The 51,028-nt window shown below is 43.5% G+C and overlaps 2 protein-coding genes and 1 long non-coding RNA gene across 3 annotated transcripts in view; 1 reads left to right on the plus strand and 2 right to left on the minus strand.

The window, feature by feature from the left end:
* Positions 1-1,031: 1,031 nt before the first annotated feature.
* gpam (glycerol-3-phosphate acyltransferase, mitochondrial) lies at positions 1,032-28,431 on the plus strand. Its single transcript, XM_010867750.3, has 21 exons — positions 1,032-1,186; positions 8,836-8,964; positions 9,292-9,411; positions 9,825-9,898; positions 11,027-11,140; positions 11,635-11,784; positions 11,890-11,989; positions 12,549-12,685; positions 13,004-13,103; positions 14,213-14,425; positions 14,542-14,655; positions 15,332-15,417; positions 15,659-15,774; positions 17,209-17,279; positions 17,853-18,117; positions 18,560-18,717; positions 19,354-19,431; positions 19,687-19,818; positions 23,820-24,009; positions 24,096-24,154; positions 24,326-28,431. Exons 2-21 carry the CDS (start codon positions 8,869-8,871, stop codon positions 24,440-24,442), a joined length of 2,490 nt encoding a protein of 829 aa, XP_010866052.1. The 5' UTR covers positions 1,032-1,186; positions 8,836-8,868; the 3' UTR covers positions 24,443-28,431.
* Positions 28,432-47,749: 19,318 nt separating this feature from the next.
* Positions 47,750-48,492, minus strand: LOC117594496. Its single transcript, XR_004575743.1, has 3 exons — positions 48,409-48,492; positions 48,122-48,281; positions 47,750-47,839 (listed from the first exon to the last, which is right to left on the minus strand). It is a non-coding gene; the product is annotated as an uncharacterized LOC117594496 (long non-coding RNA).
* A 39-nt stretch (positions 48,493-48,531) lies between these two features.
* Positions 48,532-51,028, minus strand: part of LOC117592782 (E3 ubiquitin/ISG15 ligase TRIM25-like) — a gene marked incomplete at its 3' end in the record, with an annotated part of 148,788 nt that continues 146,291 nt past the window's right edge. Inside the window, exons 2-3 of the mRNA XM_034292399.1 lie at positions 48,834-48,929; positions 48,532-48,642 (exon numbers count right to left, since the gene is read on the minus strand). Of these exons, the coding sequence (XP_034148290.1) occupies positions 48,532-48,642; positions 48,834-48,929 (207 nt within the window). The remainder of the gene's footprint in view (positions 48,643-48,833; positions 48,930-51,028) is intronic.

The following is a 51,028-nucleotide window of genomic DNA, read 5'->3' on the forward strand; positions in this document are numbered from 1 at the left end:
TTATAACATTATTAAAAAGAAAAAACATGTATTAGAAATGTTGGCCAATTTATTTCAAATGATATATCTGATGCAAATCAGTATTTAAACCCTTTGTTGAGTACTTTTTGGCATTTGGTAGTGATCACATCTTTGAGTCTGAATGTGGGCAGTTTCAACCACTCTTCATTTCAAATCCTCTCCAGCTAAGTCATATTGAATGAAGAGCATCTTTGAACTGCAATATCAATCAAGTCCCTCTGCGGGTCAGTGTGGTTCAAGTCTGGGGTTTGGCTGGGCCACTCTGAGCATTCAAAGAATTCCACTCCAGCTGTGTCCTAGCTGCATCCTTTGGGTTGTAGACGGGCTGAAAAATTAATACTTGACACACTTTGATGACCTGTGTGCTCTGGATCATGTTTTCTTCAAGAACTTCTGGATTTTGCTCTATTCATCTTTCTCTCAATCCTTACCAGTCTTCGATTCCCTGCTGCTGATAAGCATCCCCATAGCAAGAGGTTCCTACTACAATGCTTGACCGTAGGTATGGTGTTAGCCAAGTGATGAGTGTTACCCTGTTGTTGCCAAACGTAGTTCTTGGTATTCAGTCCTAATAATTAATCCACCAAGATAATATTTTCTCTAGTTCTTCAGGCGGCATGTCATTTGCCTTTTACTTAGAGGTGGCTTACATCTAGCCACTCTACCATAAAGGCCTGATTAAGGGAGTGCTTCAGAGATGGTTGTCTTTCTGACATCTCAAGGAAAATCATAGGGCACAGGATACGGTCTCATGGCAAAAGGTCTGAATATTTATCTGCATAAGCAATTTCAGTTTTTATTTTCCAATTAGCATACATTTCTAAAAACCTGTTTTCACTTTGTCGTTATGGGTATTGAAGGCATTTTTTCATTGAATGTATTTTTATTGCTATTTAATATCACAGAAATAAAACATACAATCCGTTTCTATTCCTTTAAGGTCTAAGTAGGGAGGGTGCAAAAACCGTGGCGCAGTTTGTTCTAACAGCGCCCCCTGTCTTATAGTGTTTATGCGGTTTATACCATTGGGTTCTGGTGCAGTGGGAGTTGTGTCAAACAGTTTTCAAGGACGATACGTTCAGCTTGGAACCCCACATTGAGCGAACAGGGGTATAGACCGGTATATGCACAAGACATGGTGGTGCAACTAGACGTCGTATACAAGGTAAGACTGAAACATGTTTATTTCAATGTAATGTTGATCACGTGTAGCTTGTCAAACAACGTTGATAAACCGTGCGGGTGCTGTTGTTGGTTTTGTAGTTTTTCTGGCGTTATGCTAATTTATAGCTGTATCGGGGGCAGTAAACTAGCTGGCCTGTGTGAACAAGGTTGCTGTTGTCCATAATTACATTAAATTAAATGAGAGCGCCGTGGCACATGTAGTAAGCCAGCCACCAACACTAGTCATTGTCATGATGCCGGCTGATGCAAATAAGTAACGCGAGTTAGCTACTAAGTCAGCTAAATATAACTGGGCTGTACAGTTCAGTTGTCATTATGCCGCTTGACAGTTGACACCATGTCGATTATATCTCAGCAGGTCCCGGTGTTGTGCCCTAAAATATTTAACATGCATTTACAGTTGCTTATTGGTAACGTAAACTGGCATATAGTAACGACCTACATTTTGTTAACTATAAGCTATAGCTCGTTTGGCAAGCTAGCAAGATAGCTAATAACCTTTGTTAGCTTAGCGACTACTATGATGATGCGCCGACTGCGATAAAACAGGCAACAGTAATTAATGTACTACTAGTCTGTCTTAAACCTACAGCTATACAGTTTACTCAGCCGTAGCGATTACACCACTTAATAGGTAGCTACAGAGTTTTCTATTATGTTAGTGTATTCTATCAATCTACTGTATGGAGTACCATTCTGTATTAACACTATGGCTATCGATTTTACACAGGCGTAGCTATAACAAGGTACAGTGGTTCTATGTAAAACGTGAATTATAACGTTACTGTACTTAACGTTTTTCTCAAAACAATTTGTTATCTGTCTACGAAGAAGTCAACGAGAAAGCATTTTGTTGTTAGGATAGAATAATCATTATATCTTAGTGATCAACTCCCCTTGCTGGAATCTGTCATGTCCGGCTTCTCTTTTGACCTGCTTAGTTAAGATAGATAGCTAAAGCGGCTTGTGAGACGGATTAACCTTGTAGCCTTCCCGCGTCATTAGATGTTTTAGTAGGCAAACTATATACTCAGCGTTTTCTTTCTAGGAAAAAAAATGTTTATTTGTGCTCAAGCTAATGAATTAAGTAAGCTATTACGTGCAGTGGCTAGCCTATTAATATATTTTATTGGAACGCAGCATGGCGAGGTGTATGGAAGTCTGTATCGTAGGCTAGCTGAAGCAATGAATTAATGAATCTTCCAAATGTATCACATCCTCAATAGTGTATATATTCAAATTAAGCATTGTTGTTTGCCCTAATTATAGAAGTAAATAGTTGTTGTGTCTGAAGATGTTACGAAGCCTGTGTCTGATGGTGGTTTGAACAGGGCAGGCCATTGACCTTTTGAAAAAGCCAGCAGAAATGACCTGTTTCTCATCATTTAGCTGATCACCCACAGTGTACCACAAGAACCCAATGGGGCAATGCTCATTCAGTCAGTCAGTTTAGGCAGTTTAGCTAAGCTTATGTCCTGTGTCCCTCTTAGAGTTGTTATTCTCAGGAGATTACCCCCCCCAAAACCCCACTTGTCAGTTACTGTATCCATTCATAAAGAGTTTCTCTCAGCATCTGACAGTGACCTAGTTCCACGCTGCAACGCCCTGGACGTGATGTGATTTTTCTACTAATTTACGTCAGGCATGTCTTCCAAAGCTCTCAGACTCCACAAGCTGAGGTTTGTCGTGCCTTCTCAATCCATCCCTAGCCTTTTAAATTGGCCTGCAGCCTACTCTTCGGATAATCAATTGGACCGAGGTTTGGCATTGTCCTTGAATCAAAAACGTGGAAAAGGAAGAGAAAAAAATACTTAAATACTCCCATTTGTGCCAGAGATGTCTACCTAACGTTAAATAAAAAATGGGGTAAACTAGTTCTAGTCTAATGCTTGTTACACTAATGGAAGAAAGGACAGCTTAATGCATGGAAATGTGAGGTTTGGTGAGGGCAAACCTGTTCTGACAACCTTGGTGACACAGATAAAGTCCTGACAATGGGCCATTCTAATGCTGAATCTCATAACACCCAAACATTGCCCTGTGGTGTAGTGAGTGAGTGCACTTGACTACTGGAGTACAGATAAAAGGCTGTGAAACCACGTAGCCTACACAAAGTGGATGCGCACACTATTTGTTGTTGCTTAGTGCAATGTTCCTTTTTTAGACTGTATAGAGAGTGTAACAACGAAACACTTTGCTCCAGAGGGATATCAAGCCAGAAGTAATTTTATTGTGCATTGCTGTATTTTTGCTTGGGTCAGGTAAAATAAGCCCATGTTTATTGAATTCTAGAGGCAATGGCTTGACATTGTTAATATCTTTTGTACAACAAAGAGCTCTTATTACATTTATGTCCACACTACAGTGTTCTGTATAAGTAAACAGCATTTTCTTTGCGAAGCAAGAAAAAAGACATGTTTATTATTGAGGCACAGCTGCTGAAGCAATAGTGTTAACCCAGGGAGGGGTTGGTCGACATCAAGGAAATTGCCTGTTGTTCTGGCCCCTTCATGACCACTGATAGCCCGCTGAATTGACTGAAATGTTGCCTAATCTAATCCCAGCGATGGCACATTAAAATAAACAGTCTGTTCTGTCATTGGGCAAGACTATTCAGCCTAATTGCTCTGGTAAGTCATTCTGGGTTGAAGTGTGTCCTGGATGACTAACATATAGAAAGCAGACTTCTAGCCAAGAACTTGCCCAAAATAGCAATAATGAAGTCGTTATCTCAAAACTCAACAAATGGTGTCCTTTATTCCAGCTAGCCAGGTGATATTTTTACATTGTCACAATAGCCTATCTATGCAGGCTTGCTCTATGTCAGTTTTTTCGGGAACACAGCAAGAGAAGCACACATGCGCATGCACGCTCACACACACACACACACACACACACACACACACACACACACACACACACACTCTAACTCATCAGACTCTCGGACCCCTCGTCCCGATTAAACAGCCTTGCAGCGTGTACACATTTTTGCTGAGCATTTTGAAAGATTTTAAATAAAAATATGTTTTGCTGGTCCCTCCAATGTGGCTCCCCCTACATGAAAAAACACCCACTTTCAGCAGGCATTTTTCTCTTACACTGCTGATGCTCAACAGTGGGCCACCCCTAGGCGATGTGCTTTGACTGAGTCATCTGCTCTCTCAAAGATCCTTATGCTGAGAAAGGTACGGCATTGTTAAAGCGGAGCCCCGAGGGGTGGAACAGCCCAGTTTGATCTGGTCACGTAGCCCGGGGGCCCCATAAATATCCCTCTGAGGTGCCAACACAGTGCAATTCCCCTGTTTTCCCCCTCCACCCACCTCGTCCGTTCTCCCCTCTCACCGGACAGCTGCAGAGCTGCGCGTGACTGGAAGAATGTGTGTGAGAGTGCATAGAGCAAAGCTCTCCAGATAGCGATACAGGAGGGTTGCAGTCCTGACCCGTCGAGGCATGGACTCCACTAGACCTCCAAAGGTGTGCTGTGGTATCTGGCACCAAGACGTTAGCAGCAGATCCTTTAAGTCCGGTAAGTTGCGAGGTGGGGCCTCCAAGGATCGGACCTGTTTTTCCAGCACGTTCCATAGATGCTTGATTGGGTTGAGACCTGGGGAATTTGGAGGCCAAGTCAACACCTTGAACTCGTTGCTGTGTTCCTCAAACCATTCCTGAACCATTTTTGCTTTGTGGCAGGGCGCATTATCTTGCTGAAAGAGGCCAGTGCCATCAGGGAATACTGTTTCCATGAAAGGGTGCACATGGTCTGCAACAATGTTTAGGTACGTGTCAAAGTAACATCCACATGAATGGCAGGACCAAAGGTTTCCCAGCAGAACATTGCCAAAGCATCACACTGCCTTCCCAGGCTTGCCTCCTTCCCATAGTGCATCCTGGTGCCATGTGCTCTCCACGTAAGCAACACACATGTACCCGGCCGTCTACATGATGTAAAAGGAAACGTGATTCATCAGACCAGGCCACCTTCTTCCATTGCTCTGTGTTCCAGTTCTGATGCTCACGTGCCCATTGTAGGCACTTTCAGCAGTTGACAGGGGTCAGCATGGGCACCCTGACTGGTCTGCGGCTAAACAGACCTCTATCAGTGCCCGCATTAACTTTTTAAGCAATTTGAACTACAGTAGCTCGTCTATTGCATCGGACCACACAGGCCAGCTTTCAGTGGTCATAATATTATGGCTGATCAGTGAATCAGTGTTATTCTCTTGATCTGTCAGTGGTCATAATGTTATGGCTGATCGGTGTATCAGTGTTATTCACTTCACCTGTCAGTGGTCATAATGTTATGGCTGATCGGTGTATCAGTGTTATTCACTTCACCTGTCAGTGGTCATAATGTTATGGCTGATCGGTGTATCAGTGTTATTCACTTGACCGGTCAGTGGTCATAATGTTATGGCTGATCAGTGTATCAGTGTTATTCACTTCACCTGTCAGTGGTCATAATGTTATGGCTGATCGGTGTATCAGTGTTATTCACTTCACCTGTCAGTGGTCATAATGTTATGGCTGATCGTGTATCAGTGTTGTTCACTTCACCTGTCAGTGGTCATAATGTTATGGCTGATCGGTGTATCAGTGTTATTCACTTCACCTGTCAGTGGTCATAATGTTAAGGCTGATCGGTGTATAACTTGACACCTATAGGAAAAAAGCCAAATGACAGCAAATCAGTTTCTGTTTTTAATGCACATGTCGGTCTGGAAGGAAGCGAAGGTACAAACTCTGTCAGTCAGGAATAATATTTATTTGTTTGGCTACCTGCCAATGAGGCAATGTTCCATGACCTGGCTTATTTAAAGGGTCTGGAGCTAAAGGGTTTACCCCCACACGTTCCGGTCACAAGCTTCTACCAATGTACGTCATTTGTTGGGCTTGAATCCTTTACAAATAATGTTTAAAATGTCAGTAATTAAAGAGACTTTTATGAGCAGCTTTGATAATGTGCTTTGCTATGGGGCAAACAGCAGATGTTTTACCTTGATGGTTCAAGGATTCAAATCTGCAACCTTTTGCCTACTAGTCCAATGCTCTAACAGTTGGCTGCTGCACCATGCACACTGATATTGGGAATTAATTCACTTTCTCCACATTTTGTTTTTATAGACTTAAGTGATATAAATATAATCTATTTCTATATTGATACCACAATCTGTTATATGTTTTTAGATTTCTGTGCCAATTTATATAAAAAAACCCTGTAATATTTAATGTACATGGCAAATTCTTTAAAAGCAATTGTAACACCCTGGTTGACAAAACAACACTTAAAATGTACCTGTGGGACTGAAAAAGTGTTAAATTAAACCTTTTTTTGTGTTGATATAAAACTTGATTAGAGTTTATTTATCAGTCTTATTTGCATATATCCCAGTTTTCCTTAAGTAACTGAGAGGTACTCTCCCATGAGGCATTTGAGAAGTGACTGCTAAATACATTTGTACTGTGTACAGTAAAATGAATGAATGATTGATTACAATATTCACATTGTGGTCTTACAGCCATATAGTAGCTTATGGACCATACCAAGTCACAGTGAGCAGGTTTGTGGATGTGGTGTGTTAAGTTATATCTGGAGGATATGTAGGGCCCTATAATGTCTGAGTTCCGGAGGTTGTGGACAGAATCACGGTATCCAGACCAACACGGAATTAAAGTATGATGTTTGATATGAAAATACAGTTCTAATACAGTCCTGTAATATTAATCGTTATCAATGCAATTTCCCGACTTTGCGAGTGCAGCCATCTGGAAGAAAATTGAGCTTTGCTTGCAGTATGTTTTCCTACTTATGGCCCAGTTGTTGTGTTGCAGTTTCACATGCCTCAACAAGCCCACCCTTCTAGTAGTGATGTGCTGGTTGACTCATCATAACCCATAATCCCCTTGTCTATATCCACGGTGCAGGTGATTTTAGGCTAATAAAATAGTGTTTGGATAAAGATTAGGAGGGTTGCGGGTGGGTTAAATGTCGAATGACATTGCAAGGCTTAACGCATTATTTTTGTTGCAATATTTAAGATCTCTGCCTCTCAAAATAACATACATTGCAGCTTCCAGCAGCCGCCTCTCCCAGAAACAGTGTGAATTGCTTGATCTTAACAACGCTACTTGAACTGCATGTTACATCAGCATTTTCTGTATTAGCCTGTTTTCACACCTGATTCAAACTAAAGACTTGATGATGAGTGGTATGGCAACATTTGAATCAAGTGTGTGAGTGCTAGAACAAAAACAAAAACGTGGACCCGAGGACCTCGATTAAGAAACACTGGTCTAGTGCAAGTCTCATAATTTCACCGTATCTATGTCATCTGGCGTTTGTAGGTGGCTTGGAATTATGGGCCTGTGTGGGTGAAAAAAAATCTGCTGACTCACGCACCACTAGGGTGTTTATATGGAGGTCTGATATTAAAATGGAATAACAAAACACACAACAATATACAAAAACAACATTATGGAAGCATCATGCAATGGAGATGCTTCTCAACATCAGGGACTAGGAGACTGGTCATGTTTAAGGGGAGAATGAAACGGAACATACAGTACAGGGGTCTTTGAAGAAAGCTTTGCTCCAGAGCAAACATGACCTCAGCCTTGCATGAGACAAGACCATGCTGGAGTGTCCTCTTGGACGTGTGTGTAAATGTGACCCAGTCACAGCCAGGACTTCAACCTCATTTAACATCTGTGGGGGGACCTGAAGATCTCTGAGCCTGGGTCCTCTAGGTTTCTTCCAAAATGTTGGCATTCTTAGGGAGTTTTTCTTAGCCACTGAAATTCAACACTACTGTTGTTTGCACCTTTGTGTTTATGGCCAGGTGTTTTGTAAAAGCACTTTGTGACATCTGCTGATGTAAAAAGGGCTTTATAAATACATTTGATTGATTGAAGATCATAGTACATTGACACTTACCATCCAATCTGACAGATCTTTAAAATGTCAGTAAGAAAGGGAGAAACTACCCAAATTCAGGTGTCCAAAGCTTTTAGAGGCACACCCAATAAGTTTCAAAGCTGTGATTTCTGTCTAAGGCGCTTCTACAAAGTACTGAATTAAGGGTCTGAACTTAAATGACCGTTCTGTTCTTTATTGTCAATAAATTGTCACACATTTCTTGTTTTTGCTTTTTTATCATGGGGTATTGTTTTTAGATTGATGGCCAAATTGTTTCTGGAATCTATTAATAAAACAACAGAATGTGGATTAAGTGAAAGTGTCTGAATACTCTCTGAAGACACTATATTATGGCCTAACCTTCTGTGTAGTGAATCTTTTAGGCCTAATCAGCATGAACCAGATAAGAGCAGCTGTGCTGCCAGTGTCAGGGTTTTCAGTTTTTCCGGGAGGGTGCGGGGGGGGGCAAATCCCAAATTTGCTGGTATCAGCATCTTCCACCGCTCCTTGTTCTAGCATTTATCGATCTCTTCTCTGAACACGTATGAATCTGGGACTCAATCGAACAGCTGTCCAATTAAGCAAGACTATATTTCTGGGTTGAACAGGATTGATTAGCGCCAAATGGGCTGGTCAATGCCGTAGGGGTCTTCTGATGACATTTAATAGATCGATGATTGTGTATCTCTGCCTGTCTGGCTCTTTCTGCTGGTCAGATTCCTCGCTGGTGTTTGATATAACGGCAGAAGATGGACGTGGCGGTCACGATCGGGCCAGACAACCTGCTCCAGGTCAACGGAGCTGACCAGGGAGCCAGTCGCTGGAAGCAGCCCAACGACGATTCGGTAAGACCCCCGGGACAGAAGGCGTTTCTTTACCGAGACATGCCCGAACACGCTAATAAATGCCTAAGGATATTGCTAGCTTGTGCTTGGCTCTGCCCACCTCTATTGTTCTCCCCACTATGCTTCACTCTCCTTATAAACTCAAAAACACAGCTTGTGGGTTATCTTGGTTTAGTTATAAAATCTTTGCTTGCAGTGAATAAAATTGCGGTGTGTAGGTTAAGCAAGAAAGAAAAAGTCACAGAGGCAAGACATACATTTGATGTCTCCCCATATGGTTATCTGCTTTGTTTTGTCACAAAGTGAAGTGTGTGTCTGTCTGTCCAGGACCGCAGCTCCAGTCCATCTGTCTTGCGCTGTGTAAGCAGTACGTGGAAGGAGGGTTTGCTGAACAGAAAGAGGCCGTTTGTGGGCCGCTGCTGCCACTCCTGCACACCGCAGAGTCAGGTGAGCCTCGCCATGTTCTCTTCTAATAGTCTACTGTGGTCTGGTCTTACACAGTCTAGCTGGGTCTGGTCTTACTCAAACCCCAATCCTCTGGATCTATAATGATCTCTGGGTGGGGATAACTTGGGGATAATGTCATTGGACCTATGTTCAAATAGTATCTGTTATTAAATACACCTTTCGTTTTGTATTTGAGTATTTTCAAACAGTCCAGAATGAGTACTTTTCATGGGGACTATTTGAATGGTTTAAAAAACTTCTTTCCAGCTCTTCTCTGGAATGCTGTATCAAACGTGTAGGTCTTTACCAAACATATTTCAGAACCTCTAACATCTAGAACCTGGATCATATACATACTTGTGAGCTTTTGTATTCCAATTTAGATCTGACAGGGTCCTTCTTTGTTCTTCCAGGAGAGACTCTTCAATCCCAGCATCCCCTCACTTGGACTGCGCAATGTGATTTACATCAATGACACACACACCAGGTAAATCACTGAACTCATTGATCATCTCATTAATAGACCTTACTTGTATTCCCGGATGTAATTTATGAAAGGGACGAGTTCCTACATCATACTTATGAATCCGCTCCAAAAATCTCTTCGCTAGACTAGATTATTCATTTATTAAATATCAACTCATCAACTATCATCACTGCTGCCTTAAGATTAAATTAATCCTGTTGTCAATTGATCATAAGGTCCAATCCAAATGTGACTTTTTAATCCCTCAGAGTTGGTGGGGTGCGGCGCAGGGAGCAATTATGGTTAATTATCTGGCTTGGAGTTAGCTAGCTTGAGTGCCTTGAATTGAGTGGTAAAATAAGTAGTGTTCATTACAGTCAGTTGGCAGTGTTTCCTATGTTTGATTACATTTTAGCAATTGTTTTATGTTGCTAGCGGGTTCTTAATGAAAGTGCCAAACCAAGTATGATTTTCTTGACACCTGTCCTAAGCTGTCAAGAGAGGCATAGATGCCAGTTGACGTTTGTGTGCAGTTCTTATTCAGCTTTTTGATTCTTGGCTGGCCAATAAACCGGCATATGGTAGTACACAGTGTAACTAGGCTTGAAAACACAGCAGCATTTAAATATGCTGCGTTACTACATATGGCCATGTGTTCATGTGTTTTACAATGTAAAGTTGAAGGGTATTCTTTGTCTACGTGTAATGGATCCAGGGAGCAGGACTGGGGTATTCCCATTGTGTTCACACATGACATGCAGAAAGGGTTTCCATTATGCCGCTTTAACACAACTAACAGGGCTGTATGAAACAGTGGAAACCTAAAAGATGAATAATTCACTGTTTGTCAGTGGACACACCTATCTAGTGACTGCCCTCAGTATGCTCAAAGTTGGCAGTGGCCTCTCAAGACAGAATCGCATGGTGTTCATGTCAGTGAAAACCCCACTTGCACACTGGTCGGGTGATGTTAGGGTTGTGAAAGTCGAAATCGCTACCAAATTACAACCAATGTATTTTGCCGTTACCACACTGCTGTAACTTAAACCTACTAAATTCCACCCAAGTCAGGCGCGACTTTTGGTGCACTCCGCCTATAACCGTGGGTGTCAACGTACATTCAAAAGAATTTCCCCTGTGACCTTGTAGGCACCGTGGCTGGCTGGCTCGCCGGCTGAGCTATGTGCTGTTTGTCCTGGAGAGGGACGTCCAGAAGGACATGTTCGCCCGCAATGTGGTGGACAACGTGCTCAACAACAGCAGGTATCACAGAGCAAGTGACCCGGGGGTGTGGGTGGGTGGGGGAGACAAAGGGCCTTAAATGGAAATAAGACTTCTAAGTGATGGATCGTGATCAATCAGTAGAGGACTAAACCCAGCTCATAGTCTTTTGGCAATATTCAAATGCCTCCAAGACATACCCTTTTGGTTTCACTTACGATCTATTCATGTCCGAAGGGAAGGAAATTATAAAAGGAGAATTTGTGTGTATTGGCGTACAGCCAAGGAGACCAACTCTTATATCTCGGGTTTGTAGTTGTGACCTTCAGAAATGATGTCTTGGTCATATCAGTAATGTCCTCAGTATGGAGTGCAGAGATAATGTCCTGAGAATGGTCTTCCCCACTCCATACTGAAATACCTTATGAATTAAAAGTAACTCCAGTAATAATACCTTTTATAGCTATCTCCATTAGCTTTGGGCCTTCCCGTGAAAGTGGAAGAACGTTTGTCTGACAAGAATGTGTCCATGGCAGGGTGGAGAGTGCCATTGTGGAGGTGGCCACTGAGTCGGACCCCGCGGTCGCAGAGTCCGAGGTGGAACACAAGGCAGTCAGCAAGGTGAGGCGAAAAGCCAGAGGTTTCCTGCAGGAGATGGTGGCCAACATCTCACCAGCCTTCATCAGGTACGCCCCCTTTTCAGCCTGTCCTGCATCGCTCAATGTGGCTACCTCAACAGGGACAACGGCACTCAGTTCTCGGAGTGAAGCTGGCGTCTGTTTGTCTTTCAGGTTGACAGGATGGGCACTTCTCAAGCTTTTCAATGGCTTCTTCTGGAGCATCCAGATCCACAAAGGCCAGTTGGAGATGGTGAAGAAAGCCGCTACAGAGGTTTGCGTCACCGCTAACATTTTAAACTTGCTTCCTTGAATTCATTTTTCATATTCAGTACCAGTCAAAAGTTTGTGCACACCTGCTCATTGCGGTCCTGGTCAGACAGACACACACACTTCACTACTCATTAATAGAAACGACATCAAAACTAGGAAATAACACAGGGAATCATGTAGTAACCAAAACTGTATTATTCAAATTGAAATAAATTTATGTTTTAGATTATATTTTAACTGTTCGAGAGTGTGCAAAGCTGTAATCAAGGCAAAGGGTGGCTACTGTACTTTGAAGAATTTAAAATATACATGTATTTTGATTTGTTTAAGCCTTTTTGGTTACTATGTGATTGTAGGTGGAATATAGTAAAATTAAAGACAAACCCTTGAATGGGTTGGAAAGCTAGTCCAAAACATAACGTCTTACAGACATGACATTCAGCTTAAAATCATCTTTAAAAGGGACTTCTTTCAAGTCAATAGATTGAGGTCAAGAAACCCTTTAGCAACATGTTGGGCTCCTAAAATGACTCATTAACCCTGGCCTGTGTGTGTTGCAGTACAACGCTCCCCTCGTCTTCCTACCTGTACACAAGTCACACATCGACTACCTGCTCATCACATTCATCCTCTTCTGCCACAACATCAAGGCCCCCCACATCGCTGCCGGCAACAACCTCAACATCCCCATATTCAGGTGAGCCATCAACTGGATGTGGAACCCTGTGGATTCTGATCTAGACCGGTTTTGCTGACCAAAGTTTGCTAACTATTCTAAACTAGCCGGTTAAAACTGATTTAAGGTCTGTGTTGTTCATGTTAATTGATTAGATGTGATATACGAGATCTGCACTTGGATGGGCATCTGTTTTAATTCACTTGTTTTGTGTGGAACTTCACTAGCTATCCCGTCCATCACATCCTTGTTTGAGATTCACCTAACTCCGATGCTAGATCGGTTTGTTTTATTAGACTGTATGTCTCGGGGAATGACTGGGCGCATGGGTTTTTGCAGCACACTGATACGTAAATTGGGAGGATTCTTCATTCGCCGGAAACTCGACGAGACGCCAGATGGAAAGAAGGATGTCTTGTACAGATCTCTGTTACATGCAGTAAGTTCACTGTGTGTGTTTGTGTGTCCTTGTATCTGTCATCCACTGAAGAAAAAGGAATATACAGCTCTGGAAAAAAATGAAGAGACTTTTTCTTTCCTTTCCAAAAAAGTTGGAAAGGAAGATTTTGAGTGAGGAACAGAAGCGTTCAATTTGCAGTGGTCTCTTAATTTTAACCCTTCTGTTCCTCACTCAAAACTTTCCTTTTCAACGTTTTTGGAAAGGAAAGAAAAAGGTGCAGTGGTCTCTCAATTTTTTCCAGAGCTGTCTACACGTTTTAGCTGTAATTGCACATGGCTAAAGGCTTTGGTCGTTTACAGCCTTTCTGGTGAATGTGGATTGTCCGGCTGATCTAGCGCTAAGCCGGGTGTGTCCTTTGCGTGCTTAATACTGAGGGCTTTATTTGAACAAACCAATTGTTAATCTTAAAGTTGGGCAAGTGTCTTCAATAAAATATGCAAAACCGTTAGTGTGAAAATCTCAGCTACTTTGCTTATGCCTGGCAAGATAAAAACAAAAATGGAGAAATTAAATTAAAAACTCACACCAATGAACATCCTAGCTCCTATGCATGGATGAAGGACCTCAGATCCCAGATGTTATTCCACCTCATCAGACATTAAAGAAGTCTCAGTGCTGTTATCTTAGCAAGGGTGAGGACGCACACAACTACAACTCATCAATGCATTTGTTCTCAAATAGATTTTGAGGGAAAAAAAAAAAAAGAAAAATCAAGTTGCCTCCTCTATGGGTTAGAGGTCTCATGTTTTGAGTGTACTGTAAGATCGAGGTAAAGTGTTTCTGCTCATCCTTACCAAGAGTGTCAATAACGGTGGTGGGGACGATACACGCATGTATCCTAAATAAGTACCTCACAGCGTTATTTAAAACCAAATCATCCCTCAGCTGAATCTGTCCGGGCCTGGTGGATGTGTTGGAACATAACACACAATCATTTCTCACTGCAAGGGTAGGTGTGTGTGTGGGTGTGTGTGTGTGTGTTTGCTCTGGCGCCAGGTAGCGCTGGGCTATCAATACTTCCATTGCATATGGTAGGAAGTGGAAGTTTGGTGTTTAAGCTTGTCCCCCCCCCCCCCCCCCCCCCCCAGTACACGGAGGAGTTACTGAGGCAGCAGCAGTTCCTGGAGATCTTCCTGGAGGGCACTCGCTCCCGCAGTGGCAAGCCGTCACCGGCGCGCGCCGGCATGCTGTCCATCGTGGTGGACGCCATGTGCACCGGCGCCATCCCCGACGTGCTGGTGGTGCCCGTGGGCATCTCCTACGACCGCATCCTGGAGGGCAACTACAACAGCGAGCAGCTGGTACGGGCGCGGGGGGGGGGGCTGGTTACGTGTCGGTTAATATTAGTTTGGGACTTGGTGTTTAGCCGTGGAGCTACGTGACATTCTAATTCTGTCGGTGCCCGTGCCGTTCGCAGGGCAAGCCCAAGAAGAACGAGAGTCTCTGGGGCGTGGCCTGCGGGGTTTTCCGGATGCTGCGCAAGAACTACGGCTGTGTGAGGGTGGACTTCACCCAGCCCTTCTCTCTGAAGGTGAGAGGATGAAACCGGAATGCAAGCCGCACCCGCCCCCCTCCGGAGAAATCCCTGTGTCAGCTGAACCTGTGAGAAACGTCAACGAGCCAACTCTCTCGTTTGACCCCGCCAAATGTAATCCAACACTCGTTAGGCCGCGCTTTGATCGGGTCACGTTATGGAGAAACGACGCGTTTCCTTCTGGACGCCGGCTGGTTTGCTCTTCGCCTGCCTATGTGTTTTCTGTTGTTTCCCGCTGAATGAACATGACCCAGTCTTGTCTGCAAAAAAAAAAAATGAATGGAGATAAAATAGACCCACGTCTTTCTAAAGAATGTTATTGTGTGCTGTGTTGAGAAGTTGTCAAGCAGGAACTTGCAGGTAAGAGTTCAGCTGTGTGGTTCGCCTCATGTATCCTGTGCATAAACTGAAACGCTGTAGGCCGGCTGTGTTGTAAGCATGTTGAAACACTGCGGGGGAAAGGTTCCACATTTGCAGAACCAGTGCAATAATCAGTCAATGGCAGTAGGGAATGTGCATAACAATAAGTGATAATGTATCAGTGTGATTAATCATCTCCCAGTGGAAGGAAGTGCAGGGTGGCAATGACCCGTGTCTCTATTAGAAATGTTTTTTTTGACCACTGCTAGTTTCTCACGGCCAGGAGTCACCCTGTATTCTCGTGTGTTTTAAGGAGTACCTAGACGCACAAAGAAGTCGTCATATTCCACCAACCCTCACCCTGGAACAGACCTTGGTGCCCACCATAATCGATGCACAGTATGTGTACACACACACACACACACACACACACCCCGTTCAACACACATTTTCTCTAGTACCGGGCCCATGTGAACCCACAACATTTTATTGAATTGTATTTCCGAGTGGAAATGAAACATGTCCCTGGCTTACAAGCGTACGATGTCTTTAAAATGGGCAACATTAAACACAAACCCTACGAAGAGTAAAGCGCCTTGGCTGACAGCGTGCATGCGGCTGACACGTCTCCCCTGTTCAGGCCCAACCAGGCCCAGTTCGAGGGCGAGCAGGAGGAGCAGCCCAACATCAGGGACCTGTCGGACGAACCCTGGAGGAGGCAGTTCATAAGCAACCTGGCCAAGCACGTCCTCTTCAGTAAGTAGCACCCCGTTACAGAGCTGTTTGCTCGTTTGTTGCCAGGTTGTCAAGAACACGGCGCTAGCAACACATTGGCGGTGAGATTCGTTCCCACAGGGGGATTCGTACCATGGGGAGTCGACTCCAGTCCTGCAGGGCCAAATCAGTTGTTTGTTATAAGGTCCTGCTAGTTAATTGCAGTTTCTCTGTGTCCCAGGTCAGAATAAGTCCCCTGATTAGAAGGAGAGGATGATGAAATCCACACATGCTTCTTTTTATAGCACAAACAGCCATTCATTAAAGCAGCACTCTAATGGCTGGTAAAAAGCAGGAACATTACAGAAAATGTTGGCTTTAGATTATTGCACTTTTCACCCATTGTCTTTATTCATTTTTCTTGTCTGCTTCAGCCAAGCAAATATTTTGCCATGAGCACAATCACATTCATCAGTAAAATGTATGTTTCCTGTTATTGATATGTGCTTAGCTAATGCCTCTCATTTTATGTTGTATTATTATCTGCTTGCTGTACTTTCCTTTCCCCTGCACCCAGCCCCCCCCTCTCCAAAAGCACATCCTTTAACTGAAAGCCTTTTCCGAAGCATGGTTCTGCATTTTTAATTCATATGATCCACCAACAACAAACTGCTTTCTGCTGTGATCTGAAAACAAACCGGTTCTCCCCAGCTTTCGTTCAAGGGTATTCTCCTCAACTTGCCCTTTTGGTTTCGGCCAATCGGTTGCTTCCAAGCCAGGTGGCATGTTGTTTTCGGCCAATCCCAGTGAGGGGAGGATAGAGCAGTCTGGTCAGGGGTGGAATTGCAGTATCAGTGGCATCAGTCGTAAATGTTTTACACCCTGACTGAGATGAAACCCCAGATTAGGCTTGAAAGACATCCTCCTTTTGCATTTGTCTTGTATTGTTTAAATTAGGCATTAGGAAACACAAACCCTGTCAATTCAATGACAGACTTTTTTATATGTTCTGTGTTCTCTCGTATTTCTCTTTTCTTTTTCACCTGTTCAGCTTATTCCAGGACATCTTATCTCTCTCCCTTATTTTAAACACTGAAATCCCAAACCCAGGCAAAATATGCCTTGTGGCTCATCTCTAAGGTTCTGTCTCAGTGGTGACTTCTCATCTGTTTGATAATTAGTCGAAAGTTAAAAGAAACTCCAAACAAACAGGCTGTCTGTTAGCCAGTTATTGAGCTGGAGTGATCTGGCACCAGCCCTCCCCCTTTCTACCAAATCATATTCATCACCATCCAAAGGCTGATCTGATTCTACATCAGGTCTCCTGCTCTTTGTCAGGCTGGGGCCTGACCTGCCGTACTCAGTCAACCTGTTTACTGTGTAACGCTCTGTCACCCCCCCCACCCCTGCCTCCTTTCTACCAGACTGACCCCCGGTACAATAACAAGCCCTGTCACCTCCGTTTCCTCCCCACAGCGGCTAACAAGTCCTCTGCCATCATGTCCACCCACATCGTAGCCTGCCTGCTGCTGTACAGACACAGGAAGGTAAGCAGCCCGACACCCCTCAGCCAAAGGCTCCGACCGTCACTTCGGTAAGTGATCCCGAGCGTCGGTTAGATGCCAAAGTCCGTCAAAGGTGGACACGGGCACACACTGCAGGGGCCCGTTGGCGCTTCCGGCTGTCCGGGATGTCCGTTTTAAATCTGCTGTCTCGGGTTCTTCTCGGTTTGCCTCCCCGCTCATGAGTCATAGCCCACATAATGCGTCGGTAGCAGCGTGTTGAGTTGTAACGCGCTTCTTGCGTCATAACCCACGTTGTGTGAGCCAGTCAGGGCAGATTCCCCAAAGAATTTTGATCAACAGAAATATCCCCTTTCTAGGTATGACACTGCCATATTGCCTTTTAAGGTTGATGGGAATATACATTGCAACTCCGTGCCCTTGGTATTGATGCTTGATCATTCCAAGTTTACAATTGTAAACACCAAATGATTGCAGGGTGGTATTTTATGAATAGATAGTGTGTATTGAATGTTTGGAAGCATGATAAAAACGGGAAGTGAATGAAAGTACTGAAGTATTCTGTCCCCCCCCCCACACACACACACACACTTCCAGGGAGTGGCATTGTCCAAGCTGGTGGAGGACTTCTTTAACATGAAGGAGGAGATCCTGTCGCGGGACTTCGACCTGGGCTTCTCCGGCAACTCCGAGGACGTGGTCATGCACGCCCTTCACCTCCTGGGGAACTGCGTCAACGTGACCAGCACCAACCGCAACACCGAGTTCGCCATCGCCCCCAGCAGCAAGGTGCCGGCACTGTTCGAGCTCAACTTCTACAGCAACGGCCTCTTCCACGTGTTTATCTCAGACGCCATCATAGGTACAGAGCACTGCGCTTTGACACGTTTCTTTCTCTGAACGAAAGAAACAAACGCAACGATTTCTAAGCTCACCATTACAGTTCTTAAAAGGAAAGGAGAGACTCACAGGGATGTTAACAAGTTCTTGCTCAAAATTTCAGAGACAAATATGCTTTTTGTTGGTGCTGAACATTTCTAGGATATTTTATCTCAGCGCCTAAAACACGGGACCAACAGTTTATGCTGCGTTTGTATTTTTGCTCAGTTTCCCAGTACATAAGTGTCGCCAACTTAAGTTGCTCAGATCATATCTTGTCATTGTTTTGAATTACCAGCCTTTAATGCGCTAATGTTTATTCATGTGGCAAGATATGACCTCCCTTAACCTCTCAAAACCCACCTTCCGTTTTGTTTGTGGTCTCACCACCCGTCCTGTCTCTCCGTCTCTTGTCGCCCCACCAGCCTGCAGTGCTCTGGCGTTGCTGAGGGAACAGGCGGTGTCTGAGGTGGAGGCGGGGGGGGAGCAGGGCGGGCCCGGCACCCTCCTCAGCCAGGAGAGGCTGATCCGCGTGGCCGCCGGCCTCTCCCACTTCCTGACCAATGAGGTGGCAGTGGCACCGGTCAGTCCATATCTCCCGGGTCTAACTCCCGTTTGCTGTGTTTTTAGTTAGGCAAGGGGGATGTGTGATGGCTTTCTCCACCACCGCCTTTCATGGTTCTGTGCGTGTTGTTGTAAGTTGAGGGGGGTGGGCAAAACCTCAATGAGCGGTGGGCAGCGGTACATGTGCTTTGAAGGCAGCAGCTCAGACCTCTGGAACACACTTCTGCCAGGCGATGTCTTATTTGCGCCCTCAACAGAGTGATGTAACTACTCCACCTAGTGGTTAAGATGAAGCAGGGCGTCTGTCAGTTGAGGGAGTGGGGGGGGCACACTAGATCATGTTTTCATCCAGGGTGGGAGATGTATTAATGTGTGACTAGAAAAGCTATTTAAAACAATGACTGTAATCACTTCAAACTAAATGTAGAACATTACTTACAACGCATGCCTTTGAAGGCGCTTCAAAATTAATCATACAAGATGAGGGATGTTGAAACGCAAAGTTTTGATGGAAATATGACATCAAGGTTAAACAAAAGACTGAAGACTAATTTAAATAGTGGAACTCTGGTTAATGTACAGTTAAGGGAGACATACCTCTGTGGTGAGTGTTTAGTATCTGGACAGTGACAATTGTCTTTTCTTCCTCCCCCAGCCCTGTCAGACGATCTATCAGGTCTTCCACGATGCTGTCAGCCGTTTGATTCAGTATGGAGTTCTCTATGTGGCAGAGGTGAGTTTCGCCTGACAAGGAAGGTGGTTTGATCCTCCTTTTCCTTTAGCCGTTGGTCCTGTCATGGTTCCTTTTGGTCTTCTCCTGTGCTGTTTGACTTGTTCATTCAGTCTTGTGTTTTTGTGTCAAAAAGGAGACGTCTTTGTGATTCACACTCCCCCTCTGACTGCTTGCTAAATAAACGAATTAGAAGCATTGAATGAATTTTACTAAAGACTCCAGCAAAGGTTCTGACCTGTGTGTCTTCCCGTCCAGGAGGACCAGGAGGAGCTGAGTCCCACAGAAGAGCCGTGGCCTAAGAAATTCCCTGAACCACTGTCATGGAGGAGCGACGAGGAGGACGAGGACAGTGACTTCGGAGAGGAGCAGAGGGACCGCTACCTCAAGGTCAGCCTGCCACACTGACCTCAGCATAGTCATTACTTAGGTTAGGTACAAAATGGGAGCTGATTTCGTATGTAAGTTGACCTAAATCTGCGACATTTGTCATTTTGCTGACTTTTTATTCAGAATTACAGTATGTGCATACATTTTAAAGAGCTAGGTGAAACACCCAAAACGTTTAGTAGTTTTTGCATTTTAATCAATTATTTACTTATCGCAAAGGTCAGGGCTGGAAAGAAACCAACTCAAATAATAAAAATAAAACTTTTAAAAGACAACAGACAAAGGGAAAACACAGATGACGAGAGAGCAGACTGAGAAGCAGTATTTTCTCAGGAGATCTGTGTTTCTGTCAGGGCCAGGAAATCGGGAGCCTGGAGGGCAGCATGAGCCCAGATGAATTAGAGATTGGAAAGGTCGCGGCCACGGGATTGGGGTTGACTAGAAATGACAAAGATGGGCGGACAAGGATGGGGTAGAGACATTGCACTAAACGGTCAGCAGTAATTCATTTCTTTTAGACACAGGACAACAAATGAGTACAACTGATTGGATAGTCAACAGTAGGGGACTGTGAGTACTGACACTTGTGACTTATCGAAGCAATTTTGCTTTCATGTTTGGTGCAGAAAACAATTATTGGGTCGACAATGAAGCATTAGCCTGCTTTCTGTTAAAGAAAATATATATTTTCGCCCGGGACCCTGGGTTTTTTTCAGAACACCTAGCTTTGCCTTCAAAACCAATCCTTAAGCCCTTGGTTTGTGTATCAGGTGTGCTAGTTGCAGGCTGCAGTGAAATTGCAATATGTCTGGAGGACGCTAGATACAGTGGGGAGAACAAGTATTTGATACACTGCCGAAGTTGCAGCTTTTCCCACTTACAAAGCATGTAGAAGTCTGTCATTTTTAACATAGGTACACTTTGTGTGATGGAATCTAAAACCAAAATCCAGAAAATCATATTGTATGATTTTTAAGTTATTAATATGCATTTTATTGCATGACATAAGTATTTGATACATCAGAAAAGCAGAACTTAATATTTGATACAGAAACCTTTGTTTGCAATTAAAGAGATCATATGTTTCCTGTAGTTCTTGACCAGGTTTGCACACACTGCAGCAGGGATTTTGGCCCACTCCTCCATACAGACCTTCTCCAGATCCTTCAGGTTTCGTGGCTGTCGCTGGGCAATACGGACTTTCAGCTCCCTCCAAAGATTTTCTATTGGGTTCAGGTCTGGAGACTGGCTAGGCCACTCCAGGACCCTGAGATGTTGGAGGAGCCACTCCTTAGTTGCCCTGGCTGTGTGTTTCGGGGTCATCGCCCAGCCACGACCCATCTTTAATGCTCTTACTGAGTGAAGGAGGTTGTTGGCCAAGATCTCGCGATACATGGCCCCATCCATCCTCCCCTCAATATGGTGCAGTCATCCTGTCCCCTTTGCAGAAAAGCATCCCCAAAGAATGATGTTTCCACCTCCATGCATCACGGTTGGGATGGTGTTTTTAGGGTTGTACTCATCCTTCTTCCTCCAAACACGACGAGTGGTGTTTAGACCAAAAAGCTCTATTTTTGTCTCATCAGACCACATGACCTTCTCCCACTCCACCTCTGGATCATCCAGATGATCATTGGCATACTTCAGACGGCCCTGGACATGCTCTGGCTTGAGCAGGGGGACCTTGCGTGCGCTGCAGGATTTTAATCCATGACGGTGTAATGTGTCACTAATGGTTTTCTTTGAGACTGTGGTCCCAGCTCTCTTCAGGTCACTGACCAGGTCCTGCCATGTAGTTCTGGGCTGATCCCTCACCTTCCTCATGATCATTGATGCCGCACGAGGTGAGATCTTGCATGGAGCCCCAGGCCGAGGGAGATTGACCATCATCTTGAACGTCTTCCATTTTCTAATAATTGCGCCAACAGTTCTCACCAAGCTGCTTGCCTATTGTCCTGTAGCCCATCCCAGCCTTGTGCAGGTCTACAATTTTATCCCAGATGTCCTTACACAGCTCTGTGGTCTTGGCCATTGTGGAGAGGTTCGAGTCTGTTTGATTGAGTGTGTGGACATGTCTTTTATACAGGTAAGGAGTTCAAACAGGTGCAGTTAATACAGGTAATGAGTGGAGAACATGAGGGCTTCTTAAAGAAAAACTAACAGGTCTGTGCCGGAATTCTTACTGGTTGGTAGGTGATCAAATACTTACGTTGTGCAATAAAATGCAAATTCATTATTTCAAAATCATACAATGTGATTTTCTGGATTTTTGTTTTAGATTACGTCACTCACATTTGAAGTGTACCTATGATAAAAATTACAGACTTCTACATGCTTTGTAAGTGGGAAAACCTGCAAAATTGGCAGTGTATCAAATACTTGTTCTCCCCACTGTAGATGATGAGGCACTGTACGGCAATAAACCACAGTCAAGGGCTGTTCTTAGGCACAAAGAAACTTGTTTATGTTTACACACCCTTTATACACTCACCTAAAGGATTATTAGGAACACCTGTTCAATTTCTCATTAATGCAATTATCTAATCAACCAATCACATGGCAGTTGCTTCGATGGATTTAGGGGTGTGGTCCTGGTCAAGACAATCTCCTGAACTCCAAACTGAATGTCAGAATGGGAAAGAAAGGTGATTTAAGCAATTTTGAGTGTGGCATGGTTGTTAGTGCCAGACAGGCCGGTCTGAGTATTTCACAATCTGCTCAGTTACTGGGATTTTCACGCACAACCATTTCTAGGGTTTACAAAGAATGGTGTGAAAAGGGAAAAACATCCAGTGTGCTGCAGTCCTGTGGGCAAAAATGCCTTGTTGATGCTAGAGGTCAGAGGAGAATGGGCCGACTGATTCAAGCTGATAGAAGAGCAACTTTGACTGAAATAACCACTTGTTACAACCGAGGTATGCAGCAAAGCATTTGTGAAGCCACAACACGCACAACTTTGAGGTGGATGGGCTACAACAGCAGAAGACCCCACCGGCTACCACTCATCTCCACTACAAATTGGAAAAAGAGGCTACAATTTGCACAAGCTCACCAAAATTGGACAGTTGAAGACTGGAAGAATGTTGCCTGGTCTGATGAGTCTCGATTTCTGTTGAGACATTCAGATGGTAGAGTCAGAATTTGGTGTAAACAGAATGAGAACATGGATCCATCATGCCTTTTTACCACTGTGCAGGCTGCTGGTGGTGGTGTAATGGTGTGGGGGATGTTTTCTTGGCACACTTTAGGCCCCTTAGTGCCAATTGGGCATCGTTTAAATGCCACGGCCTACCTGAGCATTGTTTCTGACCATGTCCATCCCTTTATGACCACCATGTACCCATCCTCTGATGGCTACTTCCAGCAGGATAATGCACCATGTCACAAAGCTTGAATCATTTCAAATTGGTTTCTTGACACATGACAATGAGTTCACTGTACTGAAATGTCCCCCACAGTCACCAGATCTCAACCCAATAGAGCATCTTTGGGATGTGGTGGAACGGGAGCTTTGTGCCCTGGATGTGCATCCCACAAATCTCCATCAACTGCAAGATGCTATCCTATCAATATGGGCCAACATTTCTAAAGAATGCTTTCAGCACCTTGTTGAATCAATGCCACGTAGAATTAAGGCAGTTCTGAAGGCGAAAGGGGGTCAAAACAGTATTAGTATGGTGTTCCTAATAATCCTTTAGGTGAGTGTACATATGCATATAGATGTATGTAGTTCTTATGTAGAGCCTATATAAGTGGCTACTTAATGTGTCTTGTCATTTAGGCTTCCCTTTTGACGTACGTAGCCCTACCGCGAATAAAAAGTAACTGCATATGGAACTTTTAAAAAAAATATATTTCTATCCGATTTACTAAGCAAAATGTCATTTAACAGTGCTTAACTTCTCTGTTCCCCTTGGTTGCATGACATAGCGTACAGAACTCAGACTTTGTTACTCTACGGTAACTTAATAATGACCTCTGACCTGTTTCCTGCATCGCAGGTTAGCATGTCCCCCGAGCACCAGGAGTTCTTCGTCTTCCTACAGCGCCTCCTTAGCCCTGTGCTGGAGGCCTACAGCGGGGCGGCCATCTTTGTCCACAGCCTGAGCCAGCCCATGGCCGAGCCTGAATACACGCAGCAGCTCTTCCGCTACCTGCTCGCGCGCACCGAGAAGGGAGTGGCTGCATACGGTATGTCCTGTCTTTAGGTTTAGCGCCTGAATGAGATTATTCTGTGGTTTTCTCTCCTTTAACGGCCTTCTGCTTTTTCCTCTCAGGTGAAAGTGCGACACACTACCTCGTGAAGAACACCGTGAGAACATTTAAAGAACTTGGGGTGAGCGGACTATTTTAACCTGTAGCAACCATTGTTTTTCTTTTCTTAATTGCAATGTGAATTTTGGGTAATATATGATTGAGCTCAGTGGTGGCTGCATTATTGAGCAAAACTTAGTTTTACTTATTTTAATTCTGTTGTCCATCTCTGGTGTTCTCTGATTGGCTACAGGTGCTGAAGGAGAGGAGGGAGAACCGTGTGTCATTGGTGGAGCTGAGCAGTACTTTCCTACCTCAGGTGAACCGGAATAAGCTGCTGCATTACATCCTGGGCTTTACCCTCCTGTGACCTACGACCTTCCCACCTGGCTCCCCCCACCCCATCAACCCTTCAAAAGGGCTTTTACTGGCTAGTTCTAACCAATCAGAGGTGCTATTCCATGGAAAGCTTTACCAGGAAGTGCCTTTTGTGAAACCGCTAACCGTCATTAGCCAGAAGAGACTTGAAGTCAGTCTTCCTTCTCCAGTTGAGACCCTTCCTCCTGTAGAACTGTGCAGCTAGCTAGTGAGGAAAAGCTTGAAGAAAACTCTCTGTATAACCAACCTTTATTTGCCAGTGAAAGTCCCAGTTCTTTTTTTATTGATTGATATTTAATCTTTCAGAGAAAGGATTTATTGTCGTTGGACTAATGATTTCGTTTTTTCTCTGTCCAGTGAATGAATGTCATCTTAACATGAAATAATTATGCATTTGGTGTAATAATGAAAAGAGAGTCAATGTGGGCATTTTTACTAATTTGTACACAAATGCATGTAGACCATTGCTAATCGCCAGGCCCCAACCCCTACTCGTTAAGACACTGAAACCAGATGACTAAAAAAGGACGTTTTAATCATGATGTCAACTTTAGCCCTGTGGGCGTGTCTACGGTGAGCAGGCAGCCAGCCCATTATTATGTAGATCTCTAGACTTTTAACCTCCTGTTATACTTTTTCTGTCTTTTACTTATGAGAACGGTTCTTTCTGGTACGACCACTACGTGGAGCCTGTCCCTGTTTGGCACCTTGAACACGGGTCACAGACTTAATTGCATGGCTTACTCATTACTCATGCAACCTTTCGTCTGAATCAATTGGCAAATGTGGCTCAGACCGCAAGGCACGTAACATTAATTCCTGGTGTTAAAGCCGTAATATTTCCATAGCCATTTGGAACACATAGGTAGCGTCTAATTCTGCTACTTGTAGAAACACTGTTTGTGTGGTCGAGGTGCTTCAATGGAATTTCAATTCATGTTCAAATGTTTAACTTAAGCGGAGAGGCGATGGGTAGGAATATGAACTGCCGCACAATGACACAACTCTTCCTGAGAGTTCTAAAACGTTATGATATGTTGAGCTAAATCCTGCACTTTTACTGGAGTTTGTCAAGTAGTGTTAATCTGGAGCCCTGCAAAGGTTACACCCGTAGGTCGTGGCGGTGCAGGTAACCTTCTACAAATTGATTCTAGTGGAACAACAAATGTTGTAGTGTTACAAAACCATACATGTTGTTTGTATATAACTAGATAAACTTGGGAAGTCTAGTCTGAAATAGAAGACAAGGAAGGTGCCTTTGGTAATGCAATGTGTACTCTTGTTTTTGTTAAGGATTATTTCAGTGAGGGGTGAGTTTTTTTGGGTTTGCCCAATATCTACGATATGCTACCAATCAGAGCACGCAACGGTCCTAAAATATCAGATCATACAGTCAAGAGCATGTCTTATTTTACCATCTATTTTTGCTGTCTGATGAGAATATATTCTTGCCAACATAGACAGCAGACACCCCTTTCAATGTAGTCCAATGTTTTTGTGACTCTAGGACCAAGAAAATGTATTCAAAATAATAGTTAAAGCAAAATATGATAAGTTTTTCCAATTTCCTGAAATGTTTGAGAACAGGTTGTCGAACAGCAATGCCATTTGTTTCCACTGCATGTTTCTCACAGTGGAAGGAGTGTCCCTGTTCTTACTGGAAGATTGTACTGTAGAATACTTTTCACAGAGGATGACTTGGATACTCGCCTTGTTGCTTTCACGGTCAACTTCCGGACAGCTGAAAATGTTTGCTGTTGCATTGTTAGCGTAGGCAAAGGAGGACCACAGGCAATAAACTACAAATATAAAGCGGATATCCAGTTAGGTTCATCAAACCAGCAAACTGGTCCTTCTGAAGCTTGCAGGATGGGAGGTAAAGGCTTAGAGATGTGACATACTCTATTCGGATTCATATTTTCTCTGTACGAAAAGGGTGTTCTGTCTCCCATTTGGTGTTTAGCTTCATGTAAATCTTTGTGGGAATCTGTGAGGCTTTGGCCATTTAGTACATAAATGTTTCCTCCATCCTCTTTCCTATCTCCATTTCTTTTATTCTTTAGTGTGGAGCATGGACCAGATAATCAGTTTGCTGCAAAAGCTTGTCCTTTCGCAAGTAGGCTACTGTCTCTGGATACGAATACATCTGTTGTTACTCCCATCTGCTCTGTGAATGCAAGGTTTCTGGTGTACTTTACTCTGTTTCAACCTTGCCGGGCAAAAGGAATGATGTTTTTGAACAAAGCCCATCTCCCGCTCAGGTAACATGTTGCGCCAACAGGGGGGGGTTCTCGCTGATGTTCACTGTAGGCTAGTTAAGAGAAGCGAAGGCTCAAGGTAACGGGTGGAGAGGGAAGGCCAGTGAAAGTGCGAGGGTTTTACCGTGACAACACGGCATTGAAAAGGGTGACCTGGTGAGATGAAAGGGAACCACTTGACAAGTCTTTTTACTTTGGGCTAATGCCAATCCTGATTTAAGCGATACGAATTTGGTGTTTTACAATGAAAGGGTTTACAATGGAGAAACGTGGATTTGTATATAGTTTATGCCTTGTGATTGTTTAATTCTGTGTTTGTGGTCTGCAAGGGCTCTGTTATTAATTGACTTCGCTGAAATGCATTATGTTTACGATTTACCTGACTGAATGTTGGCCACAGATGATGTAACTTCCCCGAATGCTCGCTATTTGTTTGTACGAAACTGACTAGAGAGATTTTAAGATCTGTCAACGGTTTTGATTACACTGCATTGGGGTCAGTTATTAAGAAATCAGGAACTGAATCCAACTCTGCATTATGACATGGTCAATTTCCATTTCAATTGCATGTGTTAAGTATTCATGGAATTGACACCATTGAACAGCAGAGGCTCAGCAGGAGGTGTTGTAAATGAGCACATCGAACATTCACTCTACATGTTTTGATGTTGCCTGGCCCTGGATAGTTGTTTTGGGAAAGACACGTGAGGGGGTGAAACACGCTTTCATAGCTGCTTGTTTGCTAGTTGGCACGTATTACCTGTGGTATGCCAAACAGATACGTAAGTATGCAGGACCTTAAGTCACATACAGTAAGTGACTTAAGGGGTCGCTTAGGGCCCCCGACCGCTAGGGGACCCCTGACTGCAATGGGAGAGGGCCCCCAAGTCAGATTTTGCTTAGGGCCCCCAAAAGGCTAGACTCGGCCTTGTATGTATGCATATTGAATGGGGATGCGGTGTGCACCCTAAAATAATACATCACAGCTTATCTATTATCTTGCTACGTACTGTAGACGATAAGCTCTGAGAGCCCAGCATTTAAAGCAATAATGAACCCCACTTATGAAAGGTTTTAGCCCCCTGTGGCAGTAAGACGAGACATCATTGGTCACCGTTAAGCTCATAGGCCCCTCAATGTGAACTTTACTTATACCCGAAACAATGTGTATTACGGAGTTGTGATAATACTTTATTTAAAGACAATAATAGTTGAGTCGATAACCTTTCCCCTGAATAGTCAAGGTTAGTTGTAGGACTTTTGAACAAGCAGCGCACAAACTTCACATGTAACACCTCTGGATGGTGGTTCAGTCACTTGGTTGAATCACTTTACTAATGTGAACAACGATGTTGTACACTAAAATGACGCATACCAACTGCAAAACTTATTTTAGACTACACAACCTTTATGAATTGAACAGGATGCCTTTTAAAGCACTGTAGCGTTTTCTTAGTGAGTTTTTTGATGTTGTGCATGTTAGCTGAGGCCCATGTAGCATGGCCGCCAATAGAACCCACTGAGAGTCGTAGCTATGTCATTGAAATAATCATTCACATTTTTGTTTTCTTAAAAGAGCACTTGAATTTAATAAGTCACCAGCTGCTGGACAAAAAAAAAAAACATGCCACTCTTTATTTCTGCTTCCATAGAACAAAATAATATTCAAGATGTTGTCATGCACATTTTGTTTGTTTTTAAATAAATTAATGATAGAATAACATTGCAGCCTTGTCTTTGCATTATACATTTTTTATGTTCACAAATGTTGTGGTGGTATGCTCATGCCTTTGCATTTGAAGAGAATATTCCTTTAATGGTGTATTGTGAGGGGAACGTAATGTAATACCTTTTTATTTTTTGTTCACATGAAAATGACAGTGTACATATGGGAGATTTCTACAAACCAATTGCAGCATTTACAGTGGCAGACCAATTAGGATTCTTTCACAAAGTTGATATCAAATGTTTTCCAAACTTGTATAAGGTAAAAAACATGGAATCGACTTCCTATATTTTTTACATTTGCAGCTGGTTATCAAACCTGGTACATTTCTAATGTTTCATAAGCAACTTGAGTCTGGATGTGGAAGGGTTTTCTCAAATGGAAGTTAGACTGAGACAAAACAACGTCTTGATCAAGCTTTAAGAGATAGTAATAATGATCTGCCATGGAAAAGTAGCATATCAAGCAGAAATAGGTAAACTAAGGCCTGGCACATGATATATTTGAGTTCAAAATAAAAGTTGGAATGGATTCATACCAGTGAATGCATAATAGTTTTTTTAGAATTTGTAATTGATACAGAACAAATTGAAGATTTTACAGACTTGTGTTGATCAGTGGCATAAACCCCAGGTTAAATCTATTTCCATTTCATTTTGTTACACAACATGTGGAAAGGTCCAAGGATGTGAATACTTTTGAGAGCCACTGTAGTTGTGAACAAAGATATTCTTAGTGAAGCCTATAGCTGATCAGACTGAAATATTTAGTTTCCATGGAATAATGTACTTAAGATGAAGTTCAGGTGTTAATCATACAAAAATAAGAAAATACAAAGAAGTATGTTTGTAAAAAATATTTACACCTCATTGTACATAACACAATAGTAATAAAATGATTATTACAAAAAATAATTAGTACAAAAATAACTCCCAGTTATCGGATGCTCATTCAGACAAGCAAAATCTGTCTGAAATAATTGTCAAACTTCAAGCAATCGGCTAATATATATTTTTTATATAATCCACAAATACCAATTGCTGGCCGATATATTGGTACATCCTAATATGAAACCTAGACAGAAGGTGGACTCGTAGGTGACTAAGAGTGACAGTATTTTGAATATTCAGATGACCGGGTTATCAAATCCAGGTGGTCTGTGTGTAAAGTCTTTAGGCAGAATCAATATCAGCTGTACACCTACAGTTGTGCTCATAAGTTAGCATACCCTGGCAGAAATTGCGACATTTTGGCATTGATTTAGAAAATGTTATTTAAGGATAATGATACCCTTGAATGTTTGGATTTGGTACAGACACACAGGCTAATATGGCAATTAAAAGTGAATTTTTAAATTGCAATTAGTGTCTGTGCATGAATATTCAATGAATTTGTGAGCTCTCACGTGGATGCACTGAGCAGGCTAGATACTGAGCCATGGGGAGCAGAAAAGAACTGTCAAAAGACCTGCATAACAAGGTAATGAAACTTCATAAAGATGGAAAAGGATATAAAAAGACATCCAAATCCTTGCAAATGCCAGTCAGTACTGTTCAATCACTTATTAAAAAGTGGAAAATTCAGGAATCTCTTGATAGCCAAGCCAAGGTGAGGTAGACCAAGATTTCAGCCAAAACTGCCAGAAGAATGGTTTGGGAAAAATGTGCAGGTTACCTCAGGAGAAATACAGCCTGCTCTGGAAAAAGACGGTGTGGTTGTTTCAAGGAGCACAATGCGACGATACTTGAACAAAAATGAGCTGCATGGTTGAGTTGCCAGAAATAATAATTTTTACTGTGCCAATGCCACAAAAAAGCCTGGTTTCAATATGCCCGACAACACCTTGACACACATCATAGCTTCTGGCACTTTGTAATTTGGAGTGATGAGACCAAAATAGAGCTTTATGGTCACAACCATAAGCACTATGTTTGGAGAGGGGTCAACAAGGACTACAGTGGAAAGAACACCATCTCCACTGTGAAGCATGGTGGTGGCTCACTGATGTTTTGAGGGTGTGTGAGCTCTAAATGTATGGCAAGATGAATGCAGCATGATATCAGAAAATACTGTCAGACAATTTGCATTCTTCTGCACAAAAGCTGCGCATGGGATGCTCTTGGACTTTCCAGCACAACAATGACCCTAAGCACAAGGCCAAGTGGTTACAGCAGAAAAGGGTGAAGGTTCTGGAGTGGCCATCACAGTCTTCTGACCTTAATATTCACTGGAGAGATCTCAAATGTGCAGTTCATGCAAGACGACCAAACACTTTGCATGACCTGGAGGCATTTTGCCAAGACAAATGGGCAGCTATACCACCTGCAAGAATTTGGAGCCACATAGACAACTATTACAAAAGACTGCACGCTGTCATTGATGCTAAAGGGGACAATACACAGTATTAAGAACTAAGGGTATGCAGACTTTTGAACAGGGTTTGTTTCCTTTTGTTTTGTGATTGTGCCATTCTGTTATGACCTACAGTTGAATATGAATCTTATAAGAAATAAAAGACGTGTTCTGCCTGCTCACTCATGTTTTCTTTACAAATGGTACATATATTACCAATTCTCCAAGGGAACCTTTGAGCACAACTGTAAGTGGACAAGGACAAGGATGACCAGGTGAGCTTCTGGAGATGTCATCGCCTCCTGTAACTCTCTGAGAATGTAGGTGATCATTGTTTCCTGCATAGCGGAGCTTTTGGTTGCCTTGGTCGTGTCTCCTTGAGTCTGACAAACGTTTCTAAGGTCAGACCATTTCTCCCACATTGTCCTACGCCTTTGCTTTGGTAACTGTGGCTCTTCTTGGGCCTCACGTTAGTGAGTTGATGAAAAGCTCAATTATAGAAGTGGTTTATTTTAAAGGAATAAATCATGTCTGTCAGGTGAGCATAAGGAAAGATATTGGGCAAGCAACTTTTCTGTCACTACTAGATGATGGTGATATACTATACATGCATGCCTCAGCATCTGTTCTCAAATCTCTGGATACAATCTATCATTTGCATTTTATCACAGACAGTGTTTTGACCTCATCACTGTCTATTATATGCTTCAGTTGGCTGGGAGTCACTGAAATCTTAGAAGGGCCAGATATTGTTTGACGTTTTTATAGAAAGCAGTTATGAAAAACGTTGTCGGAAGATCAGCTGTTACTAAAAGCCACCCCAAGTCTGGATGGTGCTGGATATATCGCAGGCCTCATCAGAACTGAGTAAAACTGCTTTGGAATATATTGCCCCACACCCATCGAATGCCATTCAGAGTGGTCTTAAGATAAATGTTTTTGTGACTTTAAGACATTTTCAATTTCTAATATATGATCTTTTTATTGTCAATTGTAATTGTTTTTGTATGTTTTTATTGTTGTAATTCAGGGCTCAGCTGTAATAGACCTGTCTCAGTTGATTTCCCAGTATAGATATGAACTGGTAGGCTTTCTCTTTTACCTAGTCATGCTCATTAAAAACAAAAGAGCATTAACTAGCCAGAGCGAGAGCTCAAATCTGACCAAAGACAGTAGACTGACCCATAGAGATTTTCAGCTGGCAATCAACATTGCACTCCCACTTCTGCAGCCTGTTTGACAATGCATGTTTCTATTTCACGTTTTGAATAGCTTAATGGGTATAGATTAAGTCTTGTCTGAAATCAACTACTTTAAAATAACTAACAATGCTAGCAAGTTTAGGCTTACTGTTATTGTTTTGAACAGCCTAGCTACACTACCTTATTTATTTAATTGTCCAGCCCAATTTTCTCCTATACCATGAAGAAGACTGCAGTGTATGACAAGAGGCAGTACCTCAATTAACTCCTGATTTAGTCAGAGGTTTCCTCCAGCACTTGTTGGATTCCCCAGGGGAGGGGAGAGCTGATGATTGACAAGGGGAGGGCTGATGATTGACAAGGGGAGGGCTGATGATGGACAAGGGGAGGGCTGATGATTGACCAGTGGAGGGCTGATGATTGACCAGTGGAGGGCTGATGATTGACAAGGGGAGAGCTGACCAAGGGAGGGTTGAGGTTTGACTAGGGGGAGGCGAGATGTCTGAGGAGGAGGAAGGACGGAGTTCCTGGGGAGGAATGATAATGTTCCGAATATGTATGCTAAACACCCTCTCGTACAAGAAGGAAATGGCTACTGAGAAGTTTCCATCTGGCGGTGGGAGCGGCGCAGCGCGGGTTTAAATGGAGAGTGTATGGGGGGTGGATTCTGCCACAGAGATGTAGATAGGCGACCTACCGTCAACTTGCTCCCATTTAACGTCGCCGTAAGTGGATCTCTTTGGCTATATATCGCTGTGAGTGAATTTATTTGGCTTTAGTAGATTACAACTTTTGGTTGTTCATTGCATACTGCACTTGTTATCAACACAAATTGAAGGTTGGGCTACATCAACATTCAAATTCTGCAATTCCTGTAAGAATAACATATCGTTTTCTACAGCTCCTATATTGAGCACTATAAATTAGAACTTTTGAACGTTCAATATATATTGGAAGAATATCAAGACAGTAAATACAGGTATTGGAACTCCACCTTATGGACCATCCACCACAGCCCAGACATCCCTGTGGACCCTGAACAGCCATTATTGTGCAGGTGTAGCGGAATGTCCTTTTTATGCATTGTATACAGGTGCATTTAATAAAAAATAGAATATTGGTTCATCCTATAACCATTCTACTAGAATAACTACCAGTTGGAGGAATGTGTTCCTGAGATGACACTTTAGGTCCCAAATATCTCTTGGAACCTAGACACTTTTCATAGTCAGTAAGGGGAGAGTTTGCATGGCCTTGAAGGCCTGGGGTCATCAGTCAAGCCATGTTTGACAGTATATCACTGGATAATCCCCCCCTCCCCATATGTGTAAACAACCTCTACAGTTCCTGCTTGGTCTTGGTGCCTTTTGCCCTCAGGTTTGTCTCCAGCTAAAACGTCCATGCAGGTCAGATGATTGACAGGTGCTTTTTTCTACAGTCACATCATTGGCAGCCATACATGCCCGTGCCACAACACTTACTCCACCACACTTCACAGAACAGGTGCCATAACACTTCCTCCACCACACTTCACAGAACAGGTGCCATAACACTTCCTCCACCACACTTCACAGAACAGGTGCCATAACACTTCCTCCACCACACTTCACAGAACAGGTGCCATAACACTTCCTCCAACACACTTCACAGAACAGGTGCCATAACACTTTCTCCAACACACTTCACAGAACAGGTGCCATAACAGTTCCTCAACCATGCTTCACAGAACGGGTGCCATAACACTTCCTCCACCATGCTTCACAGAACAGGTGCCACAAGACTTCCTCCACCATGCTTCACAGAACAGGTGCCATAACACTTCCTCCACCACACTTCACAGAACAGGTGCCATAACACTTCCTCCACCACGCTTCACAGAACAGGTGCCATAACACTTCCTCCACCATGCTTCACAGAACGGGTGCCATAACACTTCCTCCACCATGCTTCACAAAATGGGTGCCATAACACTTCCTCCACCATGCTTCACAGAATAGTTTATTTGTATTTTTTATGTAACCTTTATTTAACCAGGTAGGCCGATTGAGACAGATTCTCATTTGCAATGGCGACCTGGCCAAGACAAAGCGCAAACGTGCAGGACAACATTCAGTTACACACAGAGTACACAGAGTACAAAAATGAAGTAGAGTCTGTAAGAGGTGCCATAACACTGCCTCCACCATGCTTCACAGAAGAGGTGGTATGCTTTGGCTCATAAGCAGATGCTCACCTTCTCATTACTCCTCCCTTCCCATCTTTCTTTTAAGTTGCTGAGGGTTTACTGATCTGGCCAAGAAGGGGTTTTTATAGAACTGGGAAATAATTATTCTGTCATCCACCACAGATATCTTTTGTAGTCTATAAGATTGTGCTCAACTCGAAAATCTGTTTAGGAGATTCAATGAATCCTTGTACATTTTCAATACAGCATTCCAAAATGCACCATTGCTTAATTATTAACAAAAGTAAGTGAAAGTAAGTGATTAATATCTCAGTGTCAGTTGTTGAATTAAGTTGCCTTTATCTGTTCAAGTTCGAAGTGTTTGTATTTGTCATGAAATGCTTAGTTTCCGTACTCCGCACTCCGCAACAGTGCAGATAAGAATAAAAACGGTATGATCTAAAGAAATTCATGTTAATGTATGATTTGTTCATATCTGTACACACTGGAGCAAAAACCAATTTTCTGGGTGTGTACATACCTATATACAAATGCACCTTTAGCAGCATATATTCTGATTAACCATGAGTAAAAATATATCTTTAATAAACAGAAATGGAGGTTAATTACAACAGTGTATTTTGATCCATAGTAATACCACATAATTTGTGGTGTATTATTTTTTATTTGATATTTTTAATTTCTATTTTATGTTCCATCCATCCATCCATCATCTTCCGCTTATCCGGGGCCGGGTCGCGGGGGCAGCAGTCTAAGCCGGGATACCCAGACTTCCCTCTCCCAACACACTTCCTCTAGCTCTTCCGGGGGGACACCGAGGCGTTCCCAGGCCAGCCGGGAGACATAGTCCCTCCAGCGTGTCCTAGGTCTTCCCCGGGGTCTCCTCCCGGTGGGACGGGACCGGAACACCTTCCCAGGAAGGCGTTCCGGAGGCATCCGAAACAGATGCCCAAGCCACCTCAGCTGACCCCTCTCGATTGTGGAGGAGCAGTGGCTCTACTCTGAGCTCCTCCTGGGTGACCAAGCTTCTCACCCTATCTCTAAGGGATCGCCCGGCCACCCTGCGGAGAAAGCTCATTTTGGCCGCCTGTATCCGGGATCTTGTCCTTTCGGTCATGACCCAAAGCTCATGACCATAGGTGAGAGTAGGAACGTAGATTGACTGGTAAATTGAGAGCTTCGCCTTGCGGCTCAGCTCTTTCTTCACCACGACAGACCGCTACATCGACTGCATTACTGCAGAAGCTGCACCGATCCGTCTGTCAATCTCCCGTTCCATCCTTCCCTCACTCGTGAACAAGACCCCTAGATACTTAAACTCCTCCACTTGAGGCAGGCACTCTCCACCAACCTGAAGTGGGCAAGCCACCCATTTCCGACTGAGGACCATGGCCTCGGATTTGGAGGTACTGATTTTCATCCCCACCGCTTCACACTCGGCTGCAAACCGTCCCAGTGCATGCTGAAGGTCCTGGTTAGAAGGGGCCAACACGACAACATCATCTGCAAAGAGCAGAGACGAAATTGTGTGGTCCCCAAACCTAACACACTCCGGCCCCTGGCTGCGCCTAGAAATTCTGTCCATAAAAATTACGAACAGAACCGGTGACAAAGGGCAGCCCTGCCGGAGTCCAAAATGCAGCAAGCTCCTGCTTCGGTTGTACAGGGACCTGACAGCCCTTAGCAAAGGACCCAGGACCCCATATTCCCGAAGCACCCTCCACAAGATGCCGCGAGGGGCACAGTCGAATGCCTTCTCCAAATCCACAAAACACATGTGGATTGGTTGGGCAAACTCCAATGAACCCTCCAACATCCCGTAGAGGGTATAGAGCTGGTCCAGTGTTCCACGGCCCGGATGAAAAACACACTGTTCCTCCTGAATCCGAGGTTCTATCGGCCGTATTCTCCTCTCCAGAACCCTGGCATAGACTTTCCCGGGGAGGCTGAGAAGTGTGATCCCCCTATAGTTGGAACACACCCTCCGGTCCCCCTTCTTAAAAAGAGGGACCACCACCCCGGTCTGCCATCCCAGAGGCACTGTCCCCGACCGCCATGCGATGTTGCACAGGCGTGTCAACCAAGACAGCCCCACAACATCCAGAGACTTGAGGTACTCAGGGCGGATCTCATCCACCCCCGGTGCCTTGCCACCGAGGAGTTTCTTGACCACCTCTGTGACTTCAGCCCGGGTGATGGACGAGTCCACCTCTGAGCCCTCATCCTCTGCTTCCTCAATGGAAGACGTGACAGCGGGATTGAGGAGATCCTCGAAGTACTCCTTCCACCGCCCGACGACATCCTCAGTTGAGGTCAACAGCTGCCCACCTCTACTGTAAACAGCGTTGGTAGGGCACTGTTTCCCTCTCCTGAGGCGCCGGATGGTTTGCCAGAATCTCTTCGAGGCCAGCCGATAGTCCTTCTCCATGGCCACACCGAACTCCTCCCAGGCCCGAGTTTTTGCCTCCACAACCACCCGGGCTGCAGCCCGCTTGGCCTGTCGGTACCCGTCAGCTGCGTCAGGAGTCCCACAAGCCAACCAGGCCTGATAGGACTCCTTCTTCAGCTTGACGGCATCCCTTACTTCCGGTGTCCATCACCGGGTTCGAGGATTGCCGCCTCGACAAGCACCGGAGACCTTACGGCCACAGCTCCGAGCGGCCGCTTCGACAATGGCGGTGGAGAACAGAAGTCCAATAACTGAACACCACTCGGGTTCAGATCAGGGGGGCCATTCCTCCCAATCACGCCCCTCCAGGTGTCACTGTCGTTGACCACGTGGGCATTGAAGTCCCCCAGTAGAACGATAGAGTCCCCAGTCGGAGCACTTTCCAGCACCCCTCCCAGAGACTCCAAGAAGGTCGGGTACTCTGCATTAGCGTTCGGCCCGTAGGCACAAACAACAGTGAGAGACCTATCCCCGACCCGTAGGCACAGGGAAACGACCCTCTCATTCACCGGGGTAAACTCCAACACATGGCGGCAGAGCTGGGGAGCTATAAGCAAACCCACACCAGCCCGCCGCCTCTCACCATGGGCAACTCCAGAGTGGTGAAGAGTCCATCCTCACACAAGGAGTGTGGTTCCAGAGCCCAAGCCGTGCGTAGAGGTGACCCCAACTATCTCTATTCGGAACCTCTCAACCTCACACACAATCTCAGGCTCCTTCCCCACCAGCGAGGGGACGTTCCACGTCCCTAGAGCTAGTGTCCGTATCCAGGGATCAGGTTGTCTAGGCCCCCGCCTTCGACTGTCGCCCGATCCTCTCCGCACCGGCCCCTTCGGGCTGAGCCCGGCCGGGCCCCATGGGGAAAGGCCCAGCCACCAGGCGCTCGTATACGAGCCCCAACCCCGGGCCTGGCTCCAGGGTGGGGCCCCAGCTGCGCCATACCGGGCGACGTCACGGAACTCAAAATTGTTCTCATCATTAATGGGTTTTGAACCGCTCTTAGTCTGACCCGTCGCCTAGGACCTGTTTGCCTTGGGAGACCCTACCAGGGGCATATAGCCCCAGACAACATAGCTCCTGTGGTCATTCGGGTACTCAAACCCCTCCACCACGTTAAGGTGGCAGTTCATGGAGGAGCTCACAAACTTATTTTGACTATTTATACACAGACACTAATTGCTATTTAAAAAGGCACAGGTGTGGGAAATTAACCTTTAATTGCCATTTTAACCTGTAACAAGGCCAAACATTCAAGGGTATGTTAACTTTAGATCAGGGCCATTTGGGGGATTTCTGTTATCATTATGATTTAAAAAGGAGCCAAACAACTATGTAATAAAATGGCTTAATCTGATCACTATCCTTAAATAAAATATGTTTTGCATGATCTATCATATTTTCAAAATAAATACCAAAATTTCACAATTTCTGCCAGGGTACGCAAACTTATGAGCACAAATTTGTATTGGTGCTATGCATAAGATAAATAGAAACCAGTGTATTGTTTGTATGCATAAGATACAGTGTTACCAGTATATTGGTTATATGCATAAGATACAGTGTAACCAATATATTGGTCATATACATCAGATACAGTGTAACCAGTGTATTGGTCATATACATCAGATACAGTGTAACCAGTGTATTGGTCATATACATTTGATAAAGTGTAACCAGTGTATTGGTCATAAACATAAGATACAGTGTAACCAGTGTATTGGTCATATACATCAGATACAGTGTAACCATTGTATTGGTCATATACATTTGATAAAGTGTAACCAGTGTATTGGTCATATACATCAGATACAGAGTAACCAGTGTATTGGTCATATACATAAGATACAGAGTAACCAGTGTATTGGTCATATAAATCAAATACAGTGTAACCAGTGTAATCCCTCATGTCATCTCTAGCAGATTGAATTTACACTATCTGATCCTACTACAGATAGAGGCTATTTGTTGCCAATATTTTCTTACTTGTTTGTAGCATATTCATAGAAGAAATTACATTTCTGAGGGTTGTGGCCCATTTCCCCCTGAAAACTGACAGATAACAACTGTTAGTACAACAGTTGGGAGGCACCAGTGGGCATTGGAACTGGACCCGTTGAGGAGAGATTTACAAATGTAAATGGGAATGTGATAAAAATCATTCATATGTTGTCTTAGCTGCTGGGGGTTAATCTGACACTCATCACCTCATACAACCCCATGGTTAGATGGGATGGTTGAATGTTTCAACAGAACTCCGATTGTCCAGTTGTCTAAGCTTTACTATGGGGTGAGTGGGACAGTTATATGGAGAAGGTGGCTTTTGCCTATAACATTTTAACAGACTCAGACCTTATATCTTACCTCTGTCCTCTGAGCCCATCAGGTTGTGTATTATAACAGACTCAGAACTTATGTCTTACCTCTGTCCTCTGAGCCCATCAGGTTGTGTATTATAACAGACTCAGAACTTATATCTTACCTCTGACCTCTTTTTATGAAACTCTAATAGTTAAAGCGTGTACGGCCAATAACTGAGAGGTTGCTGGTTTGAATCCCTGGACCAACAAGGTAAAAACTAAATCTGCGTAAAAGGCACTAACCCAATCTGCTGTGTTTAGTGGCTTTGGATAAGAGTGTCATAAAGTATCGACAACACCACCTGATGGAGAGTTTGAGCAGCAGGTCTCTAAACTCTAGTAGAAGTAACCAGTTGGGAACCACAATAGTGAGTAAAAACACACAGAGGTCTAGGGTGGAAGAAGTTCCACTAGCCTAATGATAACTATAACTATATGTTATGAATATATAATACATTTAAATCAGGAGAATCCTAAATTAGTAACATCAGGTAATGTTAGTACAATGTGCTACTACCATAGAGATGGCTACGTGCCAGTATTGTTTCTGCACTAAGACAGGTGGCACGTGATCTGTCATGATTTGGCAGTAGATTATTTTAACCAGCAGGTGTCACTAGACTCCATTGTGTTTAAAGAGCCTTCAAGTGATGTAGGATAGAATTGTCTGGAAGCTTCAATGTTTCAGAAAACCTAATTTCACCATCAGTACTGAAAAGGCCATGTTTTACATGTAATTTAATAAATCATACAGCTTGAACTTAGTTGGTCAGTGCCCCTGAAGTGTTCTTCCTCCATGTTGTTTCTTAAAGACTTAAATACATGCTTCCTTCAGCGATCAACCAGTTGGGGAACTTCACTTATTATACCTGCATTCTGGAGAGGAGGTGTCCATTAAAAGTTGCTGAAGTTTCTTCTGCTATACTCCAGCAGTGGCTGACAATGTCCTGTGGTTTAACGTGACACTCCAAAACAAGCGTAAGTGGAAGCACACAACAAAACATGCATGAAAACTATTTGAGGGAAGACGTTTCCTGCTAAAACTGTACATTATTGTCAATGTCGTCACATAAACACAAGAGACTCTGCTAAATGTTAATGTAAATGCTTGACATTGGCCCCATTTATAGTAGAAACATGTGCCCTCCTTATTCACAGTTTTATATATTAATGTTATTTATTAGTTTAACATTAGTTAAGCTTCACCTTTGACTAAAACTTTACTGTCAATGCAAAGTCCATTGACTGAGCAAAAGGCGAAATATATACTTCTATATGATTTGCTAGCATTCAAATGTGTCATAATAATATCAATGACATCTATTTGTTTGTAACTTTGTTGTTTATCTTCCTCTCAGCCTGGGGAATACATATAAGGGTGAACACAGGGGAGAAAAAACATAGTTTCTGAAAATGCTTTAGAACCTTGTTTTATCTAAAAACAACATTCTGCCACTGAAAGTGAACCACACATAGATTGTATGAAAAACTATTTAGAATGACAAGCAGTTTTAAATGACAACAGAGACCAACTAATGATATCAACTTAACTTAGCCTGGAATTAATACAGGATATAAGTTGTATGAGTCAAACAACTGTGTTAAATGCTTTAATCAAGAGCACCTGACAGGACATGAGGACATACAGAGACCATTTAAATATCAATTTAAAGATCCTGTGTAATCAAACTCTCTTTATAATGATGAAGGTTATAGCAAATCCTTCCTTAAGTTTCATTGAGATGTAAAAACTAGTCCCTCTAAAATGTGTCCCAAATGTAACATAATTAGATTGGATAGTAATTATAGACAAGTACAGGTAGAATTTACTACAAAGCATAAAAGACTGTCTACAAATGACTGTTACTGAAAGATTCCCAAATCTATGATCCCATAAAATACAGAACAGATGTATGCTGAACATGAACCAAAGGTAAATGTTCATTAAATGTGTGAATCTACTCCTATCTGCCCCATCAATCACACTAGATGACAACAGATAAGAGGTTACTCTGTTTACCTGAAATCACATCACACAGAAAGATTCTACACAGTCAATAATTACATTATTTTCAAAACATTTTAGTCAAAATAAAATCTGTTTTGTACAACATTTTATAATGCTTTCAATACACATGGTACATATTTATAAATATATTTCTGTTGACAGATAAATAACCAACTCAAAACAAATCCCGCAAATCAAGACGAAACGTCTCTGTTAAAATAGTTCAGCAGGGTTCTACACACTGACTAAACTAAACTCTGTGATGATTGGTTCATTTCAGCTGTCAATCAACTCCCTTCACTATTGAGGTGCATGTCTCATCATATGTTCATGGTCATTCAGGAACCAAGACCTCTGGCTCACTCTGTTCCACATAAATGTCTAACAATATCATGCTGTTCTATATAATATCTGTAATCTTAAATCAGTCTTTAGCCAAAGTCAATCAATCATACATTGATACCAGCAGACTGTGTCACTGAATAGGTGTCAGTATCTTTACTGATCCATTATAAACATAGAACCCAGGATAGAGTGGCTGAGTGAATGTGGTCTGGAATCTGTGGAGGAGGGTTATTGTGTCAGAGACACTGTAGAAGGACAGAGTTCCTGCCCTGTGGTCCAGAGACACTCCTACTCTGGAGGACCAGGGGACAGGGATATCAGTCCTGATATTATTGTGGTAGAACCAACATCTGGATGAGGAGCAGGATAACACCCAGGACTGATAATTAAGACCAAAACAACACTCATGACCATCTCCTTTCCTGCTGATCTCTTTATATGAGACGGCTACATTAACCCCTCCCCCACTCCACTCTACCTCCCAGTAACAGACTCCAGACAGACCCTCTCTACACAACACCTGGTTATAGAAGGTAAATCTGTCAGGATGGTCAGGATAGGACTGGACCTCATTACTACATGTCACCTTTCTGTTCCCCTCAGACAGACACAGGAACTGATTTGCTGTATTGGGATCCAATGTCAGCTGATAGGAATCTAAGAGGATGAAAAACAACATCAGTGACAGTCTCGCTCCCTTAACCTGTGTGTGTGTGTGTGTGTGTGTCTGTTTCTGTCTTTCCTTCTGTGTGTGTGTGTGTGTTTCTGTCTCTCCCTCTGTGTGTGTGTGTCTGTTTTAGGTCCTCTTTAGGTTTCATCCTAAATTTCAGCTTTCTTAGGGAGTTTTTCCTAGCCACTGAAATTCAACACTACTGTTTTTTGCTCCTTGGGGTTTAAGGCCGGGTGTTTTTATAAAGCACTTTGTGACAACAGCTGTTGTAAAAAGGGCTTTATAAATAAATTTGATTGAAAAAAATACATTTGATTGATTGTCTCTCCCTCTGTGTGTGTGTGTTATATCATACATCCCAGGGTGTCTTTTACCCATTTTCTGTTTTCTCTGTGTATTCTTCGGTTTTCCCTCTTTTCTTTACGGAGGTGTTAAAGGTTGGTTCTCTTAATATTAATGGAGGGAGGAATTGGATTAAAATAGCTTGGGTATTGGAAGTGATTACATAGAAAGAACATAATGTCGTTTTCCTACAGGAGACACATAGTGATGAAGCTAATGAGGTTGACTGGGGCATGTGGTGGGGGGGGCAGCATGTGCTTAATCATGGTACACATTTTAGTGCTGGGGTGGGAATTTTGTTTTCCTTTGGTTTGGGGGTGACTGTAATATCTATAACTGAAATTGTCAAGGGCTGGGTCTTATTGGTCAAGGTGGATGTTATGGGAGTTCTGTTTTATTTTTTTAATGTTTATGCTCCAAATGAGGGAACACAGTGCATTGCTGTATTTGATAAGATAAAGGTTTCTTTATGACAATGTGATCAACAGGGATGTTTGGTTTTGGGGGACTGGAACTGTACAGTGGATTTTACTGTTGATCACACGGGTTTGGAACCTCATCTGAATTCTGTGTCCTGTCTGTCTGATGTGTTGACTGAGTTTGATCTTTCTGATGTATGGAGAGTGAGAAATGCCAATTTTAGTCAGTACACATGGTTAAAAATGACTGATGGTCAAATGAGTGCAGCAAGGTTAGACAGGTTATATGTTTCAGAACGCTACTCTGGTAGAGTGGTGCGGTGTGACATTTTTCCTGTAGGGTTTTCAGATCATATTATTATTACTGTTGATTTTAAATTGTTCTGTCCACAACGGTCAATGTCACATTGGTATTTTAATATTAAGTTGTTACAGGATATCATGTTTTGTGAAAGGTTTTGTTGTTTTGGGGACGATGGAGTTTTGAGTCTTTGAGACAACAGTGGGAGGTTGGGAGGACCCAAATGTGTGTTTTGTCAACAGTCTACTGCTCTGTCTAATGTTGAGGTTAGAGAGACTATTAGAGCCCTTGAACAGGACATCAAATTGATTGAGCTGTAACTGACCACTCAGACAGACCCTGGATTGGTCATGAAAGAGACATTAATTAAGGTCCTTTTTGCATGAAAAGGTGAAGGGTGCCTTGATCAGGTCGCGCTTTGCCACCCTCAATGATACGGATGCTCCCAGCACTTTTTTCAGTGGGGTAGGGATGGGCTCAAGGGGGTTTTCTGATGTATTCCAGGAAAGGATCTGGAGGGTGTAGTGGAGAAGGTATGTGCCAGATTGTCTTGGTGGAAATGGTTGTTACCCCAGCGTTTGAAGAGGATGTGGAACTCCTTTCATTCAAAACCCCTGAGCTGAGGGAGTTCAGAACTGTCCATTGATTAGAGGAGGATCATATATGGGGCTGTAGCCACCAACATTCTAATCCTGAATCATCTGGTTCACCTGGATCCAAGTGTTAAGGAGGGGTGTCCTTTTTGTTCTGATTCTGAATCATCTGGTTCACCTGGATCCAAGTGTTAAAGAGGGGTGTCCTTTTTGCTCTGATCCTGAATCATCAGATTCACCTGGATCCAAGTGTTAAGGAGGGGTGTCCTTTTTTGTTCTGATCCTGAATCTCTGGTTCACGTGTTTTTACATTGTTCCAGGTTGGTTGGTGTTTCTGACCTGCTGACCAGGTGGTTTACTGTTTTGGGTGAGTTCTTCTGTTCTCGGTTGTTTATATTTGGACCCAAGTATACTTTTAGTAAACGGGGTGTGGTGGTCTTGCTGAATTGTTTTGATAGGGTCTGCTAAATTGTAATTACATGTAAAGAAACATAATTTACAGGGGGTTTTCTGATGTATTCCAGGAAAGGATCTGGAGGGTGTAGTGGAGAAGGTATGTGCCAGATTGTCTTGGTGGAAATGGTTGTTACCCCAGCTGTCATATAAGGGAGGGGTTCTGGTGACTAACAACCTGGCCCCCTCAACAGACTCATGGTTGTACAGCTGCCTGGGTGCCTGATAAAAACTCAGCAGAGGACACTTGTTAACTTTTACTGGTCTGGACAGGACTGGGTTAAGGCGGCAGCCCTGTATCTACCACTGAATGAGGGTGGGCCTGGTGGACATTACTTCTAGAGTCAAGGTGTTCTGTCTTCAAGCAGCCCAGAGACTGTTGTACAGTGACTATTCCAGCTGGGTGGATACAGCACATACTCTGATGATGAAGGCTGTGTTGTGGAATTTCTTGAACTGATGTATACTTAGTCCTGTACATGTATGATTGGGTTACTAGTTAGAAGTACTGAGTCCCCATCTTAGATAAGAAAGGGAATGTAGGAGAGGGGGATCTGGTATTTGTTAATGGTCATCATTGAATGGTATCAGTAGATCACTGGGTCCTCCGTCAGTCCGTTAATCTGTCTATCTGTTGAAACCAGAGGTAGGGGACTCGAGTCACATGACTTGACTCGAGTCTGACTCAAGTCACAATTTTCAGGACTTGTGACTTGCTTGATTAAAGTATGAAAATGACTTGACTTGACTTTGACTTGAGAACAAGTTACTTGAGACTTGACTTGAAGTGGAAGACTCGACAATAACTTGAACTTATATTAAACAAACAGCAATAAAATGATTTTATATGTTGTGACATCAGCACCACTAATCAGCGTATGTGCCTTTAACGCTGCACAATTCAAACCGCGCCAACATGGCAGACAGTAACGTTAGTCGAGCTCCACAAATAGTATCGTTTGGATACAAGGACTTTGAACTGGACCGTGTGAATAAAAAAACATTTGCCAGATGCAAAATATGCAACAACGTCAAATTTCATTCGTCATTTTAAGAACCACAAGGAAAGGTAAGAAAGTAATCTCTTTATATTCAGTTTCACTAAGATCTATAATGATTAAGTTACTAATGTAATGAATAAATCTTTTGTTTGTCATAATTTGGCCTTGGTTGCATATTATGTTTGTTTTTTTCTTGTTAGAAATGTGACCATTATCATTACTGAATACGTCTGGTAAATAGATGTAAGGGAATTTGACTACAACAGTGGCATAGCCTGAATTTTAATGTTGATGGGCATCTTAAAATGAGCGGGCATGTATATTATTACACGTAGGTCATAATGTCTGTATTAAATGTGCGCATTTTCAAGTGTTTGTGGACTGCGCGTGGAAACTAAAAAGCATCGTGCTTACAACATAACAGTTAACTTTACTGCATGAAAGGCTAACATGGAGGCGCCGATGTGATTACTAGCACCTAAACATTTCGAATATATATCTTTTTTTTACTCATACAGACAAGAATAATTACAGCGTAATTACATATTAGGCAGTTTTTCAGTCACAATAATTAGTTTATAAGGTTGTTATTATTAGCCCTTATTACATGGATTGGCTGAATTCCAGTGCAGAATGCGTGTTATTTCTTGATAACAGACCGTTGCCATGAAAAACAGCGCGTTGCTATGGACGCAGCAGGATTCTAACCAGAGACGGAACGGACTATTTTCTTTAGAGGAAGCAATACAATCGTTTTTAAATCAATAAATTCCTTTTGAAATCAATATTTTGTGTCAAATTATTGATTTATTTAGTAGGTAGCCATGTAATAAGCGGAATAAGGTATAGCGAGGCGGTTGTTATAGCGAATACAACCCCTTCAGGCTGATTCAAGATCCCTCCGCTTCGTCCCCCCAAAAAATTGTTCCGCGAAAGAGAAAAATATTTGATTTTGAAATCGAGCTTCGCACCGAGCGCACGTCAGAAACAGAGGACAGTGTGTGTGTGTGTTCATCTCTTTAGTACTGTGACTTGACTTGACTTGAAACTTATAAGGACTCGACTTGACTTGCTTAGGGTGAACCCTTGACTTGACTTGCTTGATTTATCTGAACTGTGACTTGAGACTTGACTCGAGACTTGATGGTTAAGACTTGAGACTTGCTTGGACTTGACCATGTGTGACTTGTCCCCATCTCTGGTTTAAACCATCAGTGTATCTGTTCTTTGTCCAGATGGTGTGTGTCCCTTCTGAGTTGAATAGGTAACCTACAGTTTCCTTAGTTCCTTGGGATAAGATGGGGGGACAGCCCGCCCTTTGGGTAAAACCTATGTATTGTTTACAGTTGGGCAGTATCTTCCACACCCTTTTAACTGTAATAAGTACACTGAATTTTCTGAGATTTCTCACAGGTTTATTTTAGAAGCTTTTGACACATTTCTTTATTGGCAAATAAACTGCTAATTATGCCAAGAGAATTTTGTCTCTGTCCTAAAATAGTTCCTTTTGATGGAATTACCATCACAGCTATCCGGTTGGGTCTGGATAGACATCTCTTCCTCTTGTAGTTGGAGGAGGTTGATTTGTCTGGCCTGACTCCTTTTTATCAGTCTGTTATGCAGGCCTGGAGACGGTTCTGTATTTCCCAGAAGATCAACACACTGCCCAGGATGTTGCTGTTTGAAGAGCCTCTTTTTCACAATTCTATGGTTTAGTCCCGTGCTCTGGATTCAGCCAACCTTCACTCATGCCTTCAGGGAGTGGGGTGTATGAAGCTGGGGCATCTGATGCAGAGCAGATCATTGGAGGAGTTGGGAGAGAGAGCAGGGATCCGGTCGTATCGTTTGGGGAGGAAGGTCGTGGTTGAGCTCTGATTCCTTGTCGGCATCTTATCAACGGTCTGTGACTGACCTCTACTTCTCTGATTGGTGGATGGACAGCCTGGATTACGTTTTCCCTGAGCTCAATGTTGTGTTGCTGCTGGGACGTTTGAAGAGGATGTGGAACTCCTTTCATTCAAAACCCCTGAGCTGAGGGAGTTCAGAACTGTCCATTGATTAGAGGAGGATCATATATGGGGCTGTAGCCACCAACATTCTAATCCTGAATCATCTGGTTCACCTGGATCCAAGTGTTAAGGAGGGGTGTCCTTTTTGTTCTGATTCTGAATCATCTGGTTCACCTGGATCCAAGTGTTAAAGAGGGGTGTCCTTTTTGCTCTGATCCTGAATCATCAGATTCACCTGGATCCAAGTGTTAAGGAGGGGTGTCCTTTTTTGTTCTGATCCTGAATCTCTGGTTCACGTGTTTTTACATTGTTCCAGGTTGGTTGGTGTTTCTGACCTGCTGACCAGGTGGTTTACTGTTTTGGGTGAGTTCTTCTGTTCTCGGTTGTTTATATTTGGACCCAAGTATACTTTTAGTAAACGGGGTGTGGTGGTCTTGCTGAATTGTTTTGATAGGGTCTGCTAAATTGTAATTACATGTAAAGAAACATAATTTACACCTGCGTATGGTTACGAGTGTATGTGTGCAGGTCTATGGGTGTGTGTGTACATTTACATAAAGTGCTAACAACGATGTGTGATTGTGTCTGTGTGTGTGGTTGTGTGTGGTTGTTTGTGTGTGTGTGTGTGTGTGTGTGTGTGTGTGGTTGTATTTCCTCACATGTTAAGAAATCCTCTCTGGTCTTGGGCTCAGCAGGTGATCCAATCTGACCTGTAGTCACTATGGAGACAGACAGACTTATATATCATTTCTTCTCCTCCTCCTCCACTTCTTGAATAAGTGTTTTGATGACAATATTCTGTATATGGACCATTTGTGTTTTGTCTAATTGTTACCCGCCAAGACAAACAGAGAATAATCTATTAATATTGGGCGTTTGCTTTCATAATGTCCTCCCCAAAATAATATTGGTAGCATTTTAACAATATATGTAGCTCTAAGATGAGTAAAAATCACAAAGTTTAATATTAATAATTAATATTAATAATAATTTTGACCAACCTTCCCAAGATATCCTGTCCATTTCCTTTTGGGAAACATCCTGTATTTGATCTTTCAGTTCAGAGACTGATTTCTTTACATGCTCAAAGGAGATGTGTGGATAGACAGTGATACTGGGTAAGACCTCAGATCCAGGAGAGACACAGAGAGACTGGAAACTCTACAGATAGGGAAAGCAATAAGTTTTGACATTGACAGACAGTGAATTAAGTTCCAGTCCATTTCACTGGTAAAGAAGTCAAGAGGGATCCATTACAGAGTATTGTAAGGTACGTTAGTGATGTCACCTGGAGGAAATGGATGTGATCCTCTGTGTGTGAGAGCTGCTTCAATTCAACATCTCTCCTCCTCAGCTCAGCAACCTCCTGGTCCAGTTGTTCCAAGAGTACTTCAGCCCGACTCACTTCAGTCTTCTCCTGAGCTCTGATCAGCTCCTTCAACTCAGAGCGTGTTTTCTCAATGTAGCTGATCAGCTCAGTAAAGATCCTCTCACTGTCCTCCACTGCTGCCTGTGCAGAGTGCTGTTAGGACACAGAGAGAGAAGTGGGTCCAATTTAAGTTAATTCACTCTGTTATCAACAGGATTTTAGTCAGCATGTAAATGTAAATATACAGTGCCAGTCAAAAGTTTAGATACACTAATCCATTCAGTGGGTGTGTCCAAACATCTGATTGGTCCTGTACATGTATTTATATCAGCCACAACACTCACCTTCAGAGTGTCCACAGTCTGTCTCAACTCCTGAATCTTCTTCTCTCTCTCCCCAGTCCTCTTCTGGGATTCCAAATATTTCTCCCCAAACTGTCTCTGCAGAGAAATACATCATAAACAAATGTAATCAGCAAAGTGTAGCAATTTTGTAGCAAATGTTATCAGGATACGTTCTTCTTTCTTATAATTTTGGTATAGTCGGTATATATAGTAGGTACATACAGTCGGTGTATATAATCACTCTGATCTCAGATCCTTGGTCACCATGTTTGATCCGACTGTCAATTATAGAACGTTGTATCTGAACAAGACGGATAACAGATGGAATGTCGGATTTTGGACATGTTTGAGAATACCTCTAGTTTGTGGTACAGGGCCAATATACTACAGATTACGGCTTTACTTTAACCATCATTTAACTAGGCAAGTTGATTATGATCCAGTTCCTTTATATCAACCACCTGGGGAAAAGTTACAGGGGAGGCAGAAGCAATTAGGATGAACTGTCTTGATCAGGAACTGACTGACATACCGGTAGATACAGTATCACCTTGACATTTAGGGGATCAGAACCAGGGACATTTCAGACATTAGTTAGATTCCCTGACCACTAGACCAACTTGCCTATCCTATTCAGCATTGCATTGCACATGAACAAAACGTATGTCAGCCATGTACATCTGTAATACACCAAACCTTCTTATTCCTTATTCAGATTCTTACTGAATTCTACTGATTCCAGTCAAAGGGTGAGATTTACATTAGCGGTGTATAATAGATAAGATATAATAGCAATGCTTATGTAAGGTTCACAGTTTGTCCATAACGAACACCATTTTCAAGCATAAGGGTGTCCATCAGTGCACGTGGCACCAGGACACCCTAGGCCGCAGGTCGATGATCGACTTTGTTGTCGTCTCATCTGACCTGCGGTCGTATGTCTTGGACACTCGGGTGAAGAGAGGGGCGGAGCTGTCAACTGATCACCACCTGGTGGTGAGTTGGATCCGATGGCGGGGGAGAAAGCTGGACAGCTGGGAACGTCTGGCCGAGTCTCCTGTCAGAGAGATCTTTAACTCCCACCTCCGGCAGAGCTTCGACTGGATCCCGAGGGAGGCTGGAGATATTGAGTCCGAGTGGACCATGTTCTCCACCGCCATTGTCGAAGCGGCCGCTCGGAGCTGTGGCCGTAAGGTCTCCGGTGCCTGTCGAGGCGGCAATCCCCGAACCCGGTGGTGGACACCGGAAGTAAGGGATGCCGTCAAGCTGAAGAAGGAGTCCTATCAGGCCTGGTTGGCTTGTGGGACTCCTGACGCAGCTGACGGGTACCGACAGGCCAAGCGGGCTGCAGCCCGGGTGGTTGTGGAGGCAAAAACTCGGGCCTGGGAGGAGTTCGGTGTGGCCATGGAGAAGGACTATCGGCTGGCCTCGAAGAGATTCTGGCAAACCATCCGGCGCCTCAGGAGAGGGAAACAGTGCCCTACCAACGCTGTTTACAGTAGAGGTGGGCAGCTGTTGACCTCAACTGAGGATGTCGTCGGGCGGTGGAAGGAATACTTCGAGGATCTCCTCAATCCCGCTGTCACTTCTTCCATTGAGGAAGCAGAGGATGAGGGCTCAGAGGTGGACTCGTCCATCACCCGGGCTGAAGTCACTGAGGTGGTCAAGAAACTCCTCGGTGGCAAGGCACCGGGGGTGGATGAGATCCGCCCTGAGTACCTCAAGTCTCTGGATGTTGTGGGGCTGTCTTGGTTGACATGCCTGTGCAACATCGCGTGGCGGTCGGGGACAGTGGTGGTCCCTCTTTTTAAGAAGGGGGACCATAGGGTGTGTTCCAACTATAGGGGGATCACACTTCTCAGCCTCCCCGGGAAAGTCTATGCCAGGGTTCTGGAGAGGAGAATACGGCCGATAGTAGAACCTCGGATTCAGGAGGAACAGTGTGGTTTTCGTCCGGGCCGTGGAACACTGGACCAGCTCTATACCCTCTACGGGGTGTTGGAGGGTTCATGGGAGTTTGCCCAACCAATCCACATGTGTTTGGGGATTTGGAGAAGGCATTCGACTGTGTCCCTCGCGGCATCTTGTGGAGGGTGCTTGGGGAATATGGGGTCCTGGGTCCTTTGCTAAGGGCTGTCAGGTCCCTGTACAACCGAAGCAGGAGCTTGGTCCGCATTGCCGGCAGTAAGTCAGAC

Source organism: Esox lucius, chromosome 5 (genome assembly GCF_011004845.1).
Source record: "Esox lucius isolate fEsoLuc1 chromosome 5, fEsoLuc1.pri, whole genome shotgun sequence".
Taxonomy (NCBI): domain Eukaryota; kingdom Metazoa; phylum Chordata; class Actinopteri; order Esociformes; family Esocidae; genus Esox; species Esox lucius.

Excerpts from the sequence above, each read along its gene's own strand:
- gpam (XM_010867750.3), top strand. The coding sequence starts at position 8,869 with ATGGACGTGGCGGTCACGATCGGGCCAGACAACCTGCTCCAGGTCAAC. Across the intron at positions 15,418-15,658 it reads CCCACCATAATCGATGCACA|GCCCAACCAGGCCCAGTTCG; the intron begins GTATGTGTACAC and ends TCCCCTGTTCAG. Across the intron at positions 19,819-23,819 it reads AGAGGGACCGCTACCTCAAG|GTTAGCATGTCCCCCGAGCA; the intron begins GTCAGCCTGCCA and ends CCTGCATCGCAG.